The sequence below is a fragment of the Juglans microcarpa x Juglans regia genome, chromosome 2D (assembly GCF_004785595.1).
Source record: "Juglans microcarpa x Juglans regia isolate MS1-56 chromosome 2D, Jm3101_v1.0, whole genome shotgun sequence".
Classification (NCBI taxonomy): Eukaryota; Viridiplantae; Streptophyta; class Magnoliopsida; order Fagales; family Juglandaceae; genus Juglans; species Juglans microcarpa x Juglans regia.
The window spans coordinates 5,940,917-6,001,864 of NC_054596.1; the positions used below are offsets into that span (position 1 = coordinate 5,940,917).

Here is a 60,948-nt window from a genome sequence, read left to right on the forward strand (position 1 = left end):
CAACTAGTAAAATTTTCTGCAACTTTTTCTGATATATAAATTAAAAAATATATATACTGATATCTTCCCTACTATCTACTGATATTTCATTCACGACAAGGAAAGGGTAATTTATGGCCTACAATCATCGAGCTAGCCAAACACTTGGAAGGTACTGATCTTCTGAGTAGTTGGTCCTGCATCAGGAGTGAATAACGACAAGTTAGATTTATCTTTATCTTCCAAGAAATTAAGATGAGTGGTAAAGATCAACGCAGTTCGTGTTGAGGACTGTTAGCCAGCTAGCTATAGTGCCTGTCAAATAGTTTGACGATCATTGGTCCTTGGAGGTTCGTGCCTCTTCGAAAGAAATTTTAATGAAACATGATTGATTGCTTTATATTTTGTTTGGAGACTTATAATATTTTAAAATATCTATAAATAATAATAAAATAATTTATAAATATATATTTTTATTAAATTTTAAGAAATAAGAGATAAAAATTTGAATATAAATATTAAAAAATTATTTGAATATTATTTTAAAATATTATTTTTATTTTAAAATTTGACAAAATTATATTATTTTTTGTATTTTATTTAGAAGTTTGAGAAAATTATATTTAATTTTGTATTTAAATAATAATTAGGTAATAATTAAATAAAAGCATTAAAAATTTAAAATTAATAAGTGTTTTAACTCTTGGGAAAAAAAAAATCCGATCGGAATATCTGAGAATCGGTGTCCAAACTATCCCTTCAAGTTTTAAATCGGTGTATTTGACCAGACTCTGGCCATTAACATCGTATGTATCTACAATATTTCACTGTCTTCCTCTTCTGGCACTCAACTTATAATCATAAACATGAATATGCGATTAATGACATAATTGACCTTCGATATATATATATATATATATATATATATTGTATATAGAGTACTACTGTCATAAAGAGATTATATAAAAATAATTTTATAAATTAACGTGACTTCATGTGATCTGTTAAATTTATTTTACATTAATAATAATTTTATAATCTAACAAATTATGTCAAGTAACATCAATTTTTATGATTATTTTTATATAATCATCCCTTTGTCGTTAAGAGTATATATATATATATATATATAATTAAGATATCGGGCTGGCTGCAACGCCATAATTCTGTACTTAACATTAAAGTGATCGAATAAAATAACTTAAAAAGTATTTGTCCTTTGGAGATCATATAAGATCAAATCCTTCGACCCCTCAGGCTTGCTAGCATTTATCTTGACTTCGAGGCTTTAGTTGCTGGCCATATCACCCAACAAAAAATTAAGAACAAAAAAAGGGGACGATTTAGAGCATCTTCGATCAATTGGCTAAAAATTAAATTAATTGAGAATCAAACTATTACAATATAAAATGGCATCATAATAAATTAGTTAAATTCTAAATAATTAAAATTTAACTACAGTCACTTTCAAAATAGTTTTTAAATTTAAAAGTAATTATTTATACATCAAATATATTTTATATCAATTATTTCTCTCTCACTTTTAAACGACAATTGAAAAAATATAATTAGAATATGATTACTAATTAATATATAATATTATAAATAGTAAAACATGATAAAATAAAATAAATTCATAATTAAAAAAATTAAAATATTTTTAAAATTATTAATTACTCATTATTATATAATGAATAAATAGATAATTCAATGTACAGTTTTGATGTGAATAGCTAAAGTCAAATTTATTTTATATTATTTTATTGTCATACAATGAAAAAATAACTATTATAATGTGGAGACTTATGTGAATAGAATAACTAAAAGTTAAATTCATCTTATATTTATAAAAAATGTATTTTAATTTTAACTAATTCATTGAGAGTGTTCTTAGGTAGCCTTGAAACAGTAAAAAAAAAAAAAAAAAAAGGACTCCTTGCATCATTAATAAGTATTTAAGAATTAATATTTTAGTTCAGACCGTTGCTATCATATTGGTCATGATTAGATCATCCACGACGTAGATCAAGAGAAGCTAATTAAAGTCCATGCACGTATAAATATAATTTTTTATGTTTTTTTTCCTCCCCCTATCACTACATAATTAAGGTGCATGGTAGCGACACACAAGGTGTATATAAAATATATAGCCTCCATGAGATTACACGCCACCTTATAATTTCACCGTTAATATAAGCAAATTAAACGCACTTGTACGTTACGCATGCACAAATAAATGTGTGAAACATTAACGATAGCAACTTGCTACCAAATTTGCTAAAGTGGATTCGATCGGCCTCTAAGGTGCATGTGGTAGATGCCCAACAAAAGGCTTATATACATGCATGTTGGCAACGTTCACTAGAAAAAAACAGATTTTTGTGACTATTTAATTACAACAGAAAGATCATTTGTGATTAAAACAGATTCATTTTGACTGTAAATAATCATTTTATTGAAATTAACTGACCACAAATAAACAATTTTCTTATAGTGGTTGCAACCAAATGTCTCCATCAGTAGAATTCCACATGAAGTAGTTGCTTAATTTATTTGTAAATGCAGGCTTGATTACGGAGAACTCACGGACCGGATGCTAGGATTAGACGTAGCAAATCGGCCATTAGTCAGTTCCCTAATTGACTGCATTGGTAGTGATTGAATTGGTCATTTTTTTTATATCTTATTCTTATGAACATGACACCCCATGCATTTGTTTCCCCTTCTTTTTTTTCCCCTCTTGATTCTTCGCAGATACGAAACGAGTTTTCTTGTGACCTTTTGGGGCTCTGAATCGTCATATATAATAAAAGAAAAATATGTTATTTGCTAGGCCGGAAGCAAAGTATTAATATTATTAATGGCCGGTCATGATCATCGAAATAATGAAATAAAACTTCGACTTCTACTGTCAGTACGTGCTCCGAATCCATCGAAGTTGTCGACGACATGAGGACCTATATAACTATACTTTGCAAAGACTTTTTTTAAGATAATAATAATATTAAAAAATATATTTTTAATAATATTTTATTTTATTTTTAATTTTTATCTGCCCGTCCAAAATTTATAGGTACAGGTAGGTGAAATTGGAAAGCTCGCAATACAAAATCTTGAATTCTTGATTGGATCAAAATAAAATAAAACATTTTGGAAGTTTTGCTAATCTTTAAACCGACAATAAACGATCTTCCGGTGACAATTGACTCCGTGCAAAATCCAGCGGTACATAAATTTCTGCAATTCAGTGCCTCTGTCCTTTTTCGTGTTTTTGGGCCAAAATGTCAAAACCTACCATATCAGAGGCCAATAGCATCTGACATACTTTTCGGAGCGTTGGACTTTGAAAGATTTGAGTGGCACTGCAGCCACCGAAAAATAATCCGAAGAAGTTCCGAACGGTATATTTTATTTTTTTTATGTATTTTTTAACTATTATAAATATTTTTTTAAAATAAAAAATTTATAATATTATTATTAAATATTTATTAATTATTAAATAAAAAATTAAGACTAGATTTAGATGTTGAAATTAATTGAATTGAAATAATAAAATATTATTTTTTAATATTATTATTATTTTAAAAATTAAAAAATTAAATTATTTATTATATTTTATATTAAAATTTTAAAAAATTATAATAAAAAATTAAAATTAATTGATCCAAATAAGAGACCAAAGCATTTCTCGAAAGATTTTTATACATTTTATTTATTTATTATTTATGTTTTTGGGTCAAATTTGTCCACCACATAACAAAAGGAATAAAAAATATAAGCAAAAAACTACACAACCTTATGCAAAACAAAAATGTTAAATGTTTTGAAGATGTGTCTCGAAATTTTTTTTTTTTTTACTTAGTAATTAATGAAATATTTTTTAATAATATTATAATTTTTTTTTATTTTTTTATAAATATTTATAATAATTAAAAAAATATATAAAATAAAAAATAAAAAAAATACTTTTTATCTGTTCGATAGACTTTCGGGCTACATCTCTTCGGAGATGTAGCACTCCTCTATGCAAAAAGCCAAACTAATCATAGTCGGTAAATACTTGATTTGATGGGTAAGTGATGTCTTCGTTCGGACTTGGATGCAACTGTTTATGATTTGAGCGGTGCTATTCGGTAAAATATAATGATAGAGTTCATTCTGTCTTATTATTATTTATTTATTTATTTTATTTTAAAATTTTTTATTTTATTTAATAATTAAAAAAATAAATATTAATAAAATTATATATATTTTTAATTTTATTTCAATAATTAAAAATATTAAAAAAATATTTACAAAAATAATAAAAAAATAAAAAAACTTAAAATATACCTAATAGATTGATAATAATATGATAGTAAGTCTATCATTATCTTTCGAAAAAACCGCTACTCAAGAGCACCGCTCGGTGTTATATTTAATTATAAAATATTTTTTTATTTATATTTTTTAAATATTTTTAAAAAATAAAAAAATATATTAATATATTTAAAATCATTTTTTTCATCATTTACTTAAAAAAAAATCACCAGATAGTCAAATCAAACGATATGTTTGAGATGACATAATAGACTTTTTTTCTTATGGTTTTCCATACAAATCAAAGTCCCAGTAATATATTTTTTATTCTAACACTTTTTAATAAATCATGAACACATTCATAATTTAAAATTTTTTATTTTTGGTTGGAAATAAGGATGCTTTATGGCCTTTTAAAATTCTTTGAATTGTTTAAAACAATAATAACATTAAAATAATATTTTATTTAATTTTTATGTTAATTCATCTATCTCAACTTATTATTCAAATTACACGTCAATGATTCTTTATTTCTTGGTTCATTTAAATAGATGCAGCGTAAACCACTGAGAATTATTTTAATTTGTTAAAAAACCTACTATTTTAAAATTACTCAATTGTAAAATAAAATTACTATTTTAATTTGTTTAATATTTAGCCGGCAAAATGCTAAAGTAATTTAAAATAATAGATTATAGTACAAGTACAGATGGAGGGCATAAAATTTAAAGGAAAAATCTTATCCTAAACACCTGCACGATGAGGTGATTGGGAGTTTCGAGACGAAGGTGGGCCCATTCTAATGAGTCATAAGTCTCAATTTGTGTCCGGGTTTTCCACGGCACTTTCGATAAAGAGAATTGATTTGTACAATATCTTAGTAAATTTTATACAAATTTTTGTAAAAGGATAAATTTTATTTTAAAAAAGTATAAAAAAATTATTATTTATTAATAAGACTTATTGTTTTATAAAAGATTTGTATGAAATTTATTTATTTAAAATTTGTATCTAATATTTCTTTTCAATAAAAACAAACTCAGTTCTTCAACTCCATTAATTATTCTTTTGCCCCGTCCGATTTGTTCATTATGTTTTGCATTTGGTCATGCGGGAATCCTTACTGGAGTACATTTGCAATGGTGTTAGGGTGAGGCAAATTAGAGCCCACTGCCTGGGTTGAGATGTTTGAAGGAACACAAATTTTGATAGGAGATTGGAGTAATCCTTAATATTGGACTTTTATGTGGAAAAAAAAAAAAGAAAAGGAGTTTTATGCGATCCTTGATATTTATTGGCAATAAAATCCAAATTGCCACTGACTGTCGTTGGAACAAAAAAAAAAAAAAAAAAGGATCTTACGTGAGTAGAATGCATGCTAGAAGAAAGGATTATGATGAACATGTTGAAAATTATGCATGCTAGAAGGTGACATCATTCTTTATTTGTTTAAGAAAATTATTAGTGTCTTAGATGAATAATGATTAGAAAATTATTTGTTACAGGGTCCTGTAATTTCTTTATTGAAAAATAAGAAGAAGTGATAAGGATATACCATCAACTTATCTAAATTTTATAAATTATATACGCGGTTACTATAGACCAATTCTTGCAAGGTCACCTGCTTTTTTATCATATTCAAATAGTTATTAATATTCAAGCAATATTCAAGTGGTGATGCAACCTATTTTTGTGGGCGTTTTGTAGAGAAGTTGCCGTGGTAAAGCTCTTTGTGGGTGGGAAGTGGAGTGTTCACACGAAGGGGAGGATGGGAGAAACGGGAAGTGATCGCACGAATTATCCAAGTTGAAATGCAGCGTTTCTATCGACTAATGTGGAGGGCCCGGGTATGCAGTGTCTACCCCTCCCGAGTGCAAACAACTTGTTTCAAAACAAAGCCATACCGATGTTTCGAAGCCATGTTCTCCTAACCCATTTTGCTCTCATCGGCTAACCAGATTTTTCTTTTCACTTTTTGTTATCTTACCAACTGCCGAGAACCTCCAATCAAAAAATAAAAAACTACTGATAACCAGTTAGACAGCTGATTTTTTTTTAAATAAATAATTTATATAATTTTAGGACGTACATATTAGATACATCTTTTTAAAAAATTGAATAGATTTGTAGTGTACGTAAAAAAAAAAAAAAAACTTTTTAATGTCAGATTATATTTAAAAAAAAAAGAATTATTTGAATATTTCTCGCATTACTCTATTTTTTATTTATAAGGCATCGTTTAGATAGTGAATTGAGATAAAATAAATTAAGATAAAAGTTAAATATTAAATAAAATATTATTTTTTAATATTATTATTATTTTGAGATTTAAAAAATTAAATTATTTATTATATTTTATATAAAAATTTTAAAAAATTATAATAATAAAATAAAATGAGACAAGATTAGATTAAATGAAACACTTTTTATATTCAAACCAGACTTAGTTTCTGATTCCTTATCTCCAAATGGAATAATCGCCATCAACATCATTAACCTTTTGGTCAAACGTTGACAATATCGGAGATTTTTTAGTTCAAAAATCGGAAGAAGAGTGCTCTAATGGATTCTCATGGATCTAATGAAAATATTATAATATATTTTAAGAGACGTAGAGATTGTTGGCTATGAATTTGAATTTATACAAACATTTACGAGTTCTTTTAGCCGTTTAATTTCAGTATTCGTTATCTGAATTTGAATTTATATAATGTTAAATCCAAACTATATAATGTTTTCCACAAAAAAGTGAAAAACCGGCAGGACGAGTACCCGGTTGAGTGGAGACCACGGAGAAGATTCTCCTCTACACGACACGAGGAACGGGCCACTCTTTCCGAAACGGCACCTTCTGATATTACGTAAAATAATATCTCATAAAATATGAAAACTTTACTAATTACTAGCTCTGAAACATCTCAACATCTCAACTCTTTCCACACGGTAAATTCTTCTCCAGTTCGAACAGTATCACGTTATCTGGTGTTATTTTTATTTATTTTCATATACAACAAAATAGCTTACGTTGCTTTTTACTTTTCTATGCAACTAATGTAATGAATGCAAACGAAGACCGAAGGCCTTCACCATGCCTTCACCTTTGGGTGTAAAATAAAAAATTATTTTATATATAAAAATCAAAATTATTATTTAACGATTTTGAAAACAATTTAAAAATCCTTTTTAAAATAATTTTTATTTGATATTTTACAAAAAAAATTTCGTTAGAAAAAATATCGTAATCTAGAAAATATTATTATAGAATATATTATAAAAAATAAAAAATTAGGTAAGTAATTTATAAATCATTATTACTTAAAGAATAAATATATTTATAAATAAAATAAATTTATTAAAAATACTATGCAATAATTTGTGGAACCCACATCTATCTCATCTCCAAAAGAATAAAACTACTTTACCTCCACACTTTGACCGCTCCATTTGATAGCTGGTCAAATTTTTTTTTTTTTTACTTGGTGATTAAAGAAGTGATTTTAAGTGTCTTGGTGTATTTTTTTTATTTTTTTAAAAATATTTAAATGTATCAAAAAATATAAAATAAAAATAAAAAAAAATTACTGAGCAGTACGCCCATTGGTAAGAGTGGGGCAGCATACTAGTCCCACTCTCTCCAAAAAGTTAAAACTATCTCAACTCACTCTCAATTTAAACAAACAAAATTTTTAAAAATTATCTTATCTCAACTTATCTCAATAATTTTATTATTATTTACAATCCATCTCAATTCATCTTAACTCATATTCAACCCAAATCACTCTGGAGATTATTTTATTATTCGAAGTTTAGAGTTCAAACAATGGCAATAAACGTTGCGTCATGCGTACTTTATTTTTATTTTTATTATTTTTTTCGAAAAGAAACCCAATATTGACTCATCTTTAAATTTCCAACACTCGACTCTGCACTATAAAACCCAACAACCGGCTGCTATGTTCACGACTCCGTATTCATTCTATAACTAAAGTCTTGAGTTTCATTTCGAAGTCACTGCTTTCGTGCTCTGTGTTTTCTCCCGAAAATGTCGCTTCTCTCAGATTTCATCAACCTCAACCTCTCAGAAACCACTGAGAAGGTGATCGCTGAGTACATATGGTGAGTCTCTCTTACCTGTACCTACTCTTCTTCCTCTGTTTTCGTTACGTATTTTTACGCGTTGTTACTTGTTTGTACGTTTGTTTGCGGGTATGTGAGCTATTGGGTATGAGTTTTTTGAGAATATGATAATGAATTTGCCTTGTTTTGGGATGGTGGAAAAGAAAGGAATTATGATTTTTGAATCATCTGATATCACGGATTCACGAGTTTCTTCATGGTGGATCCGTACTTTTTGTTTCTGTTTTGTTATTATTCTGTCATATCCTGTTCTTGACGAGTTTGTTTGCTTTTTTTTAAAAGATTATTATTATATGGAGTGTCTATTAGTCCCTTGTTTTCCATGTTTAATGCTCTTTGAAGGTTATTGAAGGTTATTAAAGTTCTTCATTTGAAGGTTATTGTTTTTCTCTTTATGCCTTCATTGTGATAAACTCGTGCTGTTTTTCCCCCTTTTTCTGATATCGTTTGTCTGGTTGTTTGCTGAGAAAATGGGATATTGCAGAAAATTGAGAAGCTGAGTTCAATTAAGCTATGTATTTTCGTTTCTCTAGGCCCCAAAAGGAGAAAGAAATCATAGCCGGAAAGTTGTATTAGGCCAATTCCGTCCTTATCCTTGTAGTACTCAATATTTCAAAATCAAGACATAACTAATTTCAATGTTAATTATGGCAGTGAGGGGTGTCTTATGACTTTGCAACATATTATCTTTAAGGATTGTTTCTCTATTTTTTTTTTTTCTTAATATCTCTGTCTTTCCGTCTGGGAAAAGCTTCAAAATTTTCTTCCTCTGAATTTCTTTTATTGTTTATAATTTTTTGAACAGGATTGGTGGATCTGGTACGGACCTCAGAAGCAAAGCAAGGGTAATTTATTCATCTCCTTGTAAAAAATAAAAATAGAAAACCTTGCTATTGTCGTTGTGATTCTTGTTTGATGGTATTAATTTGTTCAAATGTACTTTTGCGCATAAAAAGACCCTCCCAGGACCTGTTAGCGATCCTTCCAAGCTTCCCAAGTGGAATTATGATGGTTCCAGTACGGGTCAAGCCCCTGGTAAAGATAGTGAAGTGATCTTGTAGTAAGTTTTTTGAAGCCTATTATACTATTGCTACTCATTTTTATTGCTGGTCCGGTCCTTCTTTGTTTACTTATGCTTATATATCCGTCTATTAAATATGTTGTTGATTTATTGAAACAGTCCTCAGGCAATTTTCAGGGATCCATTCAGGAGAGGCAATAACATTTTAGTGAGTGCTTTTTATCTATACTCTCTCTCTCTCTCTCGCTCTCTCTCTCTCTCCACACATATATCATAACTTGTTTATTTTCTATGATGGTTGACTTAGGTCATCTGTGATGCTTACACTCCAGCGGGAGAGCCAATTCCAACAAACAAGAGACATAAAGCTGCAAAGATATTTAGCCATCCTGATGTTGTAGCTGAAGTACCATGGTAACTTTTATCTCATCTCATATTAAAATCGTGTTGAGTACCATACACGATTAATATTTGTATTAACCATGTGTTTTTACTTGCAATGAAAATCAGGTACGGTATTGAGCAGGAGTACACATTGTTGCAGAAAGATGTCAAATGGCCTCTTGGATGGCCTGTTGGTGGTTATCCTGGCCCTCAGGTAATGGATCTATATAATAATACCCCACTTCTATTCGTTTTCACACGTCTATTCCATCACTGAGATTTTTAAATATTATTTTATGGCCTTCACTGCCAACAAATTTGGTCCCCTTTTCTGCCCCATTATTAAATAAATGAGTATTTTTTAAATTGATCATAGCCGTGTGATATGAAGTTTTAGTTGTTGCTCTGCTCAACAGGGACCATATTACTGTGGTGTTGGTGCTGACAAAGCCTGGGGCCGTGATATAGTGGACTCTCATTACAAGGCTTGTCTATATGCAGGCGTCAACATTAGTGGCATCAATGGGAAGTGATGCCAGGCCAGGTAAAATAACAAAGTCCATGCCTTCTCCTTTTCTTTTTCTATTGCTTTATGTAATGTCTTAAATCTTTAAATTGTTTGTATCATGCAGTGGGAATTCCAAGTTGGTCCTTCAGTTGGCATCTCTGCTGGAGATGAGGTGTGGGCTGCCCGTTATATTTTGGAGGTAATTTTACAAAATCAAAATAAGAAGATACTACTACCACTATAACTACCACTAAATACATGTTTTCTTAATTTGTTTTTTCCTTCTACTTTGATATGGACAGAGGATTACAGAGATTGCTGGGGTGGTGCTTTCCTTAGATCCCAAGCCAATTCAGGTCAGGACTCTTCTTCACCTCATTTCATTTAATCTCGTTCCTTTTAACTTGGATGATCTTCATTTTCCTGTTCAATACCGGACCTTGTTTTGATTATTGACATATTGTATCCCACTTGTCTCAACAGGGTGATTGGAATGGAGCCGGGGCTCACACAAACTACAGGTAATTGATGTCATTTGTAACATCTTTAATTATGAAATATTCTTGGACAATTCTCTATAGTATTTGGACTAGAAGTTGTTAAGATTCTCTCCCCCCCTCACATAAACCTTTTTGGTAATTTTTTTTTCAGTACCAAGTCCATGAGAAATGACGGAGGCTATGAGGTCATCAAGAAAGCAATTGAGAAGCTTGGCCTGAGGCACAAAGAACACATTGCTGCATATGGAGAAGGCAATGAGCGTCGTCTCACTGGCCGACATGAAACAGCTGACATCAACACTTTCTTATGGGTAAAAATATTACTAGCGACCAAGATAGATAGTTTGACATTACTGCACACACACTTTTCTTTCGCTGCCTAGGGGTTGCAGTTATTAAGTTATACCTGTTGCTTGGGAATATTGTAGGAGTGATAATTGATCATATTACAATTAGTCTTGTTCAGTCAACCATTTTAAATTAAAATGAACGAACATCTAGACAGAATTAGCAAAGTCCTACTACCAAAACTATTTACTCAACGTGTCAAGTTATGTGATTCAGGTATTGTTGGACAAAAGAATATGATATCTTGTGAACTGGAAGTTCCATGCTGCACTCAGTTGATACAGATTGACTTGATTAGAGTGCATTTTGGGTCCACAATATTGCAACCTGTTCTATTGATACAGAATATAAGGGTTCAGTTTGCTCACACTTTGTTTTTCTGTTGGATAGGGTGTTGCCAACCGTGGGGCATCTATTCGAGTTGGCAGAGACACAGAAAAAGAAGGCAAAGGCTATTTTGAGGACAGGAGGCCTGCCTCTAACATGGACCCATATGTGGTCACCTCCATGATCGCAGAAACCACCATCCTGTGGAAGCCATGAGTGACCCCAGCTACACCCCCGCCTTTGGCGAACATTGTTAGTCTTTCCATGACACGGGAAAGATATGCTTTCCACTAGAATAGTTTTGTCCTGTTATACTTTTCGTCCTTTTCCCTTGTGCATGAGGCAGCAAAGTGAGCTTATTGCTTCAAGTCTCATGATTCTGTCTCTTTTGTTAAATAATGGGTTTTGTATTGACAACCAAATGAAAGAATGAAAGGGCTGGTCTTAACTGTTGAAATGGTTATATCGTTAATCATTACTGTGCTTGCCTTCTCTGTCTATTCCTTTTAAATTATGGAAAGCTTCTTAATGTGTATTCCTCCAAGATCTAAAATGTAGCAGATGCGAAACTTCTTGTTCATCTTAGAATCCATTCCCATCACATCAGCAATTACATCCCAGCGTTATTCGGGGAATATCTTGGTTGGCACTATTTGCACAGCGCTTCCTATCACATACTGCGAATCTTATCTTGATTATGTTCATGAAAATGCACTTGCCTTGCAACTTGTTTGCGTTATTATCAGTCGCATTAGGGGATTTTCGTGACGATGATGATGCAAGTGATCAGTCTTGGATTCTGAGTTGAAGGTTGGGGGCTTTCAATTTTCATCATGTAAGAGGTCATTTGTCCTGTTATACCCGTGACATGCCAGCTTGTTGACACTCGGTTCAATATCAAGGCTAATATTGTAACACAGGATAAACACTGGAAAAAAGCCTTCAGGAATGCCCCTTTTCAGACTGGGTTGAGAGAAGAACCAGGAAAAGATAAAATTCAAATATTCATCAGTTTTTCCATTAAGGAACCAGGCACCTGCGGCGCCTCTATAAGGCTGAAACCCTACAAAAGATAAAAGGCCATGGGCCTGTTCGGCTTCGGTAAATTACATCTGAAAAGTAAATGACAACAAGGGAAATAACAACAAGGAAAATAACTCTAAACAAAGCCTCTTAAGTAAAACGGCCCAGCCATAAGTAGCACGGCCCAGTGAGAAATCACTTAAGCACGATATCTGCTGAGCCCAGCCCTTCACTTCAGTCAACCCAGTAGTCGGTCATTGGTCTTACACTTCAGACACCTACTTCACTTCACTTCAGACACTTGAGTTTCACCCCCTCGTGCATTAGAGTTCTAGATCCTAATGCCATATCATAAAATGATAAAATGATAATAGAAGTTGAAATGATAAGTAGCATTATTATTATATAAAAGTCCCATATTTGGCAAGGGTGGCTCTACAACCACAACTGGGGCTCCACTAGGACTGCTAGTGTATTTGACCTATGTTTTTTTTTCTTACTTTTTTTTACATGTATTTTTTTATATTTTTAATTTTATTAAAAAAATTCACAACATCATTAAAAAATATTTCTTTAATCATTAACTAAAAAAAAATAAAACAAAAAATCTGACTAGTATTTTCCATCTGGCAAAGTCACAGACATATGAAATTGGAAGAAAATGGTGTTTCTAACTTTCTTTCTACTCCGGATGTGGCTCGGTACCCGTTCTGTTTGTTCTTGAACAAGGGAACAATTCTGTTGCTGATATTTGTCTGCTACCGATCGTGTTCCCAAGACAACATGGATGATGGATGTAGTCGTGTACCACTCAGCCAAGCCACATTTCTATTGTAATTGCTCCTTATTATTCTATCCTATCACAAGTGAAGTGAATGTTCCAATTCTTTGAGAAGAAACCTGTGAACCCGGTCCTGATTCCAGTGCCACCCCCAGTATCCGCCCTTTAGACCTCAAAGATGAATTGGAATATTCATATATCATAGAATAATATGGAGCAATAACATAAATATGTGGCCTGGCATTTTACCAAAAAGAAAACTTGTAGACGAGAGTTACATATTTCTCAATTAGCCAAAAAAAGTAATTTAATTTAAAATAATACTAAATACAGTTTTATGATGTGTAAGTTTAGTATATTAATTAACAATTTAACATATAATATATAATATGATATAAAAAAATATTTGATATATAATATAAAAACTAAAAAAGTATATATAATGATCTGGCTGAAATCGATTTTCAAAACATAAAAAACGGTATAGAACCGATTTTTATTTTAAGAACTGATATCGACGGAAGTCACCGATTTTTTGAATTTTTTTACACCCATACATATGATTATAGAAATGATAGTACTGCTAGAAACAATGGTCCCAACCGATGGTGAATTGATACAGTGTATTTTCAGAGTTTTTTTTACTTTTCTTTCAAGTATTTTATTTTAGATTTTTAAATACCTTTTTTTTTTATAAAAAATAAATAAATTAAATAATATTTACTTTCTTAATCAATAAATAAAAAATAAAAAATAAAATAAAAAAATCGTCGATCAAACCATGGTTCAATAGGCATTTCCCATATAGAAAAGTGGGGCTACAGATAACGGACTATTGCCATGCAAAAAAGACTGTTTAGACCCACAATGAAATGGGCCTAGCGTCTAAAGAAAATTGCCACGTGGACCGTGACAATATGGGCTTCTACAAATAATCAGGTCCGGGTCTGGGTTGGCTGAATCGCCTTAACGCATCACCGCTTCGGCCGGAGGCATGGAACCAAATCCCTTCGACCAGTCCCCAAACAGCTCTGTTAAGTTGACAGTAGAGGGTTAAGAAAGACAACGGTAAGTTTTCAAGTATTTCTTTGCTCCTCCACCACTTCTGTGGAATTGAGAGAAATGTTGCTTGGACAAGCCACTAGATTGCTCAGAAGAATTCGCTTCCCTTCTCTAAGCACCTCACCTGCTTACCGAACAACCCGTAATGTCTTCCCCTTTTCACTCTCCGGTAAGAATTTAATCCTCTCTTTCCCTTAATTTTTTTGTTTCTACTCTGCTTTTCTAGATAAATAGCTCCAATTGCCAATTAGTTCATTTGACGCGGTTATATTTGCACGCGGATGTTTAAAAATTGGAAGAATATCATGTAAAATTCAATAGTGTGATTGCCTAGTTTTGGCATTGATTTCACTTGGAATGTTCGCGTTCACTGTGATCGTAACTTCTCGTTTCATTGGTTGTTTGGAAATATCTAGTTGTATATTCACTAGGAGGCCAATTAGACCATGTCGAATGGTCTAATGGAACTCTGAGATGAGTACCTCAATCCCCCGTAGTATCAGTGACTGTGTTGCCCTTACATAATGGAAGCCTGTCAAAATTTGGATGGCTTTTGGGTTAGAAGATTCGATTAGAAATTTTGTTAATGTGAGACCGCTTTCCGTGTACTCAGGGATCCTATTTTAGTTTTACGTGGCGTTTCTTTTTTGCTGGATTATGCACTTTGGTTGGCCCATTCCGGCACTGTTTACGATCACTTACTTAACCCACCTCCCGACAACACCCCTCCCCCCCCCCCAAAAAAAAAAAAAAAAAAAAAAGAAAAAAAGAAAAATGCCGGAAGGGTCTGTATGCCTTGAGGATTGTCATCTATATATCCCTGATCCGGTGCTGTTAGACTTCTTTTGGTTAGAAATAAACTTCCTACTATATGAATGAATCGGTTTTTCTTAAAGAAGCATAGTCAAAGGCTTGTGATGATATAAAATTCATCTGTTTCATTTCTTGTGATGGTAGAGTTGAAGGAGAAATGGTTGGTTCAAGATCCATCTGGTGCATGCGTAATGTACCAATATTTTTTTTTCATTTTTTCTTATGTCTACGTCTCCAGTTGCGTACATTTTGTACATGCAAATGCCAAAGACTATTTTGTTCTCTAGTATTCTTGGTCTATGCAGTTCAGACATATATTCTCATGCATACTTCTATACTTCATAAACACACAAATACAAAACATTTTTATAAGTAAAAACAGAGAACATTGCAACTAAGTTTTCTGGAAGCATTCTTGCTTTGTTCATCAGCCCTTTTTATTGCAGAAGAAATGAAATATTCTCCTCAATATGGTTCTGGAGGTTATACTCGGAGGATGAGCCAGAGGAACCCTTGTCTATGGATTCTTATTTGTGGGCATGCCGGTATGTTTTTTTTTTCCCTGCTTATGGTCAGAGAACTGTACGATTATTCATTATGGAGTTTTAGTAATAGTTTTCTGGTTATTCTTTAGACTTTGCAATTTGACCGAAACTTCAATTAGAATCATTCTCAAGAACAGACCTTTTGTTCTCGGCATAGAGTAATGATATATATACGTTTTGGTGCTATTGGCTTTGTAATTTTATGCACAAGTTGTATACTAGCTAAAGCTTGGTTTCCTTCAAATGATTTTACATGCTCTAGAGTGATTAAGGTTAAGTGTTTCTAGTGAATCTTTTTGTTCTTTGTTTGTTTTTTAGCAAGAAATAAATTCATTAGTAACAAAGTACAATCATGACACAAGTGGATCTCAAAAGTTTCAATCTAAAATTAATCAGATCAATGAAGCCAAAAAAAAAAAAAAAAATACTATAGATTGCCTAAAACATTTCTATAACCATACAAAAGATGTTAAGAACATTGACTTAAGGGAATTTAAAGGAAGCTGAACATATTGAAGAATGCAACTCCAATCAACAATAACCTTTTCCCCTTTTCACAGATTCTCCCTTGTCAAAATCTTCCCTAAAGCTGCTTTCCATATGAAGAATGCAACTTCCTGATACTCTTTAACACCCCATATACTTTTCCATGGAAGCATAACAACAATAAATCCTCTTAAAACATTATAATAAGATAGTGCATCAACTTTTATGTTGTGAGTCAACCTCCAACACAGTCTATTCTCCTTTACCTCAGGGATTATAAGACTGCAACAACTTAAACAGAAGAACTCAGAGACTGTATCTCTCAATCTGGTAATGCTCAAATAATTATTATTTTTTGATAGGTGGTAATGCTCAAATAGAATGAAAATACTATTGTATCCTTTTACAGAAGCGAACAGCCTCTCCCCCTACCCACATATCATCAATTGTTTGGGCCATTCAGTTTTATTTGGGGCTCTTACTAGCAATGACAACTTGCTGATAGAATTGTTCATGAGAAAAAGGCACTGATATGTGTATTATGTTGATTTGCTCGAAGGAATACTTCTCGGGATAAATGCCAACCCTGTCTTCGCAAAAGACATTCCATCTCAATCAAGTTCTGAAAATGACATTGAGGGGGCTGGCATAATTGGATTACGAAAGGTTGAAGATGGCTCTGTCATATCAAACATACATACATCTAAATGGAGAGTTTTTACAGATAAGGGGAGGGATTTATCCTTGCAGGCAAGTATTTCTAATCTAAGTGACTTATTTTTTTCTTGGTTATAATATATCTTTAATTCTTATAAAATTATTAAAGTTTCATTCTTGTTCCTTTAAAATATTTTGTGTCAATTGCTTGGGCTCTTGCCTATTCTTATGATTATTGAAATTTTGTTTATTGATCCAAAAAACATTTTGTGTCAATTAGTATGTATGTTATCTCAAATGAGTGATTTCAATCTTTTGGCACCACGACATCACATAGAATACACAAAATGTCGACATGTTTTCGTAGTACTAGTACATGACGTATAACAAATTGGACAATTAGCCAAGTTAGAAAAACTTAGGTCCCCACACATCTGTATAGTTGTCACCTACACTCTGTCATTTGTCGTTCACCCATATAGTTGTCCTTACCCATAAGATTCTCACGGGAAAAAAATGTTTCACCTTGTTCCCTGACTTAGTTTTTGTTTATCCAAAACAATTTTTATGGCAGAACAATTTTCTTCCAATAATGTTCCCAATGTGAATTTGGAACCCTTCATGCCTCAATTTTTCTTCGCCGAGGCGATTAACACTATGATAGGAACATAAGTTACTTCCAACTTATCCCAAATTTTCTTTGCCGACTTGCAAGTTAGATTCTGTTAAACTCATTTCCATCAAGAGCACAATATAACAAATTTGTAGCCGTTGCATTCAATGTTAGAGATTTCTCATCTTCATGTTCCAACTCTTTTTATTCTTTTGTGACCTTTACTACATCAACTTTTGTTGGGATATAAGGTTCTTTTACAATGCTTTTTCAAATTTCTCGACCTTGAGCCTGAATGAATATTCTCATTCTAGCTTTCCAGAATGTATGATTTTCTCAACAAAATAGTGGAGTCCGACCACTGGATTGACCTTCACCAAACGTAGCTGAAATGTTAGCCACAAGATCTTTAACTCAAAAGATAATTAATCCAACAAAAGAGCTATTGCTCTGATACCAATTGTTGCCCAGATGACTAACTCAAGAGGGGGCTGAATTGGGTTTTTTTAAAAAATTAACAATTATAAATCAACTACACAATGTAAAATGTGAATAAAATACTAAGCAACAATAAATAAAAAGAATAAGGGCAAGAGAGATGCAAACTCAGTATTTTAACGAGATTCAGTCCCACTGCCTACGTTATCGCCTCAAACTACCCCTTGAGGATTCTCAAATTTATTATTCAACCTTTTTCAGGTGAAGATAGAAACTTATTACACACTTGAGTAATACCGCTTCAAAGAATCCGTGTAGAACACCTTCTACACTGACAATCACCTTACGAGTGGTGATTCAACTATTCCCTGTGTAGAACTCCTACTACACTCACAAGGGTTACACACACCCTATAATTGTTTATACAAAAGCTGATAGTGGATAGGTTATCAGAGTACACTCCTTAATGAGTGAAATGAAAACAGTACATAAGAGAAAAGAAGAGAGATTGAAAGCTTTTGATGAATGAATGTTGTAAAGCTTGTAGTTGATGTGTAGTGCGTCATTTTGAAGATCTCAAATGAGCTATTTATAGATGTATGAGACTTCCTTTTCAAATTTCAAAATATTCAAATGTCAAAAGGAGCATCACTCATTTTTCAAATATTTCAAATAAAATTTTCTCCTTTTTGCAATTGTCAAAGACAGCATCATTCACTTTTCAAAATTTTCAAACCAAATCTTCTATTTTCTGCATATGTAAAAAGGAACATAAATCACTTTTCAAAATTTTCAAACTTATAATGTACGTGTGAGAGATGACAGTCATCATTTTTCAAAAATTCAAAATTCAAACTTTTAGTTTTCAAATATATCATGCACATGTGGAAAATGAAACTTGATGCTTTATGAGAAAAGATTCTTTTTGAGCCTTAACCCTTTTTCGAATTTTGAAAGAGATGTACAAAATTTACTCGAAGGGCTTTATTTGTAAGCTTGTTCCCTTTCTTGCTCATGCTTGATACGTTAATGTGCTTGGCTCAATTATGTGTACAACTTGAGCTTTAGACTCATTTATACTTAAACTTGTTTGTTATCATCAAAGTCCATATGTAGATATATAATTGTATGATGCTTGAAACCTTGGTTCAACAAAATGTATCATACACGTGAAAAAAAAAAAAATCAATTACTTAACTTTCCAACATATCATGCACGTGTGAAAAGTTCAATCAATCATTTCTCAATTTTTCAAGTTTTAAACTTTCAAACATATCATGCACATGTTGAAAAGGACGATCAATCATTTTCAAATTTCAGACTTTCGATTATGTCTTGCACATGTGAAAAGGACAATCAATCATCTTTCAAATTTTCAAACATATCATGCACATGTGAAAAAGAATGCAAATTGATTTTTGTGAGTTCTTAAAAGATATTTTTGAGCCTCAAAACTTTTTCAAATTAGTAAGAGATGTACAAAAAGATATTCTTAGAGCTTCATTGGTAGACTTGTGCATTGATTTGTTGATGCCTTTATGATGCAATCAACTTGAGACGTCTTTATGTTTGAGTTGTTTGTTGTCATCAAAATCCATAAGCAGCTACGAAATTATATGATGCTTGAAACTTGGGGTCAACAAAATGATTTTTAAAAGTTTGGAGGGTTGGTTTGGTACTCAGAAGTCTGCATATATTTTAAGGGTTTAAATTGAATGGTGTCCAATTGTTATTTTTCTGTCATCAAACGTTTATATTTTCATCATACCATGTGTGTCATAATGCCAAAAGGCTAAACTGAATCATTTCAGAAAATGCCAGGGCTAAACTGACAAAGTATTTGATTAGGTATTGAACATATAATTTAATCTATTTACAATATTTTGTTTGCTATTCAATGTGGTTTGGTGGACAATCCCGTGATTTTGTTTGTTTATTTGTTTGGTTCATATTCATTAGGGAAAGCTAGATGAAGCTGAAAGGTACTTTTTTTCTGCTCTACAAGAAGCTAAAGAAGGTTTTGGGGAGACGGATCCTCATGTTGCATCTGCATGCAACAATCTGGTGGGTTTGCTATTGAGATGCTTCAATTCATCTGGTTGTGTTTCCTTGGTTATAGATATGTAAAATAGTAGAAGTTGCGAGGAATGCATCTGGAGACAACTTTGGTGGGCCTCTTTGACAAAAAGTCACTGTTCTTTGTCATTGTTTCAGGCAGAGCTGTACAGAGTTAAGAAGGAATTTGTTAAAGCAGAACCATTGTATTTGGAGGCCATAAAGATACTGGAGGAATCATTTGGTTCTGAGGATATTCGGTATGCCTTGGTTGCATTTACGATTATCACTTACTGAAAAAGGATGTACAGGGAATGCATAATGGAGGAAAAGGATGTAGATTTGCTGGGTTTTGTACTTAGCGGAACTGTCCTCTACGAAGAGTATGAAATTGAGTTGACTATGTTCTAATTTCATGGTCTACACAAACCACTTTGATTATGGAATAATCCACATCATTGTTACTTTGATTGTAATGAAGGATTCTCTTTTTAATTCAAAAAGGCCAATTGTGTGACTATGCATTTTATTAAAATTAATTAGATGGACCAGAATATTACTGAGTGCAAAGTGGTATCATCAGTATTCCTAAACCACCACAGGTCCTTTATGTATAGAGCTCAAAATTGAACTTTGGGTGTCACTATTCTAGGCAATGCCATTGTTATTTCTACTTTTTTTAATTGATCCTAATGATTTCAGGTCAAGTATTTAAATCTCTGCCTTACGATTCTAGGTTTGTCATATCCATGAGATTACTAGGGCAGTTAGCTGCTTGTGCTCGTGTTTTTATGTTGAGTTTCATTCGATAGGCAGTTAGGTTCATAAAAGTGATACGAGTTACCCTCATATATCTATGTATGCATGCACGAATGTAGTTACACGTGTAATAATGCGAATAATGTATAGTTGTGGCTTTTTTCATCTACATTGCTTCAATGCCCATGAATGCAGTTTGACAGTACCTTCTCTCTGATCAACAGTATTTACCCAGATATGCTAGATAATAAAACTATTATCTTGTTCAATATGTTGCATCATTGAATGCTCAGCTGAGCACTGAACCTGTTATCATTGATATAGTGTGGGAGCTGCTTTTCGTAACCTTGGGCAGTTTTATCTGGTGCAGCGGAAGCTGGACGAAGCTCATGTCTGCTATGAGGTAATGAAATAATTACAATCATCACAGGTTCAGATCTTTTGGGAGATTTGCATTGAATTTATGCATTTTGTGGCAGTCTTTCTTTTGGTTTACAAAGTTGACTGCTCTGATTTAGTTATCCTGCACATTTATTGGATATTTATGTTAATTTATTTTTCCCATGCATATGTTTCTGAAATGCCACCCACGTAATCTCTCAAACAGATACATTTATAATGTTTTCATTTATGACTGCTAAGATTTAGTATTGTTTTTTACTGACAACTTGTGCTGCTGTTTTTCTTTGGTCGTGTGATGTTTCTCTCAACAGCGTGCTCTAAAGGTATGAATCATAAATATATTCTGTGACAATTGCAACTTAAAGTCTTTTTTCCTCATCAAATTCCTATTCTGTTTTTCCCATATATATTGTTAGTGTTTTAGGCTCATGGTTAACATGTCATCTCAATATAACCTTATAATCATTCAGATACAGGGGCGTGTTCTGGGACATGACCATGCAGACTATTCAGATACTATGTATCATCTTGGAACGGTACATTTTAAAGCTTTGGGTCATACTGTTGCTTCTATTGGAGTCTTATGTTATACTTTTTAACAGATAAATAAAATTATCAAGTTACGTTCATTTCGCTGCTATGATGTTCTCTGCTGTAAGAGAGGGATCCAAGTTGATAGATTTCAATGCAGTTATTATCCTTTTCCACATATACTGTCTATTTTGATATTTTGGTTGCCTTAGATTCAAGGTAATGATAGATGTTGAGGGTATGTGACTTCAAAATTTCGTGTATGCAGTTTTGGTATGTTTAATAAGTCTACTGGTTGAGTAAATAAATTTGAATACCATGTCTGACGAGAACTTTTTGAAGGATTTGCCAAAAATCCTTTTAATTATATGCTTACTGTACATTGGATCCTTGGGGGTGAAGCATGAGACCATCCTATTGTGTAGAAGATGATACAGCCATATAGTTATTGAACTATTTTTTTAATAAGTCCATATAATTATTGAACTTATTATGCCCATGTTTCTCACTATATTCAGTTGCGTCGATACATTTTAAAACAATTTGCTCCAAAATAAGGCTCTCCACACTTAAAAAAAGGCTTTTTACGAAGGCGTGCTACTGTCTTATTATTTTGCTTACTTTCTAAGTAAATTTAGTTTGAACAAGTTCGTTAAAGCATCTGCACAAATGAAACCAAATCAATTTGGGATTTTCTAATCCATTCTCTCAGGTGTTGTCCCCAACACACAGACTTGTTTAGCATATGGAGCCAGGAAACAAACAAACCATATCTTGCTGACATTGAGTTATGGGTCTAGTTATAAGTGATTCTTTAATTACAATTATGGGATCAAAGGTGCATGGTAAACAAAATGAAATATTTCATTTTCATGCCATGTTGACCTTAAATCTAAACCCGTAGCTTCTGGTTTCCTGTACATTTTTATTTTGTTAATCTTTTCTTCTTTAATGTATGTTTTAAGTGTATATGAGTGACATGAATGCAATGTAATTTTAAGTACAGGTACTATATCTTCAAGGAAAAGAGAAGGATTCTGAGGCTCTGATTCAGAATTCCATAAGGATACTGGAGGTGCATCATTATGTTTCTTGAAACTAGCAGTAATCATGGGCATTTTCTGTTTCGGATTCACTTCTCTCATTCTTACTATGAAGTTTTGTTTGATCATGTAGGAAGGTGGCCAAGGGGAATCTTTGATATGTCTCAAGAGATTGCGGTATCTGTCTCAGGTTGTCCTCACCTTCATTCTTGTGACTTTTTGGACAGACGTACAGACCTATTGTAGATCTCTTCTGTACATGAAACTAACTGTATTAGATAATATTCCCTGCCTCCCAAAAATAATGTCTTCCTCCCAAGATGTCCAAATAAGTGTCCACTATCGAACATTAAAAAACACAATTCTCCAATTTCTTATATTACTTTTATCTTTTTAAAAAGTAAAGTTTCATTAGAAGCTGCGTCTACCTCTAACATGCATTAAAGAGCATTCGAGGAAGATATTATTCTTATTATTGTTCATTATTATTCATGTTATTTGGACCAAAGATGTCTTATTTGAGACAGAGTGTTTGTGATGTTAAGTGACGAATATAAATATTAGAGGATGTTGTATCTATCACATTGAAACTATCAATTGAAGGTGGGGTTTAATTGTTGTCTCATGAAGGGTTTAAGAATGTGCATATGATAATTTTGTTGGGAATTCAGGAGAATTGGTTTCTTACAGGCACATTTTAACTCCTAGATTGAGGCACCTTGAGATGTAAGGTTGTTGGGATCCTCTGTAGATTGGTCTAGTCTAAGTACAATCTAGGTTTATTTAATTTTACTTGTAAGCTGGTGGTTTTGTTTTATGACAACTGTTTTCCAGAGCCAGGGTCTCGATTTTCTGGACATAGAAAGTCATTCATGGATTAATTTGCTCGGAGATGGTTTTGGTTGTCTTCTTGCTGGTTTCTTATGGCCTTTAACTTCATTCTACTAGTCAGTTTCTAATCCTTATGGTTTTTAATATTATAGTCCTATTCCTATAAGAATTTAACAATATCAGACAATTTATATGCAGTGTGATTCATTGGATGTCTTAACTAGTGAGAAGGCATTTTGGGTAGTCATTGGCAATGCATTAAGGCTGATTGGGAGAGGTTTTCTGGTTTTGTTGAGTATTTGGTAGGGATATGGCTTGGTGAATGGGCGTAGGAATGGTGCCATAATGGAGCTGCTCCAGATTTGCCCTTGATACCTGAGGATAAAGATGCGCTTATAAAAAAAAACTGAGGATAAAGATGATACAATTTATGCTTTATTGATGTTTCATGTGCAAATGTAGGGGGAGTTGGGGTTCAATTGGTTCAGGTCTGTATCAGTTGGAAAGGTGTGTTTTTCTTCATATAGAATGCAGTCCCCTTTTGGCTTATGTTGACGATTTGGTGAAAGAGGAACGATCATGATTAAACATGTTGAGATACCTATATTTGAGCTTAAAATTTTATTTCTGATATCTTTTGTATGAACGGATACTTGCCTTTGGCAGTATTCCTATTTCTACTCTGTTATAAGTGATAATTAAATATTACGTTGTAATTCCGAGGTGGAACCTTTTGTACTTGTAAAAATAAATAAAAATTCTGTGGTGAACCTTTTGTATTCGTTCTGTGTGCACTAGTATTAGCCTCTTGGATGTTTCTAGAAACAAACCAATCCCTTGCCTTACTATAATCGTTTGTGCTTTTTTATTTTACACCCATGTGAAACTTGTTTTCATCCAGTTTATACTCTCCACCTTGTTTGGTTTCTTTACTTCTCAATCTTCTGCAGAAGTCTATTTATGTGTTATGAATTTTTATTTTTTTTGTATTTAGGTATATCTGAAGTCTAATCATCCTGCAGAGGCTGAGAATGTGCAGAGAAAGATTCTGCACATAATGGAATTATCAAAGGTTTAATTTATTTTCTTTTCCTCCTAAATATGCTATATTTTGTCTTGTTGATGCTGTGTGCCTCGGTTGATGTTTTGCTGGAGATCTCTCTCTTTTTTTTTTTTTTTATTAGTAATAAGATTCTATAGAAAAACAAAAGGGCATACCCCTGGTACATGAGAGATAAATAGGATACACACAGAAAGAAAGGAGCAAGCTATTGTGATCACAACAATAATGATTATATTTAAGCAATGATTCTTAAGTTCCTTCCATAGCCCTATCATTTTGATTACTGGTGCCTTCAACTACTTCATACAATGGGATGAGGTATCTTTTAGTGGAAAATTGTGTTATAACCTTTCATGCCTGTGTGAAGTTGGTTTGTGTCAAAGCACAAATAGCTGCATTCTACATATGTATCTTTTCATCCATGGGTGCGTATATATAGATATTTTTGTATTTAAATATACACGTGTGAGTATGCGTGTACGAGTTTTAAGCCTATTCTAACTTTACTTGTTTTGATAATTTTTAACCTTGTTATTGTTCATGTAAGACAGGGATGGAATTCGTTGGACACTATTGTTGCAGCTGAAGGGCTGGCCCTGACCCTACAATCTGTTGGGAACTTAAAGGAAGCATGGGAGCTACTTGAAAGGTCAATAGTTAAGTACATAACTATCAAAAACAGTAATTTCCTGATGATTCCAAATGATACAAGTTTCTTATCCTTGTAGGTGTCTAGATGCCCGTAAAACATTACTTTCAGAAGACCATATTCAGGTCTGCTGTTTTTACAGCTTGAGTTCATATAATATGTTGTCAAACTTGGATTTTTGTAATTTGCACAATTTAAGTGATTTATAGACTTCTTGTCATTGTATCTATAGTTTTCTTTCTTGATGTATAGACAAGGTCGTCTTTAATTATTAGTCCTAAATAAAGAAACAATACACGTCTTTGCATTTATTTATATATTTGTTGTGGATCCACTTTATCTATATCTCCTCACTTCTTGCCATGTTTCAAGAATGATTCTTGTTTAATAAAAAGGATGAACACTTTCCAGAAATGTTCCGCAATGCATCTGGTTCCACAAAAAAAATTGAAAAAGAAGAAGATAAGACTTATGTAAATGGCAAGATAAGGCTATAAATGATGAATCAAATCTATCGGGGGAAAAATATATGCAACCACGTGTTAAAACAACCTGGTATCAAGACACAAATATACCGATTTTTGTGCAAAGGAATGATGCAAATTTTGTTTACTTAATGGGAATTTGTTACAATTTGTTAATTGTACAAGTTTAGAAAATTATCAAGCTTTACGATTGTTTTTCATGAGCAGAGAGCTGGCATTATGTGCCTGCTAGCTGTGACCAATTGTGCAATTTTAAGAGGTATAGAGAGAGAAGTGGGGTTGTGAGGAAGAAAGTGGGAGAAATGCGGTCAGTGTAGAGAGACTGAATTTTAATACCATGATTACTTGATTGTTTTACAATCAAAATGATCAAGCTTCCAAAGTGGAATGTATTTTCATAAAACCCAACTTAGTTTTGCCAGTTAACAATAACAGTGATAACTGATCTCACTGAAGAGAAGGTGGATCTGTTATACCTAATATTTTAAACTAGCATTTTCCTTAAAATATAGCATTGAGATTTATTTTGTTGTTTTGAGAGTTTCAAGGAGTTTTGTACACTTATGGTTGAAAAAACCAAGTTTGAGTTTGTACTTACTGGAATGACTACATTTCAATTTTACTAACAAAAATGTTTCACTTTTCTATGTTCATAACCAGCAGATTCTCTACATTGTTCCTTCTGCTAATTTCTGCCAGCAATTTGCATCACTCTATGTCTGGTTTTGCTCTTGCTGGTGGTTGCTATGCATAAAGTTGGAAATGACTCCATAAACTCTTTGACAGCATTTGCTTTGGGTTCTATATGATGACCAACTCTGATTTCTTTTGACTATTACTTAAGTTCCCACATGTAAAATTTAACTAACGTTGACCTCTTTAATGTGAATGTCTCGATGATTATATGAAATTCAGCAGTTTGGTGATTTTCTTTTTATGTTGATATCCAAGCTGATGCCTAAACTCATTTGTTTCATTTAGTTATTATTTGAACCACTGCCTATTCTTTTTTTTCTCCTGTTTGTTGATAATACAAATGCTACGAGGAAAATATATCATACCTCTTGAATGAGGCTTTCTCTCTTCCTCCATCGGCAGATTGGTGCCAACATGCTTCACATTGCTAGAGTGGCAATGCTTAATTCCAACCAATTGAGGAAATTGGGTATTTCTGGAGCGAGCGAGGAGCTTGAAAAGGCAAAGGATCTTTTAGATAATTCGATAAGGTTTGTGTTCTTTTCCCACTATATAAGTATATCTCAGGTTAGGGTGGTATCAAAGTTAAGCTGCTATTCGTTCTTTGAATTGTTTTAATAGTACCATGATTACTACTATTCTTTTCAAACTTCTTCATTTTTCCTGCTAAAGGCTTCACTGCCTATTACCATGAAGTTTACTTCTTATTGGTGTTTTAATTATGTGTAATAGAGAAAACAGAAGGGGATTGATTCTCGTGATGTTCATAATAGTGAGAGAGAGGGAGAGAGAAGGCTTTGTACTAAATTAGAAAAATTATATAAGATATTCATTCTCCATGTCGTTTGAAAATATGAAATTGGTACTTAAAGAGAAAAACACTTGCCGCAGTTTCATTCTTTATATGGGATTTAAACAACACAACCTCAGTTCTGTTTGATAACATGTTAACTCAAGAAGGGGAAAAACATGCTAATGTTGTTAATTTCATCAATACCTATTCCTCTGTCCCATATTGTTTGTCATGTTTAGAAAATCTAAGGTATGTCATTAATTGTATCATATTTAAAAGAAAAGGGTACAATTTTCCAAAGCTACCCTCCTTATTTGAACTTAAATAAAGCGAATGAAAAAAGGCATGTTCATTTTTTAATTGAGTCAAAGTGAAATTATGAAAATTATTAAAGTTATTTCCATTGACTTTCTTGAGTGGAAAATATTTTTGGACATCCTAAAAAGGAATAGAGGACCAACAATTTGGTACAAAGTCAGCAAAAGGAAGCGGGAAATGGGAAAAAAGATAACTTCTATAGTGCTTACATACCTTGCAATGTAGTATTTTTTGCCTAATTTTTTGATAGGATTGTGTAAGTTTTCAAGCTTTTTGAAATTGATGCATTTGTTTTAGCACTTGAGCTCGAGAATCTCATGGAATTAGAATTTGCAATCTATGGGATAAGCAATCCAACGTAAATGCACGTGATTTGCAATTTTGCACCCCTTTTCTTTGATATTTGACATCTTGGCGTTGGTAAATCTGCTCCATTCATAGATGACCAAGAGTGAGAGTTTCTTTAACTTTATTTCAAGACTTTCCAATAATTTCCACATGTCAAAACCATAATTTTTTAATTTAAACATTTTTGCTTTAGGATGAGCAACCTGTGCCCCAAGTCCCAGCTTTAAAATTTACAGTCTCTTCAAGAAGTCAATTATATATCTTCTAGTACAAAAACGTCACTATCTATGGAGAGACTGTACTTTTGATATCATAAGCTGTTTATTCTTCACTTGCGTATGCCAGCGAGTTCCTGAAAAAATACTGCTATTTTTGACTGTGATGTAAGTTTCCAGCATGCGTCACTCTTTTTTTCTTTTTGAAAAAATCAGCATGTTGCCAAATCTTGTAAATTTGCTCATATCTTTTTCCCTAGATTCCCTCCTGCTATGTTGATTCTTACAGATTGATTAGTCATGCTGCTCTGTTTTCATGATAGGATAGCAAGGCGAGTTTTAGATAAACTAAGTAAACAGAAAGGCAACTTGAGGAGTTATGGTGCACCTGGAGAAACAAGGAAGGATGCTCGTGTGGCATTGATCATACTGGTCAGTTTCTCTATACTTTTTCTGAGATTCATGGAAATTCTGTTTTGGTTTTCAAGATTCTCCTCTTTTTTTTTTTTTTTTCCTTGTTCTTGATTAGCAGCCAGAAGCTGTATTTGATGGCAACTTTTTAATCTTGACTACTGAAACTCTTATTTAGAATGATTTCATTATATTCTTCTTATCGGTTAATATTCATATATATTTGTATTTTTGCATATTGGTTCTGCTTTATACAAGGTAGACAAGGTAATGACTCCCATCGAACCAGATAATATGATGGGAACATCTGTGGTTTATAAGCTTTATAGGTGTATAAATGTATGTGTACGCGCGCGCGTGTATATATATATATATATATATATATGTATATATATATGCCCTTTATATGATTACCTCCTCATCCAGATTAAATTACCTTTCTGGTGAGGTCCATTTTATATCCAAGAATGGTGGATTCACAAACAGAAATGCTAATGCTGCCACTAATCTAGAAACGGATTTAAGTTCCATAAAAGTTAAAAGTTAGAAGCATTGCTAGATTTAGAGGTGCAATAAATGAAGCTGTAACGACATTCAAAAGCTGCACCGAAGTAATACACAAGTATAGAGATATGGGGTACCTAACCTGTAGCCGTAATCATTTGGATAATATCAACTCCTCTCAGAATCACTCCCAAGCTGGCAATAGGTGGTGAACATAAAACTCGAGAACCTTCAAGGTGCTGTTCATTGGAAAAAGTTCTGAAACAGCATAAATTATGTGGGTTCATATAACTGCAACATATGAATATATCAAAACATGTTGTCGCATGATAAAAACAAAGCCGCCCAGAATGCTGTCTCTCTCTCTATATATATGCTTATTGATTGACTATTGTAGTTGTCTCTTGGGTTTGAATGGTTATTATTATTTTTTTTGAGGTCCCTTGCTATTAAAGTGATATGTGTGTGATGCTGATATTCTGCCATCTAGAATAAACTAAAAGGCCCAAGTTAGTGGTCTTGGATGCTGAATGGGTACTGTTTGAGTATTGCAGCTTTTGCTTGAGTTCATATTGTTTAGTATTTTTGGATCTGATGCCACTGAAAGTAATAAATGATGTCACACTATCAATTGTTAGTGTGGAATAGATTGAAAGATAAAAATAAAACACATTAATGTAGTCATCTTAGATGTTTAATATACCTTGGTTCTAACTCTTGACATTACCTTGTATGGTTGCTAGAACTTCCAATATGAAATTGATGAATTTGTTGTACTGCTTGCAGTTGCAATCACTCAATGCTCTCGGTCGCCTACAGATTACCAAGCAAGAAGATTCACAGGATTCTCAGGTTAGTAATCAAGACTTTTAGTTTTTGCCCATGCGAGTGGCCTATTGCATCTAAGGTTTTGTTTTTTCTCCTTACACATGCGAAATATCACGCAGCTGGTGTTTCTTCGTTGATAGCTTTCTGTTAATGGCGTAGGAATATTGCGGTTTTCCTTTTCATTGACGTTGGTGGCTATGGGTGTTTGATAGTGTATTGTTGCACTGGATAATGCCCTCCATGAGAAAGGGCGTTATGTATTTTTGAGTGAGAAAGGGCGGAAAGGGGTGAAAAATATGATAGTGGGGGTGGGGACTGCTAGGTGGTTTTGTAGAGCTCTGGAGGGTGGTCTAAAGGCTATAGATAGGGGCTTCTACTTTGCTCATAGGGATGGGGACAGTGGCTATATTGCTTGAAGCTGCTCCAATGCTTGAGGGACTTACATGGTTCTAGTGGAGTATGGAGATGGTGGGAGAAGGAGTTTCATCTTTATCCCTGAAGGCAGAGGTGGTATGGGCTGGAGGAACCTAATGGTGGTGTTGCAGGACGCTGTTAAAGGAGATGTTGTTTTGACGGCACCTGCGAAACCTTCATATGGAGTTCTTCCATTGTCATTCAGGGAGGCACTAGTACGTCTACATGAGGGGCCTTGGGTTGCGAAGGGGTCAGAGATGACAAGATTGCCCAAGTCTGGTGGTGTTCCATCTTTGGAGAGGGGTCAATGCAACGACGTTAATGGCAGGGGTGGTGTTGGTCCGAATAAGGAAGCTTTTGTAGGGGCCTTAGCTGTTATCGAAACACGCTTGGGAAAACTAAATGATTTAGTTGGTTGGCTGAAACGCATCGTTTTGGGGTAGGATATGGAACTTCACAGGGGCTTAGGAAAGGGACAGGCCTTGGGCCCAGTAGATGGGCCTCAGCCCAAGGTCATTCTCGACCCAGCAGTTGACTTCGTCGGGAGATTTCCAAAGGCTGCTGCTGACCCGTTGGCCCGTGGGCCCAAATCAATATCGCCGATGAGGCCTCAAGTGGTCTTGCCGCAAGTGATCGCGCCGATGGTCTTGCCGCAGGCCGTCGCTCCATCAGCAACGGCAACTATGCCAATGGGTCCTCTTCCAGAGTGTGAGGGTCTGGTTCGAAGCCAAATCGAGGGAACTCTTCCTCTTTTGGCTGTGGGACCTTTACAGACATGTCCGACGGTGGTCGCCAACACGGTCTCGACTCAGGTAACACTGGCTAGGGTGGTAGATCAAATTCTACCGTCGCGTGAGGAGGAGAAATCGCAAATTCCGTCTACGTTTTGTAGCTTTCAAGAAGTTGACTCCCAGAAATCGCCGATCCATAACTTAGAACCCTCATTTCTTTAGTTGGGTCTTTGTTCTACCTACGATGACCATCTGGAGGTATTATCGGAAGAAGGGGAAATAAGGAGGGGGGTTTTCTTGGAAGATAAAGCTGGGAGGTTATCGCAGGGACTCTTGGAGGTTAATGTGGACTTCTCGGATTCTCATGCAGTGGACAAAGTGGGCACTGTAGTAGAATGCAAAGGAAACAATCTGTTTGGGGGGGAGGGAGACGCAGTAGTAAGGGAGCCTTTTCCATTGTACTGTTCGTTACCGAATGACTTTTGAGTTCTCTGAGTGGGTATTCCAAATGGTAAAGGACATCCAACAGGTTGTGGGTATGAAATGTGTGGGATATGAACAACAGTTTATGGCCCTCCTCATGTCCATTGAGGTGAGTCATACTCAGTCCAAGAAAGCTGATTCAAGAGAGCTTAATAGGCTTAATTGGTCGTTGAATGAGGGTAGCTCAAGCCGCGTTAGGTCCAAAGGGAAGGGGTCGGTTGTGTCTTTATGAAGCCAAAAATTGTGTCTTGGAACGTTCGCGGGTTGAACGAGGCTAATAAACGGCTACGCATAAAAAATCTTCTTCGGGATTGGAAAGCAGATATTGTATGTTTACAAGAAACCAAACTGAAATTGGTAAACAGAAAACTCGTGAGAAATGTGTGGGGTTGCCCGTATGCAGATTGGGCCTATCTTGCTTCTAAGGGGGCATCGGACGGTATTTTGGTGATGTGGGATAAAAGGGTTGTGGAGAAGATGGAGGAGTTTGTAGGGGAATTTATAGTGGCTTGCTCTTTTAAGATGGTAGAAGATAATTTCTTGTGGGCTTTTGCAGGTGTTTATGGACCAAATGCTGACAATATTAGAAGTTGTTTGTGGGATGAACTGGCTGTTATCTGTAGTGGGTGGGAACTTCCTTGTTTCATAGGAGGAGATTTTAATGTAGTAAGGTTCTCTAGTGGAAGATCTGGAAGCACTCGATTACATCCAGCCATGGTTGAATTTTCAGAGTGCATTTTTTACCTAATCTAGTTGAACTCCCTCTAGTTGGCGGTCTCTTCACATGGTCTAACAGTCAAACTTGGTCCCTTTTGGATAGATTTTTAATATTGTCGGACTGGGAAAGCCATTATCCGGAGGTATGTCAGAAGCGACTGCCACGCCTATGCTTGGATCATTTTCCCATATTATTAGATGGAGGTAGTATTCAAGGAGGTCGTCGTTATTTCAAGTTCGAAAACATGTGGCTTAAAAGCGATGACTTCGTGGAGATGGTAAGGCATTGGTGGTCTTCTTATCAGTTTTATGGTACCCCTCTTATATTCTTGCAGGCAAACTGAAAGCGTTAAAGGAAGATTTAAAGATTTGGAATTTCCAATCGTTGGGAAATATAGGGGAGCAAAAGAAATCTCTAATGGAGGAGTTACAGAATCTTGAAAGGATTATTGAGGATAGGGCTCTTACCCCAGAGGAAGCTTCATGTAAGACAGCGCTGCCATCAAAGTTGGAAAGGGTTTTAACTTTAGAAGAGATCTCTTGGCAACAGAAGTCAAGAGCTCTTTGGTTGAAGGACGGGGATTGAAGCACAAAATTCTTCCATAAAGTGGCTAACTCTCATCGGAGAACTAACTCTATTGAGATGCTGAAAATCAACGATAGTGATTGCACTGAGGCCACTGTGATCCGGGAACATGTGGTGAATTTCTATGATCATCTATTTACAAAAAATGAGGGCTGGAGGCCCAAACTAGATGGACTTGGTTTTGAGTTCATAGAACCATAGACATCATCCTGGTTGGAAAGATCTTTTGAGGAGGTGGAGGTATTGGATGTGGTTCGAAAGCTGGTAAAGGATAAAGCACCAGGTCATGATGGCTTTACGATGGGGTCTTTTCAAACTGTTGAGGGAAAAATGAGTTAATTGGCATATTCTTGTGAAAGCCTATGTAAAGTTGAGTTGTAACAAGTGTTGATGCATTGGTACTTGAAAAAGATTGAAGTGTGCTCAACATGGCTCGACTGGCGCTCGACTGGCGCTCGAGCGGAACCTTCCAGAGAGGTTCGCTTGATGGGCGCTCGACCTGGCACTCGAGCGGAACCTTCCAGAGTGGTTCCCTCGATGTGTGCTCGACGCAGCGCTCGAGCGGAACCCAGGCAGAGTGGTTCGCTCGAGGTGAGCTTGACGTGGCGCTCGAGCAGAACCCATCCAGAGTGGTTCGCTCGATGTGCGCACGACTCAGCGCTCGAGCGAAATTCAAACAGAGTGGTTCGCTCGAGGTGAGCTTGACGTGGCGCTCGAGCGGAATCCATCCAGAGTGGTTCGCTCGATGTGCGCTCGATGTTGCGCGCGAGCAGAACTCATCCAGAGACGTGCGCTCTACCTTCGCTCGACACCTCGCTCGAGCGGTTTTAGAAGATAACGTGCGCTCGACCTTCGCTCGACACCTCGCTCGAGCCAATGTTCAAGACAACCTAAAAATTCATGTTTTGAGCGCCGTGACTTGCTGGGACTATAAATAGAATAGATCATTTCTGTTCTATGGTGTGGAAAAATAGAGCAAAACCCTAAGTGTTTCAAGAGCCAAAGAGAGAAACCTATTCCTCACCTTGTGAATCTCTTTTGGACAAACACAAATCCACCACACTACTCTCAAGATCAAATCTCATTCAAAGTCCATTGAAGTGGACGTTTTGTTGTCCGGAAGGTTTCCGAAGCTGCTGTTGATGCAGAGATCGAGAGGTTCTCGTGGAAAGCTATAGAAGGTCGGAGTTTCGACACTACATGCGTGTAGAGATCGAGTGGGTCACTCGTGATGTTGCAAGCCAAGTTTAGGAACTACAAAGGTTTTGTGAGTGTCTCTAAATTGGTTGTAATAAACTTTTTCTATAGTGGATTTCAGGTGGTGGCTTACACCCGGAGTGGTTTTAGAATTTGAAGACGTTCTTCAAATGAGTTTCCACTTCGTGACCAAATCCATGTATTGATTATTTGTATGATTTGTGTCATCTTTTATTTGCTTCTTGCAATTAATTTTTATTAGTCCACAAAATTTGAACTGCACCTATTCACCCCCCTCTAGGTGTTGTATGGGATAGAACCACTGCTTTTTCAATTGGTATCAGAGCGGGTTCACTCCGCTAGGATTCAGTTCCTGAGTGTGTTCCTGCTATAGTGGTTCAAATGGATAAGTTTCAATCTCTCACATCACCACCATATTTTGATGGAAACAACTATGCTTGTTGGAAAGTCCGAATGAGAGCATTCGGACTTACCATCCCAACTAGAAAATGGATCAATTAGACACTCAACAATGACTGTCGGGCTAGGAGGAGAAGTCCGTGTATAGGGATACCCTAGATTTGCCACACGCGGGGCATTTAGCAAGTCCGCTAACATGCCCGGAGTCACCCGGAAGACAATGTTCCGGAGACTAACATCAAAAGAGCCATCATCAGAGATGGCATGAATGTTGGAGTAAAACTCCTTTAACCAACTCCATAGAAGGAGTGGGATGACCAGTGGTCAAGGCCAGCCACTGGCGAGACTCAAAAATGTGTGGGATAATAGTCTCAGAAAACTCACCAATGAGAACTTCCCGCTCGACAATTAGAGAACGAGTGGAAAAATTTTGAGCGTAGAGTTCTCTTGCACGAGGATTGCGAAAATGTGCTTGAGCGGGGGCTGGAGGATTTTGGCGTGAACGAACTCTTCGAGACATGACTGAAGCTGGACAAAATCAATGACCGTTAGACAAGGCTAAAGGTAATGTGAAATGCCCAAAGCTTGATGAATGCACATGCCTAATTGTGAACCAAGCCAAACTTATGTAATGTTGCTAAAACTATGACAAAATGCACAATGCACATGCCCACTAACACAATATAACAACCAAGTTTGCATTTTTGAGCACTTCAAACTCAACTGAGCCAAGATTGGGTTTTAAACCCAATGGAGGTCCCAAGCCTCAATGCCAAACACTATCCCAACACTAGAATAGACAAAAATGACCATGGGAACAATGCAATACCAATGCATGATGAAAATAGGAAATCAAACTTCATTGATGCATTTCACCGAGCACTTGGAGTGCATCCAAGTACAAACCAAATGAAAAACCCCTTGGGGGTTCTATAAACCTCCTAAATACAAAGAGAATAGAAACGGACAACCAAGAGGTCCAACCAAACACCAAACAAACCAACAAAAATGCTCCATTTCGGAATCCCCAAATCTAAAGCCCTAATTACCGAAATGCATGTGTATGGAAATGCATGAAGAAATTCAAAATAAAAACCGAAAATGATTGATAAGAAACAAAGATTAGAGACTTATCGTGATTAGAAAGGGATTTCTTGAGAGAAATCAAGTGAAAACCCACGAAAAGAGAAGAGGGAAGCGTCGCGCACGAAGGGGGAAGAAGAAACGGCGCAGAGAGGAAAATAACAGGCTGGGGAAAAAGAAGGCACGTGGGGCTTTTTAAAGCGATTTCGCTCGAGCGGCAGTTAAGTTCGCTCGAGCGGAATCCCAAAATTCTCAATACTCAAATTTTTCATTCAGTGATTCAAGCATTAATGAAGTCAATTTTGAAGCTTGAAAAACACATCAAATGTAAAAGAGCATCATATTATCACAATTTACGCAAGTAGTAAAAACAGAGTATCACAGGTAAGATGAACATGCGTGTTTTGTGAGTCCTAACTCAATCAAGAAGTTTCAACCAAGATATGTGAGTGGGGTTAGGCTAAAACAAGAAACCATAAGTGCATGGGGAGCCTTTCCACAATACAGAAAGTAAAACCTAATGCTGCTAGGACCTAAATAGTTCTGTTTGAATTCATGCATTAGGATTGACCTATTGAGTAATATGACCCCTTTTTCTTTTTCTTCTTCCTCTTCCTCTTTTTTTTTATTTTTTATTTTTTATTTTTTATTTTTGATAGAGAATTTTCATAGGAGGAATTTTGATATATAATCATGAGGTCATCTAGCTCGTGGTCAATTCTGTATACACGTAGAGCTCCCTTACATCTTTGATTGCCTCCCCAAGAACTCATAGGTGGCAAAACAACAATTGTTTGAGCTGGAAGTGTAGTGTGTGATGCAGGTCACAACTTACAAATAGTACATATGTTTTAAACCTTTGTAACTTATAACGGTACATGATACAATTTTCAAAAGATATAAGTACCTAAAATTTTTAGAATTGACATCACTAACACTCTTTATCCCACGCAAGTGCAAAACATTATTCATGATTTTTAAGGAACACACACAACATGCTTTTAACAAAACAAAAAAAAAATGAAGAAGAACTATACACAAAAAAAAAAAAAAATGCGTGAATGCATGACCATCAGTCTATACCATGTCTGGTCTGCTCCTCCCCCTTTCTCATCCACACTTGTCTCACTTTTGGATGATTCACCTTGTCAACCTTCTGGCTAGTAGTCAATTGGTCTAACTTCACATTGATAATCTCATTTTGTTTGATCAAGACCATGACTTGGTTCCACAAGTTTTGATACCCTTTTCTTGAGTAGGGCTTTTCAATTCTCTTAGGATGGTCCCTAAGCTCAAAACAGTTTGGTCGAATGTGACCAATCTTACCACAATTGTGACAAACGTGGTTTGCCTTGTGAACTTCATGTCTCATGAAGGGTGAGACATACCTAGAAGCATTCAAGAACTTCTTACTCTTTTTAGAAGGATAGACAATCCTACTTTTAGAGAAAGTAGGAGCATGATCATAATGATTTTTTAACTTGAAGCAATCTGGTCTAACGTGACCAACCTTCCCACAATGATGACATATAGGGCTTGTGTTGCGAGCTCCTTGTCTCTTGGGAGGTGGGACAGGCTTTTGCACATGTAGGGGTTTCTTACCCTTTTTCAAAAGTTGTGCTTTGCCATTCTCATTCGATGCAGGAACAAACATTATTTTTCCTACCTTTTTGCATGGGGTTTTTGAAGTTGAAGCCACATCAGATTTCCTTTCAATATATCCTATACCTCTCTTGTCACCAAAGGAATTTCCTGAGTTTAGGATTTTGTCAAGCTTTTGTTTCCCAGTAGACAAATTTTTTAACTTATCGTTTAACAAAATCAACTCACTTTCCTACATTTTCATTTTATTCTCGAGTGACACATTCCTCTTTTGCAACTGATCGGTTAGACAAATGGCTTCATTCAATTTACCTTGGAGATCCTCATTTTCACTTTTGCAAATATCTATATTCTCAATATGTGCTTTATTGAGTTTCCTCAATTTTACACATTCTTTGTACAACTTCTCATAGATTTCTTCCAACTCATCATCATCCCCGGATTCACTTCCGGATACACTCTCATTTTCAGACGTTGATCCACTTCTGTGACTTTGGCCACAAACAGAAGAAGTGAATGCCATGCAGTTGCGATTTTTCTTTGGAGAGGGACTCTTAGAATTATTATCACTTAAAGAAGCACCATTTGCTTTCTCTATGGCCTTTTTGTAATTTGCACACTCAAAGCGAATGTGCCCAAAACCATGACATTCATGACACTGAATATCAGATTGTACCCTGTCTTTGGTGGCTCTCGTATATTTCTTAGATCTCATTTCCTTATTTCCTGAACTGGAATTTCTATTAACTCTCTCAAACCTTTTCTTCTTATCTCTCCAGTTCTTTCTATTTCTAGATACAAACATTTTTATGAATTTTTTAGCATAAAAGGCTACTTCTTTGTCACTCATAGCCAACTCATCGGACGACTCATCAGATGACTCATTGATAGTGTTGAGGGCTATGGACTTATTTTTCTTATCCACAGGAAGAGTATGCTCATAGGTTTGTAGAGAGCCCACCAGCTCTTCAATTCTCATATTGTCCAAATCTTTGCTCTCTTCAATGGCAGTGACTTTGGAACGGAATCTCTCAAGAAGAGATCTGAGAATTTTTCTCACAATTCTATTCTCAGGGATTTTGTCCCCTAAATTAAAACTAGAATTGACAACATGATTGAGTTTGGCATAGAAGGCATCAAAAGTTTCATCATCTTTCATTCTAAGTTCTTCAAAACTCGTGGTCAGCATTTGAAACTTAGAATTCTTAACAGCCTTGGTACCTTCATGGGTAACCTCAAGAATGTCCCAAGCTTGTTTACAATTTTCACACATGGAGATTCGCTTGAACTCCTCCTGGGACACAGCCATGAAAATCGCATTCAGGCCTTTGTTATTCCAACCACACTCACTTATTTCATCCCTAGAGTAATTATCCACACTTTTGGGAGTTTGAACTCCCTCAATGATAACAACTGGTTCTCTCCATCCTTTTGTTATGGAAACCCACAGTCGTTCATCCACAGACTTTAGAAACGCTCTCATTCGGACTTTCCAATAAGCATAGTTGTTTCCATCAAAATATGGTGGTGATGTGAGAGATTGAGACTTATCCATTTGAACCACTATAGCAGGAACACACTCAGGAACTGAATCCTAGCGGAGTGAACCCGCTCTGATACCAATTGAAAAAGCAGTGGTTCTATCCCATACAACACCTAGAGGAGGGTGAATAGGTGCAGTTCAAATTTTATGGACTAATAAAAATTAATGGCAAGAAGCAAATAAAAGATGACACAAATCATACAAATAATCAACACATGGATTTGGTCACGAAGTGGAAACTCATTTGAAGAATGCTTTCAAATTCTAAAACCACTCCGGGTGTAAGCCACCACCTGAAATCCACTGTAGAAAAAGTTTATTACAACCAATTTAGAGACACTCACAAAACCTTTGTAGTTCCTAAACCTGGCTTGCAACATCACGAGTGACCCACTCGATCTCTACACGCATGTAGTGTCGGAATTCCGACCTTCTATAGCTTTTCACGAGAACCTCTCGATCTCTGCATCAACAGCAGCTTCGGAAACCTTCCGGCCAACAAAACGTCCACTTCAATGGATTTTGAATGAGATTTGATCTTGAGAGTGGTGTAGTGGATTTGTATTTGTCCAAAAGAGATTCACAAGGTGAAGAATAGGTTTCTCTCTTTGGCTCTTGAAACACTTAGGGTTTTGCTCTAGGGGTGGGCAGCGGGGCCCCGCCCCCGCTGCCCCGCCCGGCTTCCGCCCCGCCCCCGCATGGGCGGGCGGGTTAGCCCGCCCGCCCATGCGGGGGCGGGGTCCCCCGCCCCGCATAGAGAGGGTATAGCGGGGGCGGGGGGCGGGATGACCCCAGCGGGGCCCCGCCCCGCCCCGCCCCCGCCCCCGCCCCACATTAAAAAAAAAATTTTATTTATATATATTAAATAAATATATTGTATATAGATATACACAATTTATAAAAGACTTAAAATTATATTCAAGTCATTGGATTGTTTTGGCCTCCTAGGCCAATCTTTATATAGGAGGCCAAGGCAATACAATAGTCATCCTTAAGCAATGTGGGACTTAGTAGTAAGTCCCACATTGCTTAAGGATGACTATTGTATTGCCTTGGCCTCCTATATAAAGATTGGCCTAGGAGGCCAAATCAATCCAAAATCTAACTCTAATGAGTTTATATTTTTTTATATTTATAAATTTTAATTTATTATTTAAAATATATTATAATTTTGGTCTAAAAAAATATTTTTAGACCAAAAAATTTTTTTTTTTAATATAATGCGGGGGGCCGGGCGGGTGGGGGTTTTTCCCCCGCCCCCGGCACCGGGGCGGGGGACCCCGCCCCCGCCTCCAGGGGGCGGGGGGCGGTGGGGAAATCCCCAACCCCGCATGGTGCGGGGCGGGGTGCGGGGAAGGGCACCCCCGCCCCGCACCATGCGGGTAGCAGCCCTATTTTGCTCTATTTTTCCACACCACAGAACAGAAATGATCTGTTCTATTTATAGTCCCAGCAAGTCACGGCGCTCAAAACATGAATTTTTAGGTTGTCTTGAACATTGGCTCGAGCGAGGTGTCGAGCGAAGGTCGAGCGCACGTCTCTGGATGAGTTCTGCTCGCGCAACATCGAGCTCACCTCAAGCGAACCACTCTGGATGGGTTCTGCTCGAGCGCCACGTCAAGCTCACCTCGAGCGAACCACTCTGCCTGGGTTCCGCTCGAGCGCTGCGTCGAGCGCACATCGAGCGAACCACTCTGGAAGGTTCCGCTCGAGCGCCAGGTCGAGCGCCCATCGAGCGAACCTCTCTGGAAGGTTCCGCTCGAGCGCCAGTCGAGCCATGTTGAGCACACTTCAATCTTTTTCATGTACCAATGCATCAACACTTGTTACAACTCAACTTTACATAGGTTTTCACAAGAATATGCCAATTAACTCATTTTTCCCTCAACAGGTCCTTGAGTACCTTGCCCGGCTTGAAGCCCGATTTGATCGTCTTGATGCCAAAGTTGACAGCCTTCAGCAGCTTGTGACTAAACGTTTCAACGACATTGAGGAGCGGCTCGATGAAGATGATGGCAGTCAAACTGATGGGGACAGTTGAGACCCTTGGCGTTTGTGACAAAAAGGGGGAGTATAGATTAAGGGGGAGTGGTATAGAGATTTAGGGGGAGTAGCAAGAAAGCTGTAGGGGCAGCTTTTGTTTTTGTTGTGTGGGGGAGCAGTTATTTTTATTTGTATCGCATGCTGCTTGTGCTACCATTGTTTGTCTAAATTGAAAACAATGTATGTTTTAATTCTTAATGAAAAGTCTTTTCTGAGAACTGTGCTACAGATGTTTATGCTTATGAGATTATTTCTTGCATATTGTTATTGGTATGTTTAACCGTTTGCTAAGTGTTTGCAGAAATATCTCAATGTGCTCAAGACTTTTTGCCTGAAAAATGGGAATCCTGATTTGGGTGTGTTAGGATTAGGTCCTATGTATAGGTTAGAGGTTTTGTCACAGAAATGCCAAAGGGGGAGATTGTTGAGGGAAAAATGAGTCAATTGGCATATTCTTGTGAAAACCTATGTAAAGTTGAGTTGTAACAAGTGTTGATGCATTGGTACATGAAAAAGATTGAAGTGTGCTCAACATGGCTCGACTAGCGCTCGAGCGGAACCTTCCAGAGTGGTTCGCTCGATGTGCGCTCGACGCAGTGCTCGAGCAGAACCTTCCAGAGAGGTTCGCTCGATGGGCGCTCGACCTGTCGCTCGAGCGGAACCTTCCAGAGTGGTTCGCTCGATGTGCGCTCGATGCGGAACCGCACGAGCAGAACTCATCCAGAGACGTGTGCTCAACCTTCGCTCGACACCTCGCTCGAGCCAATGTTCAAGACAACCTAAAAATTCATGTTTTGAGCGCCGTGACTTGCTGGGACTATAAATAGAACAGATCATTTCTGTTCTGTGGTGTGGAAAAATAGAGCAAAACCCTAAGTGTTTCAAGAGCCAAAGAGAGAAACCTATTCTTCACCTTGTGAATCTCTTTTGGACAAACACAAATCCACCATACCACTCTCAAGATCAAATCTCATTCAAAGTCCATTGAAGTGGACGTTTTGTTGGCCGGAAGGTTTCCGGAGCTGCTGTTGATGCAGAGATCGAGAGGTTCTCATGGAAAGCTATAGAAGGTCGGAGTTCCGACACTACATGCGTGTAGAGATCGAGTGGGTCACTCGTGATGTTGCAAACCAAGTTTAGGAACTACAAAGGTTTTGTGAGTGTCTCTAAATTGGTTGTAATAAACTTTTTCTATAGTGGATTTCAGGTGGTGGCTTACACCCGGAGTGGTTTTAGAATTTGAAGACGTTCTTCAAATGAGTTTCCACTTCGTGACCAAATCCTTGTGTTGATTATTTGTATAATTTGTGTCATCTTTTATTTGCTTCTTGCCATTAATTTTTATTACTCCATAAAATTTGAACTGCACCTATTTATCCTCCTCTAGGTGTTGTATGGGATAGAACCACTGCTTTTTCACAAACATGTTGGGAGGTCGTGAAAGATGATATTATGAATGTGTTTCAGGAGCTTTTCTTGGCTGGGAAATTCAAGAAAAGCTTGAATGCTACTTTTATTGCTTTGATTCCGAAGAAATCTGGAGTTGTGGAGTTGAAGGACTTTAGACCCATTAGCCTCATTAATGGGATATACAAAATCATTTCAAAGGTGCTAGCTAACAGGTTAGGGGTGGCAATTGATAAAGTGATCTCAAAGCCACAAAATGCCTTTGTAAGGGGTCGTGAGATTCTGGACTCGGTCTTAATTGCAAATGAATGTCTGGATAGTAGATTAAAGTCTGACACTCCAGGTATTATTTGTAAACTAGATATGGAAAAAGCATATGATCATGTAAACTAGGAATTCCTCTTGTACTTACTGAAGAGATGTGGCTTTGGGGAGAGGTGGTGTATGTGGATCAGATGGTGCATTTCAACGACAAGATTTTCAGTCTTGATCAATAGTAACCCAGAGGGTTTTTTCAATAGCTCACGAGGCTTAAGACAGGGTGATCCCTTGTCTCCTCTACTTTTCGTTATCGTCAGGGAGGCTGAGTAGGATGTTATCGGCTGTGGTTAGTCATGGTTTTATGGCAGGATTTTCAGTGGGTGATCCACAAAGGGGCCTTATCTCGGTCTCCCACTTATTATTCGCAGATGACACTTTAATTTTAATTTTCTGTGATGCAAAGCAATATCAACTTAGGGCACTGAAGGTGCTTCTTTTTTGTTTCGAAGCAGCGTCAGGTTTGAGAGTTAACTTTGATAAATCAGAGTTAGTGCCTGTTGGGAACGTCAGCATTTCTCGGCAGTTGGCTAACACTCTTGGGCGTAAGGTCGCTTCTCTTCCTATGACATATTTGGGGTTACCATTGGGGGCTGCTTCACAGGCGTTGTCTATTTGGAACACAGTTGTTGAGAAAATAGAACGAAGATTGGTTGGGTGGAAAAGACTGTATTTGTTGAAAGGAGGCTGGGTGACTCTTATCAAGATTACTCTCTCTAACTTACCAACTTACTTTCTATCTTTATTTCCAATTCCAGCTATTGTGGCGGCACGAATTGAAAAACTTAATCGGGATTTCTTATGGAGTGGGATGGGAGATGAATTCAAGTTTCATCTAGTCAGTTGGGATAAGGTTTGCAGACCAATTCCTTCAGGTGGATTGGAGATAAAGAACTTGAGAACTTTTAATCGGGCATTGATTGGGAAATGACTTTGGAGATACAATTTGGAACCAGAAGCTCTATGGAAATTAGTGGTTGATTGGAAACATGGTAAGATGGGGGGATTCGTGTACTAGAGAGAGGAATGGGTCCTATGGGGTGGGGGTTTGGAAGCACATACGACGTGGTTAGGGTGTGTTTTCTCGTCATACTAAATTTTTGGTGGGTGAGGGCACTCGTATAAAATTTTGGAGAGACATTTGGTGTGGGGAGGAGGCTCTAGCGCACGCCTTCCCTTCCGTTTTTCGTGTGGCATGTGATCAAGAGGCTTCAGTGGCAGATCTCATGGTTCGTTCAGGGGATCAACTCCATTGGAATGTCACCTTTAGTAGAGCAGTTCAAGACTGGGAACTCAACAGTGTTGAGGAGTTTTTCAGTCGAGTGTACTTTACGAGGATGTCTGGATTGAGAGAAGATAAGTTGTGGTGGAATCCGGCAGATAAGGGTGTTTTTTCGGTTCGCTCATTCTATAAGTCCCTTATTATGCTTCCAAATATGCATTTTCCTTGGAGCGGATTGTGGAGGAATAAGGCACCTCCAAAAGCACTATTTTTCACTTGGACAGCGGCTCTGGGTAAGATTCTGACCACTGATAATCTGCGGAAGCGCCGGGTTATTATTCTAGAATGGTGTTGTATGTGCAAGAAAGTTGGCGAAACAATGGATCATCTTTTGCTACATTGTGAGCTAGCAAGAGCACTGTGGAGCGATGTGTTCATTCAAATAGGGTTGAATTGGGTCATGCCTGCTACAGTGGTAGAGTTATTGGCTTGCTGGGTAATGCCGGGTGGTGCTCCACAAATCAAAGCTGTGTGGAAGATGGTTCCTATTTGTATTATGTGGTGCATATTGCTGGAGCGTAATGAGCGGACATTTGATGATAAGGAGCGGACAATAGTGGATCATAGAATTTTATTTTTCCGCACCTTACTTCTTTGGGCTAGTGCTGTAGATTTTAATGGCCTAAATGTACCTGATTTTCTTCTTTCTTTTTTTAGCAACTAGATAGGTCCTATCTCTTGTATACCTCCTTGTATACCTAGGCTTTGCCTATTCTTATTTATACTACCGTTTACTTATAAAAAAAAAAGGAATCAAGACTTTTTACAATCTTTAACAGCTTTTGTTTACTGTTCAATAGTGTTTTGAACACTAGGAGCCCTTGTTTTTAACTGCTTTTGTTTGAAGAATTCGGTTTCTCTCTTTTCATGAGGAGCTTTGCCAGGATATTCCCTTTCAAGAAAACTCTAGCTAAATTCCTCGTGCTTGAATATTCAGCTAGCTACTACAACTCAGAAAGATTGATGCATAACTGCTGAAGATCCTGAATCTATAAAAGAAGCTCACAGAAAGATGCAAAGAGAACTGGAAATGAAGACACATATGGTTGGCCATATGCAAAATCTTTTCCAGGTCTCACATAACTTTTGAAAGAGGCTTAAGGTGCAAGTCAAACATACAAAGTTGAATGCTATCACTTACTTGCTTTTGGAACACTAACCACCTATTTTATGGTTTGTCAAGGTTCACCCTCATCCTAGAATCCTTTCAAATCACTGTAACCCAACTATATCGTCTCAGCTAGGAGCACATTATGTCAAAGAAGAGCAGAATATTATCATCAAATCTTGATTGGCTTATTGGAGAAAGTTTTGCCCTCTGCCATAGAACCCTCTACCAATAACCTTCTTTGACCACATAATGGTGCTGTATTCACTTTAGATAGTACGGGTGATTCCTTATTGTGATTGAATTGCTGAATCTTTGAAAGTTTGCTTTCAACTTCCATTGGTCTCATACTTATAGTTATCTGCGCTTTACGTTTTTATTGATTCTAGCAAGGAATTAGCTTCTTGCAAAAGAAAGCTGGTGTACTCAAGGAGTGAAAGGAATACCACTTTCCTTCGCTATTTCTATTGTTAAAAAGCCTATAGAATCAAATCTTCTATCCTCGACTCAACTTCCAAATTATTTGGTGATGAATATTTTGTTACTGCCTCTTGAGAGAGTCATAAGCGGCAAATCTTTGTGGATGACTGCACACGGGTGTGTGTGTGCACTCATGTTTTTCTTAACTTATTATACTTGTCCATCCATGTCATAATATTTCTTTGACTAGCTTCTTTTTCTTCATGATTATATCTAATTAGTCAATGTCGGGACTGAGATGGATAGTGCTAGAGCTGATAACTCTGGTGAGGAAACCATTAGCTAGGGTTACACTTTTGAGGTGAATCAACAGGATGATAATTAGAAAGAGAAGTAGATGAATCAGCCATATGTTTAATTGCTCCAGAATTGATGACCCGCAGATTGCAAGTGGAGAATAAAGTTATAAATGCTTTATCTGACTTGGGTTGGCGGCAATCCCTGGAAATGGAAATTGAAATGACTGCTTTTCCGTAGAGTGAGACTTGGGAAAGGGTCATTACTGTGGCATATTTTCTGATCCTTTTGATGTTGTGCCAAACATCTTCCTATGATTGTTTTGTTTTAAGTAATTTATTCCAAATGGATGAACCAGTGTTACATTTCTGTTATGGAACAGGAGCATTTACCTGTTGCTGAAGCCGAGAATGCACTTTTCCAATGCATTTCCACTTACAAAGAGGTACACTTTGGCCGTTGAACAAATACTTTGGATGAAAGGAACTAATACGATTTGACCATGCCAGCAAGTGATGTTTTCCCTACTGAAGTTGTGTAATGTTAAAAGTTAGTCTTTGTCATTTTGCTAGTTGGGAACATAAATTCTCATTTATGTGTGGTGTTCTCATTTTGGTTTGATTTATGAATGTAGTAGGAAACAGCTAATACATTAAGTGAGAATTCTGGTGAATTTTTTTTCATTATTCAGAGTAATTTATTTGTGGTGTTCTCATTTTTGGAACATAAATTCCTTCTGATTGCAGATATTTTTGCTTAAACTAGCCTTTTGAAGCGTGTAGATTTTGATACAAACCATAAGTATCTGTTTACTTAATGAAGATATTGGCTTGATTTATGAATGTAGAAGGAAAAATGCTAAAGTTTGGGCGTGTTTCTCTGCAGTTTGAAACCGTGAAGTCTATTTCTGACTCCCCTGAAGTGAAGGCCGAGTATCTTTCCTGTTTGAAGCATCTTTCAAGCTTGATGCGCAATGGCAGTACCAATGGGACACGAACGTTTAAAGGAGCAACTTTACAAAATCTGGAAGATGAAATCAAGTGTGTTGAATCTGAAATTTCACCTTACAGGAAACGTAAAAACTAAGCTGGAAGCTGATTATGGCAGCAACAGCGGCAGTTACTGCCGGAAAATCATCTGAAGGAGTAGGTCCAGTTCTTATGCCACCTGCCATGCACAAATGAACATAAATGGTTCCTCTACATTATATTGTGATAAGCCATAATTTATTGGTGATAAAAGTAGGTGCTGCCTAGGTACACATGAATTATACAAGAGACACCTATACCTTCTTATTAGCAAGTGGGATTTTTGCGCGAAGTTTTACAGGATTCTAATACATGAGGCACATGAAATTGTATCTGTTGTTTGCTTGCCAACTGTTAGAACATAATTTGAAGTTTGAAATAAAAAAATAATTTCAGATCCTGATTATTATAGTTCGATTTAAATCATAGTAATCATGTTTCAGAAGCAGCACAAGGTCACCTGATGCTGTATGATTGAAATTGCACTTTCAATCTTGTTGACTGGAGACGAGATAAATTCATTGATGTTTATTGTATTCAACTTTTTGACTAATATTCCCAGCAAAACTACTATTAACTGAGCAAGGTGGCTCGATGTATATGATTAATTGTTCTAGGCTGAATAAACGTTATAATCCTTTAGGGATGACAATTTATTCCACCCTATCAGAAGCCAACCTCGCTCTGAATGGGTTGAGTTTTTTCTGTCCTATTAAAGTGATGGGTGGGTATACATTTTATTACTAATTTACTAGAATGCGACTTGGATTCTGGAAGAAGACAGGACGAGGGTTTGGTTTTTGCTCTGTACCTTCCCTTCTGTTTTATTGGAACCTTGATGTAAGTTTTGAGAAATGATATTTGGTCTTAGTAAGTTCTGCAAACTCCTTTTTAAAAAATTGGATAAAACTGAGACTCATGTAAAAAAAATTATTTTTTTAATAATGAATTTTACTTTTATTTTTTATTTTTAAAGAAGTACATAATACTTGCACACTTTGGAATTTATATAGCATTACTAATAAGTTTTAGATATTTTAAAAAAATGATTTGTTATACATCAATCACTATTCACTCTCATACTACACACCTAACGACTTTTTATTTTTTTATTTTTTTCTTCATAAGATGTGAGATGTGGGAGTGAATAGTAATTGATGAGAAGAATTATTTTTTAAAAAATAATGCTTGTGAATGTGTGAATCTCATGCCATTGCTTTATCATTGTATATCTTCTCTCTGTGGGTAGTCATCTTATCAGTTGATAGCTTGACATGGTAACCTCGTCTCACATCGATGTTGACCCTAGTGGCTGGATGTGTGTGCAGTGTTGGTGCAAGGTGTCCCTTGCGTGGCTTCATCCTCGAGCAGGAAATTATCACCAATTAACATGGTAATGGTTTTTTAATTAAGATAATCTACGTATTCTAGATTATCTAGATGGTGGAATTCTTGAAATCTCAACCATTGTTTGTGACTAAATGGTTAGGATTTTGTTATCTATGACAATTACTACCTTTAAGAACTATAGGATGAAAAAATCTATTAAGAGCTCTACGGCATTCTTATCCTAATCAATTTTGGGTTTTTGGTCGTTGAATTGGGGTATTGCCATGGGGCGGATTGAGTCTAGCTTGGACGGATTTTTGTTATTTCTAGAAGTTTTGATTTGTGACGCCGGGATTCCCATGGGGCTGGATTTTTCCTATTTTCTATTAGAACTGGAGGCGGGTTAGAACTTAGGAAGGGTTCCTTTGCCGTCCCCTGCACGAAATCCTCAAAATAAAAGGAAACGAGTACCCATCCAAATCAACATGATATCCTCCAAAACATATAGGCTTAGCGTCAAATCATTATTAACTAATCTTTTCTCCTTTGATAACCCACTGAAATGAAAAAAGAACATTCTGCACTCGCGAGGGACTGCCAGTGCCATGGATGGTGGACCGCGCACTCGAGTCTCGTACGTTTGTGCTACAATCTGTAAAAAGGCTGTAAAAAGTGAAGTTTAGAAACATGAAGGGTCGATGTCATGATCTGTAGTGTAGATGTAAAGCTCTGCATAGTGCATAAACCATCATCCACCATGAAATTATAGGGATATTATATCTGGTGGTTACATGAATTGCATGCACTTAATACGAACACGATGCCCGATAGCATGCAACATCGTGCCGTACACGCCTGGGGCCGGCTGCAAAAAAACACCCATGATTGGGACCCTTTTGTTATTATTATTATTTTTTTTTTTTTGGCAAGCGAATAATCTTGCTCGATGTATACAAGTCACAATATTACAGTTTTTTGCTGGGACAAACCAGTCCTGAGGCTGGGGGACCCTTCCCCCACAACTCCCCACCTAACATCGAGCTTCCATTGGACCTAATGCCCATTTCATTATAAATGATCTTTAATCAATTCTGACAACACCACGATGCCAAAACAAAACACCCCACGAGACCAAATACCTTTCGTTCGACACATGATATTCAACCACCATTGTAAAAACCATCACCAACATCAGTACTGCTACGTTATCTTCCCTTTTAAAGCGTGGAACTTAATTTTCCCACACATTCCCAACTAGATCAAAGCCCTTAGCTTCAAATTATTCCTGATCAATATGCTATCTGCACCCTTTCTGATGAGCCTGTTGTTGGAGAGGAAAAAGCCAAGAGCTACCACCGATGAATTGGCTGCGGTTAAAGCGGCTGCATGGGCGTGGTTCCAACGTGGACCTGGGTCGGAGGGGAGGCTTATGACTGAATTTGATCTTATGAGGACTCGTCGAACACCTGGACCGTCTCTTTTCAAGCTGGAAGCCATGAGAATGGCCGAAGAAGAAGCCATATTGGAAGGATACTCGCAAGCGTCGAGTAGTCCGATCTATACTGATAGATCTCTTCTAGATGCTTTTGAGATTGAGAGTATTTCCCGGCAACTGGACTGTCTGATAGAATCCAGTGGCAGCAAGTTTCATAGAAAATTCATGGCGGCCGGAGATCATCATGATCGTCACCAAGAAAACGTGACAGTATTGCTGAGTAATGGTACCGGCACTGGAATGAAGAAAAATAAAAATAAAAAGAAAAAGAAAGGGTTTTGGCAAAGGCATGCAATGGTTGCATGTGGCACGAGGGAAGATCATGTGGTGGATGCTCTCAGAGATCGCCGGAAACCTCATGAAAAGCGCACACCGGTGGTTAGCTACATGTAGGCCACGGGGCAGCCATGCCTGATGATCATGAACAGTTGCAATATTGGGTTCTGGTTTGGTCGTTGGATCGAATTAAATTGTAATATTGAATTGTCAACTACTGTCTTGATCTCTGCAAGACTACTGCAACGCACCTCCTAGCTAAGTCATCCTAGCTATAGGTGTAACTTTTCCAAGAGGTTTACGTGGTGATCGCTGAACTACAAATCTCTTCGATCTACGCACACCGAAATTATGGATGGCTGGCCAGAAGGCTTTTGATCGAGCATGCTTTTGGAAAGATAGTCAACAAATTGTTATAGAATTCATTTGATCAACCGTGTTGCTGTCTGGAAGAGACAAAAAGAAGGGCCTATTGACGCAGTGTGAGCATGCATACAGCCCACGGGAATAAAAAAAATAAAGAATAATAAAATTGCTTCTTATCTTTCTGATCACTTGTTATTTTTTGTGCATGTATGGCTTAAAAATGATGTCAGATCAAAGAAAAAGAATATCATCAAAATGCTGTAAGAATTCATGCATGATCTTAATTTCGAAGTAAAAATCTTGACCACTTGATGTTGTAACTTTTGTGTTTGTATTTTTCCTGCTGCAGCCCACATGCAAGGTACTGTTTCTGTGGGCTGATGTCCGATGTATATTGTCTCTCACAAAAAGAAACTTGCTAATAGCACATACTCAATAATTCATCAAATCCAAATCAAAATCATTGCTTTTTGGAGGGTACCATCTTGAAGGATGACAAAATGGTATCTGCTGTTTGATTGGTAGCCAGATGTTTTTTGTTGTCTTGGCTGAAAAGCGAAAAAAACTTCAATTACCTAGTACTAATTAGAACTTCTTTTAGGTGCCGATCGATCTTTTTGTTGTGTTTGGTAAGATGCGACATGGACTAAAGTTTGTATGCGTGAATCCATTATGATCACAACTTATAATGGTATGGAGTAGATAGTGGTAATTAAGTCCATGAGCCAGCCCCTTAAAAGCCCATGGTGTATATGTTAGCAGCCAGATGACTTGCTGAGAGTAGCAGCCCAGTTTCCTGATTTAAGTCGTGTTCCCACAAGACCACCATACTCGATAACTCTTATTAACGTCTCGTTTGTTTTTATAATTTATTTTAATTTATTTTATTTTATTTTATTTAATTATTATAATCTTTTTAAATTTTCACATAAAATAAAATAAATAATTCAAATTTTTTAAATCTTAAAATAAAAATAATATTAAAAATATATATTCTAACAATATTTTATTCAATTTTTAACTTTAATCTCATCTTTATCTTATTTCATATGCAAAAAATAAACGAGGCAGAAACGTTTTTTTTTTTTTTTTGCCCTTTTATCAATTTAAGATATATATTATATAATAATAAATAATACTAGATACAGACGTAGAGTATATAAGTGTTGTGCAATCCTTTATCCCTTTGAAAAAGAATACAATTCACTATTAAAAAAACTAAATCTTTATTATATAAGTCTTATATTTATACATCTTTCTAATTAAAGAGATTGCACTACAGTTACCCTTTAGTTTAGATATCATTTCTCTATAATAATTACTTTTCATTTTTTCTAATTTTAGATTCTATAATGGAATTAATATGCCGGATGTTCAGTTCGCTCCTCTTTCTGAACCTCATGCAATGATAGCGACGTCCTCCGGTCCTCTTCATCTTGTCTTCCACCATCAAAGCCACTAATATCGAAGCCGGCATCGAAACACAGCCATGGCCATCCTCAGACTCTCAAGAACACACTTCTCTCTTTCTCGTCCCCGCAAAACCTTTTCCTTCTCCTCATCCACCTCCAACCCACCCTGGTACAAGTATACACCCCCTCCGCCACCTTGCCAATACGACCCGCTACTCTCAGCAATCTCTGAGGCCATTCTCAACACCAAAGGAAAGCCCGGCGACTCCTCTCTCAACAAGCTCCTTCCGTCCCTCACAGCCAATCACATAATCAATCTCATCAACCTCAACCCCCACTCTCTCCCCCCACATTCTCTCCTCTCTTTCTTCGACTGGCTCTCTTCCCAGCCCACCTTCCGCCACACCCTCCACTCCTACTGCACCATGATCCACTTTCTTTCCTCCCGTAACATGCTCCCACAAGCCCAGTCCCTTCTCCACTTCGTTGTCTCTCGGAAAGGCAAGGACTCGGCGTGCTCAGTCTTTGCTTGCGTTATCGAAACCAAAGGTACCAATTACTCCAGTTTTGTGTTTGATGCTTTGATGTATGCGTATGCGGATAATGGGTTTGTGTCAGATGCTATTCAGTGCTTTAGATTGATCAGGAAGCATAAATTTGGAGTCCCATTTCGTGGTTGTGGGTATTTGCTTGATAAGATGATGAAGTCAAACTCGCCCGCTTCGGCGTGGGCATTTTATATGGAGATTTTGGATTGTGGTTATCCGCCTACTGTGTATAATTTCAATGTCTTGATGCATAAACTGTGTAAAGAGTGTAAGCTTAAAGAAGCTCAGCTGGTATTTGATGAAATTGAGAAGTGGGCCTTGCGTCCTACAGTTGTTAGTTTCAATACTTTGATTAATGGTTATTGCAAGTCTGGGGAGTTAGAAGTGGGGTTTAGGTTGAAGAGGGTCATGGAGGAGAGTGGCATGTGTTCTGATGTTTTCACTTACAGTGCGTTGATTAATGGGTTGTGTAAGGAGAGTAGGCTGGACGATGCAAATAGGTTGTTCGATGAAATGCATGAGAGGGGGTTGGTTCCAAATGATGTTACTTTCACAACTTTGATTGATGGTCAATGCAAGAATGGGAGAATTGATTTAGCCATGGAAGTTTATCAGCAAATGTTGAGGAAAGGTGTGAAACCTGATTTGATAACATACAATACAGTGATCAATGGCCTTTGCAAGGTTGGAGATTTGGAAAAAGTTCAGAAGCTTGTTGATGAGATGAGTGCGCAGGGTTTGAAACCTGACAAAATCACATACACTACACTAATTGATGGATATTGCAAGGAAGGAGATTTAGAGTCGGCCATGAAGACTAGGAAGGAAATGAGTGAAGAAGGGATTGAGCTTGATAATGTGGCTTTCACAGCTCTTATTTCGGGGCTGTCTAGAGAGGGAAGAGTTGTTGATGCAGAAAGAACTTTGAGGGAGATGGTGAATGCTGGTATGAAGCCTGATGATGCAACGTATACAATGGTCATGGATGGTTTTTGTAAGAATGGTGATATTAAAATGAGTTTTAAGTTGCTCAGGGAGATGCAGGGTGATGGACATGTACCTGGAATTGTAACGTATAATGTGCTTATGAATGGACTCTGTAAGCGGGGGCAGATGAAAAATGCTAATATGCTCTTAGATGCCATGCTTAATTTGGGGGTGATTCCGGATGATATTACATACAATATTCTGTTAGAAGGGCATTGCAAGAATGGTAACCCAGAGTATTTTGATAAATTACGAAGTGAGAAAGGACTTATTCCAGATTATGCTTCTTACACTGCCCTAGTTAATGAATTCAGTAAAAGTTCAAAGGATCGCCGCAGGAGATGATTGTGACATGTCTTCAAAATAACAACTATGAAGGTTAGCCGGCTCAATGGACTGGTGAATGCCTGACCTGTACATGAATAAGGATACTTGAGATAATTTCTTACTTCATCTGCTCAGAGAACACAAATGAATAGAGCAACCTAAGATGATTTCCAATCATTGGATGGTTTCCAGTCAGTAAGGAGCTACCAAATCATTGCTTATGGACATAGCCTGAATATCTATGGCAGAATTCTGAAACAGAGAAAAAAGAATAGCTTTCATTTGGCTGTCTTTTGACTCACGCCATTGTGGCAAGAGCAACTGCAATCTAGAAAGCGCAAGTGCAAGAATCATCTACTGCCATGCCTTTCAATATATGTCACTTGCCTGTTACAGCGGACACTCAAAGGGAACTCGTCCTCAACATTGAGCAATTCCTGCAGGTTGTTGTGTTAGCTTTTATTTCTCTTACAAAAAGAACTTGAAGGTTAAATCATGATAGAACTGGAGATTGGATATTATACCTTTGATCCCTGTAAGGGGATTGCCGTGGATGGTTATAAAGTGCCTTGGGTTTTCAGACAGTCAAGTTTTTTAGTTTGCTTGAAATATGCAAGGTCCCATGACTTCAGCAGAATATTATTCTGCTTTCTGACTTCTTACTTCGAAGCCAGAATTGCAAAAAGGATTCAAGATGGCAGGGTGATAGTTTAACATATGACACGCCTACCAATGGTCTGAAGTCGAAACATGCTAATGTATGCTGTGCTTAACAAAGGGATCCTTCCAAATAACATTATATGCATCTGTCTACTAGGATATTTCAAGCATGAAAAAGCAGAAGATGTTGGTGGATAACAAAATGCCAAGGAGCTTCTTTCAGATCTATTAGGCATCTTGTCCACTACTAAGTGATTTCATTCAGCCATTCAGGTCACATGATGATCGTCTTAAGTAGGTTGGCCTCGTTGATGAGTGGATTTAAGTTTGGTAATAGCTTACTGCTTTAATGTGGATAATTTACATGAAAAGATTCGTCAGGTTTTCTAAATTGGAAGAAGATCAACAGCAATTGTAGACAACACATCTGAGAAGGTTAATGTATATTTAGCCATAACATCTCCAAGAAAAAACTTTCCTACCCTCATAATTTAATTTGAAAATTGGCGGAATATTGAACAGAGTGCTATTGAATAGGTGCAGTGAGTTTGCTTGAAAGAACTCAGTAGTTCAAGCAAGTTGAATTTGAACTCACCAAACTGAAATTGACAGGTTAATATAGCATACAGCTGCCGATATGAGTTTATCCCGGTACCATATTATGGCCAACATCTATATATATATTTTTTTTTCATGCTTTATGTTTTTGCATGTAATTTCTAAACGTTCCATGAAGGTCTCGATGACTTGTGATCAAGCTGAGGGACACCCGACTAATCTTGCATAGATATGTTTCCTCTTTATTGAGGTTATAAATTATGAATCAATTACCATATTCATTTTCAAAATACAGAAATGTTTATTGAAACACTGAAGAAGAGAAATAGCGATTCAATTTTGATAATGAGAGATATTAATGCATAAACAAACATATATATTTTAAATGGAAGTCTGAGAAATATTAGTTTACACGTTTATGCACTTTCAACAGCTCTATTTTTAGTATTTCATCCATGTCCCCCCAGTTTCATTCATTTCCTGTCCCTTTGATATCATTGAGATAAGAGATGTGGTTTCTAATCTATATGTTTCTAGTTCTACATATACGTAGGGACTCAGTTGGGAATTGGTACATTATCTTGACAACATAGGGAAACTTACTTCGGCTATATTTCTGCTATTGCCAAGGTTTGAGCTACGATTGATTCCTCAGAAAAGATTTGTCAACATGTGATTATTCTATCTTGGGCTTGGGCTGGTTTAGACTTTCAAAGCCAAGACTTGGCAGGGTGTTGCAGCAGTGTACTCTAAAATAAGGGGCGAGGCAGAATGATGTCGGGAGATGGTTCAAATTCTATATATTTTTACATGTATTTAACTGAAGATTCGCCTTGTTCACGCCTTCGAACTTGGTTCGTGGGACTCGAACTAAAAAGGGGGGGATTTATCTTGCAATCAAAGCATTTACAATTTAAGACAAAAAAGCTTTGCAAGTCATGAGTTGGTATTATCGTAATATTTATTATAGTTATCAAAAAATAAAATTTATAGTCTTTTTATGTGACAAGATTATTTGATGTGTCAACAAACATATTTTATAAGCTGTAAATTTAAAGGATATAATAGATATGCATTCTAATTTAGTAGTTGCGCACACATAATGCATGCAATATACTTGGACGGGACGCATCGTGGGGTTGTTTTTTTACGTGCTCTCCCTTGAGACCGACCAAGAAGTTCTCACTGTGAAGCTATATATCTTGCTTTCATACGTGTCACTTGCTAATTAGGATAGATACAGTTTTAAAGTGAGGTTTGGTTTGAATATAAGAAATATTTTATTTTATTTTATTTTATTTTATATCATCATTATAATTTTTTTAATTTTTATATAATAATAATATTATTAAAAAATAATATTTAATGATATTTTATTCAATTTTAAATTTTCATTTCAATTTATTTCAACGGTATTAAATTTATTTTAAAAATAATAAAATTTATTATTAAAATATTAATTTTTTTATCTATAAATGTCACATCATATATATTTTTTTTTTTAAAAATGCACAGAATTTATGCACACTAAAATTATAGATGCAACTTCTAAATTCTTCCATACGGTGATGTGATAGGCAGTATCATTATCAAGGCTGTTAGTTTCTAGTAGAATTGGACTTTGCAGAACACTGTAAACATACCATCCAGGCTCCAGCTAAGGCCGTTTCTAGCATTAATATCCTATTGGGAAGCAACCTCCCACAACAGGACTTTTGTAATTTGTCTTGCACAATCACAACAAAACCAATTTATGGACACACCACTCCAGCTTTCTTTCAAATTTCTCTACTTCAAAGAAACGCAGCAAGCCAGCAACAAAAGCCACGCTTTAATGTATAACACTTCAAACTATAAATATATTTTTTTGATTGTAAATAAACAATGATTTTTTTCAAGATACCGGCCCCAGTAAAGTGGAGCACAAAGCCATCGCCAGCAACAAAGGGTTGGATCCCTGGTGCTCATATTCAAAAAAGACGGTGACCAACCTTCCTTGGTAAAACCGATTTGCATCGATCATCATCATCCTTTTCTTGCAGAAAGTGGGATTCTTACGAAAATAATAATTTAAATAAAAAAAAAAAAAAAGAAAAACAAATGGTGGGATTCTGAGGTCGTGCGTGTCTATCAGTCTGTGTTGAGTTTTTTGAATGGGGTCAGGGTTAGGTTGTCGAGGATTGGCTGAAAGTGAGAGATCTATCCACTCCATTACTTTTTTTCTCTTTTGCCAGTTGTTCTCTTCTCTCTTACATTACATTATGCTTCCTCCATTTACTTATTTTTCTCTCTCTTTACTCTTTACTTTCACTCGGAAGCCTTTTTATATTTTTTTAAGTGTTTCAATGCAGCCACGATTGTCCTTAAGTTATTAGTATACGTACTTGTTGGGTTTGTCTTCCCAATCGAGTGTTTAAAGAAGATATTAATTGACAGCTACCCTCAGGCCTATTCTTTAAATGTTTGGACCCCACCGTTTAATTTACCCAGAACATATATTTGTTTTGGCATATCTAACACCTCTTTGCCATCTTTATTTTCAACTTTGGCTGTGAAACATACTAAGTTGAACAGTTTGGCTGTGCCTACAAAGGTGTCAATAAGGTTTTTCACGATGTGCAGAGTATTTCAAGACCAGACATTTATGGCTTCTTTTAGATTACTAATTTATTTCAACTCATCTCAATTTATTATTATAATTTTTTTAAATTTTAACATAAAATATAATAAATAATTTAATTTTTTCAAATTTTAAAATAATAATAATATTAAAAAATAATATTTTAACAATATTTTATCATCTTAACTCAACTCATTTCAACATTTAAACGCAGCCTTAAAATTATTTTAAGATGTAGCTATAGCTAGATTAAAAAAAAATTAAACTTTAGATTTGATTTTAAATTTTGCATTCTAAAATTATGTCTACCATTAATTTTTAAGAAATACTTTAATCATAAAAAAAATTACATAAAAATAAATTCATAAATTAATGTGACTTAATATGATACAAATTATAAAATTATTTTTATTATAAAATAGATTTAACGAAACCATAAAACTATATCAATTTATATATTTATTTTTATATAATTTCTTTATATATATAACACTTCCCTTCATTTTTATCTATTTTTAATTTTTATCTATTTTTAATGATGTGATCTGTGAAATAATATAAAGTGTTTAATGAAAAACTCTGAAGATCTATTCCATTTGTTTATTTGAATAAATATTTGTTAAAAGCACGTGTCAAAACACGTGCCGAGGTAAACAAAGAAGTAAAAGTTTTATAATAATCATGCGAGTGTCGGGAATATGTGGAAGGAGCTTGAGATTGGGTCGGCGGAAGGGTCCGAAGCAGCTGTTGTCTACTTTCCTTGCATCCAAGTTAAGGTGGTGGAGCCCACGGCCCCACACCCCACCTCGTCGAGTCGTAAAGCCCTGGGAACAGCCTCAACTGCTCCACAAACACACAGTACACACCAACGAGGGCTGCCGGATTCAAATCCCTCGTCTCATGCCATGTTGTTTAACGCATACCACCATATCTGTTGATATTTTCTGTCTTTGAAGAGGTCCTCGTGGTGGGTCCCTTCTTTCTTCTCCTATTTTCCCCTTTAGGGAAAAGAAAGAGAAATATTACCGTTCATATTATTTCCACTCTGATACTGATTATTCATCATCTCCCAGGCTTTCATTTCCAAAACCATGCAAAGATCCAACGTCTACTTAAATCTAACCAAACATCCCAAGTCATAAGTGTCTGTCGTGATAAGGACAACACTTTAGGGTTGTTCGATTTACCAAGGGTGCCAGTCTCAGTCCTCCAGCCACGACCAATTCTAACGGAAAAACCACGAAAACAAGAAACACCCATTTCATTTATTTTTTTCACAATCATTACATCTCCACTTTTCCTTTTCTCCTATTTTGTTTCATTTCTCTTCGTTCCCAGTCTGGTCGTCGTGTTGTGTTTGTTTAGACGCACAAAGTGCAAGCCAAATTTGTACCATTTAAATCTTTTACCTATGGGGTTCCTTTCTGTATTCCACCACGACTCTCTAGAGCAGAGCTCGATCCCCAATGGCACATCTCCCTTTGGTCAGAAAGCTGATGATAATATACGGAACAATCTACCTTCCCAGAGGGGTCAGTGATCACTTTCACTTCTCTATTATTCTTGCCCACCTTTCACCTTTGCCCCCATAAACACAATGACATAGATGATAGATCAGCACCTCATGCCAAATTACAAGTCAAAAATCTAAGGCCTTTTGCTACACTCATAAGATACGCAACAAAGAAAAAAAAACACAAAATCTAATTTTCACTAAAATGATGCACAAATATAGAACATAGTACACATCCTCGTATACACATTAGTCTCAACTTTATATTACAACACTGTCCGGCTCCACTTTTAAAATTGCCATGACTGTTGATATTATGGACCATCCGATTAGATCATCACACAGCATGACCATTCGTACGTACTGATTTTTTTTTTTTTTTTTTTTTGGGATTTAAGTTTTGTTTATACGGTTTTACAGATGAAAGTGAAAATCACATGCATGATGCAACACCAGCGTTATAATATACACTACACTGATCTGCTACAGTCGGTCTTACCGAAACCAATTCTCCGGTTGACCAGGTCAAACTCCACCCACAGATTTTGCTGATGATAGTTCCCGATTATATTGCTCGCTGCCCCTAACCTATCTGACCGTCCGATGGCGATGCAGTGGACCCCACCTCCCACGTCAGCTAAAACCCTCTCTTTCTCCACCAAAATCTCTACACCTTTGTCGAGCTCAAACACCATGTCGCCTACCAGCCGTCCGATCTCCATCGCGTCGCCGTTGAAACACATATCGGACACTCCTCCATATACGTAGCCCTTTTTAAGCTTCGGGCCCGCCAATCTCACGATCTCTTCCCTTACCTTATTATATGCCTCCTCCACTAAGTACGTGAACTCGGAGCCCGAGTCCACAATGGTTTGACCCGAACCGCTGGCGTCGGGCCGGAAAGTGGACGGCGGGATGTTCAGCTTCTTGGCGCCGATTCTGATTCCTTCCATCGCAACGGTGTAGGCAAGAGGGTCAAGGTTTGGCAAACGCTGTTGACTGGGGCCAAAAGCAAGTAGATCAACGTATCGGAATCCGCCAGAGTTGGGGTTGTTTCCGAGGTAAAACGACCCGGTTGGTAAGGAACCGGGTTGGTTCCGGCGGGGGGGCACGCAGTACGAGAATTTCGAAATTTTAGCTTGGGAAGCGAAGGATAAGCGTCCGAGATTCATTCCCAAAATTCCCTTGTTGTCAACGGAAGCCTGGGCACAGCCAAGGGCCAGAGGAAGGGTCGACAGGGAAGGGGAAAAAGTGAATTTTTCTCGGACGAGATTGCCCTCGGCCAAAGTGCCGTCCGCATAGAAGTAAGAATAGTGGCAGAGACGGTTCTGGTCGCAAGAAGTCGGCAGGGTAAAGTCGGGAACTCGCGGTTTACAAATGGGGTGGTTGCAGGGCAGAACGGAGAAGGAAGAAGAAAGAGAGGGGTCAAACGACGCCGAAGGAGGAGGCTTCGTTGGGGTCTTCTTGTGGCACTGAATCCACGAGAGCTGGCTGCCAGTATCCAATACCATCTGTTGGGTCTGCGCAGGGGTCCCTATTGGGAGAGAAACGACCAGAGCCATAGAATACTTGAAAGTTGATCTGTAGTTGTACGCTGGGGTTCTGAGTCTTGGGTATTGCTTGGGCCTGGACGCGGGCAGTGAAACAAGGGAAGGATTAAGAGCTTTGGAAGCGTTTGGACGGAGAGAAAGTGAAACAAGAGGGAAAGACTGAGAAAGTGAACTGTTTTGGAGGTTTTGGTGTTGTTGCGTCGAGAGGGAAAAGAAAGTGAAGAAGAGAGAGAAAAACACAAGCATGGTTCTTCTGCAGAGAGCCATAGGCGCAAGTGTTTGCGTGCGTGTGCAGGGGTGACAGCGTAAGATCAGAGGTAAGAGATGGAGTTTGGTTTGGTTGGGTGCAGTAGGGGATGGTGAGAGTGGGGTTGTAATGATGTACATATTTATACCATTTGAACGGGGAAGGAAGCGGTAAAGGAACAAATAAACGCCAAAAGAAGCAAAACTACAAAAAGCATACGCGTTTTCTATACATACAGGCTTGAGCTGTTCATGTTATGATTAATACTATGTATTCAACTTGGTGACTGCGATTTTTCGACCACTACTCTCTTTGTTTTTTTTACTTTTCCTTTCTTCTTTTTCTTTCCTCGGGGTTACGTTTACTTAAAGAGTGGGATCGAAGGACTTTTTTTGCAGGTTAAGCTATGATGATGATGAGTTCTGATATTTTGCTTGAATCAACGTTCATCGCATATTTTCCCGATGAACAGCTAGCTAAATCAGTGTGATAATAGGATGTCCACACTGATGAAAGTTTACACACTCAA

At 36.6% G+C, this 60,948-nt stretch overlaps 5 protein-coding genes across 12 annotated transcripts; 4 read left to right on the forward strand and 1 right to left on the reverse strand.

Moving 5' to 3' along the window:
* Positions 1-8,212: 8,212 nt before the first annotated feature.
* On the forward strand, positions 8,213-11,960 carry LOC121248117 (glutamine synthetase cytosolic isozyme). Its single transcript, XM_041146475.1, is given in 13 exon segments — positions 8,213-8,394; positions 9,221-9,260; positions 9,372-9,475; positions 9,596-9,644; positions 9,744-9,850; positions 9,947-10,034; positions 10,237-10,345; positions 10,348-10,364; positions 10,453-10,527; positions 10,631-10,684; positions 10,812-10,849; positions 10,980-11,139; positions 11,567-11,960. Coding segments are annotated over 13 exon segments (1,068 nt in total). The 5' UTR covers positions 8,213-8,320; the 3' UTR covers positions 11,720-11,960.
* A 2,311-nt stretch (positions 11,961-14,271) lies between these two features.
* LOC121248118 (kinesin light chain 3) lies at positions 14,272-46,931 on the forward strand. Of its 7 annotated transcripts, none has more exons than XM_041146479.1 (19): positions 14,272-14,538; positions 15,629-15,727; positions 16,773-16,963; positions 19,881-19,985; positions 20,136-20,236; positions 21,060-21,138; positions 21,449-21,460; positions 21,608-21,673; positions 22,675-22,743; positions 22,845-22,901; positions 24,537-24,614; positions 25,157-25,254; positions 25,334-25,379; positions 26,838-26,965; positions 28,433-28,541; positions 29,811-29,876; positions 45,886-45,948; positions 46,250-46,304; positions 46,389-46,472. In XM_041146479.1, exons 1-18 carry the CDS (start codon positions 14,430-14,432, stop codon positions 46,274-46,276), a joined length of 1,503 nt encoding a protein of 500 aa, XP_041002413.1. In that variant the 5' UTR covers positions 14,272-14,429; the 3' UTR covers positions 46,277-46,304; positions 46,389-46,472. The 7 variants fall into 7 exon arrangements, 6 of the variants coding, with proteins under 6 accessions (XP_041002413.1, XP_041002414.1, XP_041002411.1 ...); XR_005937396.1 differs by lacking the exon at positions 46,250-46,304 and adding an exon at positions 45,176-45,383 and having other exon boundaries at positions 14,273-14,538; XM_041146480.1 differs by having other exon boundaries at positions 14,273-14,538; positions 29,811-29,867.
* Positions 46,932-48,980: 2,049 nt separating this feature from the next.
* LOC121248120 lies at positions 48,981-50,295 on the forward strand. The gene has a single exon (XM_041146483.1). It carries the CDS (start codon positions 49,155-49,157, stop codon positions 49,746-49,748), a length of 594 nt encoding a protein of 197 aa, XP_041002417.1. The 5' UTR covers positions 48,981-49,154; the 3' UTR covers positions 49,749-50,295.
* A 995-nt stretch (positions 50,296-51,290) lies between these two features.
* LOC121248121 (putative pentatricopeptide repeat-containing protein At1g09680) lies at positions 51,291-55,527 on the forward strand. 2 transcript variants are annotated; one of them, XR_005937397.1, is made up of 2 exons: positions 51,291-54,225; positions 55,043-55,527. XR_005937397.1 is itself a non-coding variant. In XM_041146484.1 (1 exon), the coding sequence occupies exon 1, from the start codon at positions 51,487-51,489 to the stop codon at positions 53,287-53,289; it is 1,803 nt and encodes a 600-aa protein (XP_041002418.1). In that variant the 5' UTR covers positions 51,291-51,486; the 3' UTR covers positions 53,290-54,562. The 2 variants fall into 2 exon arrangements, 1 of the variants encoding a protein (XP_041002418.1); XM_041146484.1 differs by lacking the exon at positions 55,043-55,527 and having other exon boundaries at positions 51,291-54,562.
* A 3,269-nt stretch (positions 55,528-58,796) lies between these two features.
* On the reverse strand, positions 58,797-60,551 carry LOC121248122 (aspartic proteinase PCS1). The gene has a single exon (XM_041146485.1). It carries the CDS (start codon positions 60,437-60,439, stop codon positions 59,093-59,095), a length of 1,347 nt encoding a protein of 448 aa, XP_041002419.1. The 5' UTR covers positions 60,440-60,551; the 3' UTR covers positions 58,797-59,092.
* Positions 60,552-60,948: the final 397 nt, after the last annotated feature.

Excerpts from the sequence above, each read along its gene's own strand:
- LOC121248118 (XM_041146476.1), top strand. The coding sequence starts at position 14,430 with ATGTTGCTTGGACAAGCCACTAGATTGCTCAGAAGAATTCGCTTCCCT. Across the intron at positions 14,539-15,628 it reads CTTCCCCTTTTCACTCTCCG|AAGAAATGAAATATTCTCCT; the intron begins GTAAGAATTTAA and ends TTTTTATTGCAG. Across the intron at positions 28,542-29,810 it reads GTGTGGCATTGATCATACTG|TTGCAATCACTCAATGCTCT; the intron begins GTCAGTTTCTCT and ends TACTGCTTGCAG.
- LOC121248120 (XM_041146483.1), top strand. The coding sequence starts at position 49,155 with ATGCTATCTGCACCCTTTCTGATGAGCCTGTTGTTGGAGAGGAAAAAG.
- LOC121248121 (XM_041146484.1), top strand. The coding sequence starts at position 51,487 with ATGGCCATCCTCAGACTCTCAAGAACACACTTCTCTCTTTCTCGTCCC.
- LOC121248122 (XM_041146485.1), bottom strand. The coding sequence starts at position 60,439 with ATGGCTCTCTGCAGAAGAACCATGCTTGTGTTTTTCTCTCTCTTCTTC.